This window comes from Coturnix japonica, chromosome 13 (assembly GCF_001577835.2).
Source record: "Coturnix japonica isolate 7356 chromosome 13, Coturnix japonica 2.1, whole genome shotgun sequence".
Taxonomy (NCBI): domain Eukaryota; kingdom Metazoa; phylum Chordata; class Aves; order Galliformes; family Phasianidae; genus Coturnix; species Coturnix japonica.
Window position 1 is genome coordinate 9,360,361 of NC_029528.1, and position 72,089 is coordinate 9,432,449.

At 36.9% G+C, this 72,089-nt stretch overlaps 1 protein-coding gene across 2 annotated transcripts; it reads right to left on the reverse strand.

Annotated features, from left to right (window-relative positions):
- Positions 1–20,876: 20,876 nt before the first annotated feature.
- On the reverse strand, positions 20,877–58,048 carry GABRA1 (gamma-aminobutyric acid type A receptor subunit alpha1). 2 transcript variants are annotated; one of them, XM_015876366.1, is made up of 10 exons: positions 57,809–58,048; positions 55,415–55,502; positions 51,511–51,623; positions 43,133–43,200; positions 38,587–38,807; positions 37,398–37,480; positions 32,460–32,603; positions 28,783–28,935; positions 26,898–27,100; positions 20,877–23,725 (listed from the first exon to the last, which is right to left on the reverse strand). In XM_015876366.1, exons 2-10 carry the CDS (start codon positions 55,486–55,488, stop codon positions 23,417–23,419), a joined length of 1,368 nt encoding a protein of 455 aa, XP_015731852.1. In that variant the 5' UTR covers positions 55,489–55,502; positions 57,809–58,048; the 3' UTR covers positions 20,877–23,416. The 2 variants fall into 2 exon arrangements, with proteins under 2 accessions (XP_015731852.1, XP_015731853.1); XM_015876367.2 differs by lacking the exon at positions 57,809–58,048 and adding an exon at positions 57,620–57,742.
- Positions 58,049–72,089: the final 14,041 nt, after the last annotated feature.

The window sequence follows — 72,089 nt, forward strand, 5'->3', positions numbered from 1 at the left end:
GTCATGTTTCTAGCAGACACCAGAGAAGAACACGTTCTAAGAATAACGATTTCTCATCGTGAGCATCATGCCAACACCTCTCTAGACAAGGATGCTGCAGCTCATATACCTAGCTGGTCTTTACTTTGACTTTCTCAGCACAATTTCTTGAAGCTGGACACTGAAAGATCAGTGAACTGATCTACAGGAGTCCTAAAGATAGATCAGCTGTCAAGAGTGGGCAGAACAACTTGGCATTTGATTTGGCTGCTAAATAGGGTTAGGCAGCTAAAATGGAGCTGGCAAAATTACAGTAACTGTGCAAGGATTTGAATCGGCTTACAAAGCTTTCCCCCAGCCCTTTGCCTTCCCTACCAAGGAGAATAGAAGGAAGATTAATCAAATTTTGTGGAGACAGGTGCACAAAGACGTGCCACTTGCAACATTTCTTTTTCAGTATTTCTTCTATTTTCATTTACAGGACCTTTTGAAGGTCTTTCTTTTACAGGCTGATTGCTCAATGTAATTTTTTCATAAGATAATTAAAAGGGGTTCAAAATGCTGTGAATCACTTCTGAAAGTATAAGGTTGATGGAACTGTTAACAGCATAAAACTAGTCAGGTCTATGTAATTCAGAATACTGGCAGACTAATCCATGAGAAATGCAACGTGTAGTGGCACAAACTCAGCTGTCCCGTTTGCATTCTTTTTCTAATATGTTGGATAACTGGCCTCTGGAGAATGTATCTTGGGCAAGCAGTGTTCCTTTAAAGTATCTTGAAGGTTTGGAGTATTTTTTGAGACTGGTTGAGGGTAGGGAAGAGTTTGAGTGTTGCTTTTATGTTTGGGTGTGTTGCTTTTTTTTCTTAAGTCCTTCCTTTGACTCTGAAGTAAAATCAGAGGTCCCAAAGAAATGTCATGCTTGAGGTAAAAACACATCTGAAAAGCTCTATGGCTTATGTATTATATAGAAAGACAAACCTGAAGGTATGGAGTCTTAGTGTACTCTGAAATCCTTTAGCATATTCATTCATTTTGCTTTCCTGTGATTGAAATTGGAAGGACTTTCAAGAGACATCATTTGCTAATGAAACTTTTAAATTAGGAGTACAGATAAAGTAGCCGCAGGACTGCGCAGTACTAAAATCCTTTAATCACACACATCTACAAATAGAGTTTTCTGACTGGTTCATAACGAGAGCTGTAAACACTGTAACTCCCCTGAAAGTCTGATTTGTGGCATAATGCAAGATGATGCTAAATAGGTTTGTTATTGCTGGTTTCTTTTTCCTTCCAAATGGCAATAATTTCCAATTACGAACTGAAAAGCTTTGAAAAGTACACATGAAGTAAAGGCTGTTTTTTTTTTTTTTTCCTTTTTTATTTTTTTTTTTTTAACACTAGCAGCTGGATGCCATTTCAGTGCTTCACTTGTTTCTTTAAAAATGTGATTTATTTGGAGGAGATTTTTCTGTGGCACTTTGTTTCCCCTTGGGCTGTCTCTGAGTCCATAGTGCTGGAGATGGTGGTTAATGAAGATAGATGACGTTCCCAGCCTCTAGGCTACTGTTTTCAGTTTTTTCAGCTCTAGCCTTTGCATCTAGCAGTGCAGAGCAGTAGAGATGTTCTCTGCCAACAGCAGGGTCTTTGTTTTCTTTTCCAAGGTTTCTCCTTAATGGTAATAAAAAAGTTTGTGTGCTGTAGGAGCTTTAAAGGGCAGTATTAGTTATAAATACAGTGTAGAATATAGCAATGTTGAGCTTAATGAATAAGTGCAGGCATGCAGTTTTTCTTCTTGCACAGTTCTTGTCATTATTTAATATGCGGTAGTGCTAACAGTGTGTAGAGACTTGAATGGGTAATTAAGTTCGGCATCTTTGAAGTCAGGGAAGCTACACATGATTTTTTTTTTTCTCATCTGTGAATGTTAAAGTATTTTATTTTTCGGAGAGGGACACAGAAAACATGTTTTTATGCAGTGAACATCAAAATAAGGGCTTGGGATTTAATTAAATAGTGGAAATTTGAGAGGAATACACTTATTTTTCAGGATCTTGCTGTTGACCACTGTCATTGGGGTCTCTCACATGGTGCATATTCCATTATTGATACCTTTAATTTGGCTTGGGTAAAGATGCAGTGGAACTTACTTTCAACAGTAGACATTTGCTTTCTAAGCCTTTATTGAAGCAGTTATACAAGGCCTTCAATTATGTTCTTCACCTTTTGGCTACCCTCGGAGTGGTCAGATAGTTGGATTTGATCTTTGTATGCTCACAGGTACTTAGATGTAGTTGTGCTTCTTTTTGGTTTGGAAAATAAAGTTGTTTGTATGCGTGTTTTTATTTATGCCTGTGATTTCATGACCTCAGTTCTACAATATTCCATAGTGTTCATACTGATGCTCCTGCTGCAAATTTTCTGCTATTGGGCTTGTATGCTACAGTATTTGTGATAAGCAAACACTTACGTAAGTGGATGCATTTAAAATGTATAAGCATTTGTTTCGGAACATGAGATTTGTTTATTTTGTACAATACGGGGTTTTAAAAAAACAAGGAAGAGAAGCAATTCTATAAAAAACTGTTTCTTTTTAGTTTTTGTTCCTTTCTAACACCTTCTGTTTTTTTGAGTCTTTGCTGTATTCTAATCCTATATACTTTCTAATGTAGCTTCAAAGTTCAATTAAAAAAATGTTATCTTTGAAAGAGGACCCTCAAAGAAATAGGAAGATCCATTCTACCTGTTACATATTCTTCCTATTTCTACAGAAATATGGGAAATTTGGGAGTAACATTAAATAAATATGCATGGAGTTATCTTTCAAGCATGAAATCATCTTGAAGTCAGTGATAATTTGTGGCTGACTTGAGTAGAATCAGTTCTCTCCACTCCTTGAATTGTATACTGGAAAAAGACTCAATTCAGGGAGGGGAGGAAGGAGGGGAAGAAAATTACTTAAGTCATTTTAAATTAGATTTTTTTAAGAAAATAAACCAAATTCAGTAATCACAATATTGGGGAGGGGAGGAAGATCCTTTGGATCCTTAATTTGGTCTTTTCATAGCATAGAATCGTCAAATAATAAACTCTTCGAAGAGGATGGGGAAAATTGAACAAGGCACTCTGCTGCAGATTTCAGTTAAGTGTTCAGTTTCTTAGGATTGCTGAGCTGAATTGGTGGATCTCATCCCTAGCATGGAGCTTTTTAGAACATTAAGGCAGGCTGAACTGGAGTTAGTGAACAAAGTGCCTTTCTGCTCTGTTTCTGTAGTGTAGCAAGATAAAATCACTGCTAAAATGAATAGGTTTATTTTGGGAAAGGCCACATCTGTTTGGAGAAGTAGTAGCAATATCCACAGGCATGTCTTGGATTTTTTTCTTTTCTTCTCTTGAAAGGGAGTTCTAATTTAAGAAGGTCACCAAGCCAGGTAACCTACCCAGCATTGCCAAATGCATTTGTAAAATCCTTTTTTCATCCTTTCCTTTGCACCCTTAAATCACCTTCTCACAATGGTAGAGTGTATATTTTCAAAATATATATATACACACATCATCTATTGTTGTTTTTTCTCATTTTTAGGGAGTTCTGCCGCCTTCTGTAAGATCACTAGTGATTTATTATTTTTCTCATGGAGGCAGGAAGGTCAAATTAAATGGTTACAGTACTGTATTTTCCAGCACTGATTTCTTAAAACCTTGGAAAATTATCTTAGGTTTCCGTGGAAGCTTTTTGGAAAGTTACTTTTAATTCAGTAATTTTCTTTACTGTGGAAATAGTTGGCAAAATTAAAACACATAGCTCAAAATGTTTGTTAAGATATGTATTTAAAAATATAAAGTTATAGTTATAACTCCAAATCTATGTGCATATATATATATAAGATGTAATATATTTATGTTTTTAAAGTAGCCTGTACATAACTTTCATATAATATGTACTGTACTACTAGGACTGCAGGGAGTAGCCCAATATCAGCAGGGAATAATAGTGTGGAATTCTGTTCAGGTGGAGATGACAATATTGAATAAATCTTGGCCTCTTCCAAATCCTCTGAATTAATTTTTTCTGAGTTCTGATGTCCCATGTTTCCAAATATAGAATTATGAAATATATAGTACTTCTTTGTCATGGAAGCAATGCAAAATACAGTTCTGTTTAGGCCTATATATTACAGTGCTTTTCTCATAGAAATATGTTCAAGCTCATAATTACATTGGATTTGTTTTTCTTTGATTCTCCTTTTGTCTGTCCGATATCCAGTTTGTGCTTTGTTTTAATAAGATAATCAATGGTTGTCACTCCCTCTGTGTGCATATTTTGTATTTCTGTGTTCACTATGCACCTATCACAAGGAGTTGAGATAAGCAGGGAGAATTGCACTTCTTTTCACAAATATGCACCATGTAAATAACTGCTTTGCACCTTTCCTGTGCTGGTTCACTTCACAGCCTGACCTTTCAGAGTTTATCTTCTCTGGAGGGTAAGAGATTGTATGGCTATCTGCTAAGCAAATCTATAATGCAAACAGGTCATTGTTAGGCAGCTGGTATTGTGCAGCTCTGCTTTTTCTCAATAAGATTTTTAATGTAGTGAAAGAAGACTGCACTGAATATACTGTGGTGAAACTCTGAACCTGCAACCTCAGTCATGCATAAAAATATTTCTTCTGAAATGAAGTAGCATGCTGCAAATTTTATGGATGAGTTCCTGGTTAAAATAAGTTGGTTTCCTTCTTGTGTTTTCTTCTTTTGTTCCTGTCCTAATACCAAAATAATCCAAAATGTCCAGAAAGATAGACCTGACAAAAGCCCAGAGCATGCTTCAAGAGAAAGAACTGCAGGGCTGGACTTCAGTTCATGGAAATTTTGCTCATGGGAATGAAAACAAATTGTATAAAAATTTAATACAGTTTTCTGAAGAGCTACAGAAAGTGTAGATAGTTTCACACAGAGCTCCCTTGTTGTATTTGGCTTGTACCAGGTAGTATATTGTATTTTTAATTGGAAGTTATTAAAATTGAAATTCAATATAACATGCTTGAAACGGATTTTTTTAAAGTACAAACTAGTAACATAAAAGGAGAAGAAATATTCATCATGGTTTAGATGCTTTTCCAAAGTCTCAAAGCAATTATTTACAGTGAAGTATAGCTTCCACTATTCTTTTAATCAAATAGAGAGTATAAAAGTATTTCTCAGAAGGTTTTGTACAAGGGCTGGAAGTAATGCCTCCTGTTTTACTTTGTTGGCCCCCTATGTCAAAGGTGGACTTTGTTAGAATGGCCATGGAGGCTGAACCTTCACTTCATCAATGTTTCATTTCATTTTGTTGTAGTTTGATAGATGGCAGCAGAAAGGCAAACTGTCACACTGGCTTCTGATGTGGAATTGCGCATGAAGCAAAGGTGTGAGACTGAATTCCTCTATATGGAAAAAGTTGCCCCCATTACATTCATTGATGCTTGCTGAATGCTTATGGCGAACAAACAGTGGTTGTGAGCACAGTGAGGTGGTGGAGCGTTTCAGCACTGACTACAGCAATATTGGGTCACCTCTGCTGATACAGATTTTTATGAGGCTTTTGTTCATCACGGGCAAAAAATGATGGTGACTCTTAAAAATGATGTTTTGTAGCTAAGATTTCCTATGTCCAATCATGTTATTGCAGCCTTTTTTTTTAATTTTTTTTTTTATTTTTTACTGCTGTAGTTTCTATGGATATATATAGGAGGCATTACTTTTGAAGTGGCCTACATATGAGACAAAACAAGGAAGTAGTAAAGGAAATATAGAAAGACTCGTCAGTACAGAAATAATCAGGTTCTTTGGATGGTGGTTATGAAGGAGTAGTATATGCATTTTATTATGGTCATTTCAAATGCCTAGTAAAACAGGTATTGATATTTTAGCAGAATTCATTACTGTCCCTGGAAAAATGCTCACTTAAGAGTTGGGGTGGATGAGTAAGGTAACAGGATAGCCAGAAAAAATTCTATTAATATAACTCCCTGTGGTGACTAAATTGTACTTTACCTCTATATTTGTCATTGGTGTTGGAAAGCATGAAGCTTTAGTAACAGAACAAAGTATATGGATATAAACATTGGGATTCAGGTGTCTGCAGTAAACCTGAGAAAAGAATATCAAAGCTGTAGGGCAAAACAGCAGCATACAAATGTAAAATAAGAGTTACTGAAATGAAATGTGCTAGGAAAACCATAGCTCACTGAGATAAAGGTTGTTTTCTTGTGGAAAAGCAATAATCGGCTTTTAGGAAAAAAGAAATAAATAAGGTTGCAAATGAATACAGCCAGATATGAATAGAATATGCTAATAGTCATGAACTAAATGACAAAATGTTGAGTTGTGTTTCTGTGGAAAGCAAGGTAGGATGTGGAGGCAAACTGGGCTTCATCTCTCCCACTGTGCTGCTGACTTATTGCACAATAGTTTGGCTAATAAAACTTGATTTGCCAGACGTCCTGCTTGTGTTATCTCCTGGAGCAACTAGAGTAAATGTTTTCAGGACATCACATAAGCTCATGAGGACCGAAAACTAACAGTGCTTTTGTCTCTAGTTGATCTCTACATTTAATCAAGGTATAAAAATTTAATATCCCCTTGAAATAAGAGCGAATAAGCATTTAGCTGTTATGGTTATTTAGATACTGAGGCTTTAGTGGAAAAGTGAAATTCAAGTATTGTCTTTGTACCATTTTTGGCTCATAGTCTTTGACTGTGTATCACAGTCTGGTGGTCATCTTGCCTGATTAGCTGGTTGTCAGCAATGTAGGGTTTGTTTAGAAAATACTAGTAGTGAATTAATCTGAAGTTCAAATACTGAGAGTTAACAAAACCTTGAAATAAAGCTGCATTTTTTTTTGGATGTTGGAAGGCAGTAGGTATGCTTCTACTCTCCAGTGGTTACTGTTGAGTGTTGGAAGTGGGGGATACTATTCAGAGTTACTGCAGCTCCTCAAGTTCTAATGACATAGTGCATTAGGAACATTATGTCCTTTCCTACCTTTCTGCCAAGCAGGGGAGAAACAGAAATGTTCTATGTTTAGCATATGCAAATTGATTTATTATAATTTGCATGATCAATTGTTATTTATGTACTTGTTTTCAGAAATGACAGCTAACAGCTTGATTACAAGTGTAAATGCTAATGCAGTAGCACAAAGTGAGTTTTAGGAGCCTAGAAGAGACTATTATTGACTAGTTATTAGTTTGCCTGTTCTATACTGCTCCTTTGGCTTCCTGGCAGGGTAAAAAGTGGTTGCTGGGTAGATGTCAATGCCTTTTCTGTTTGCTTTGAGATACAGATCGAGCAGTGTGCAGTAGGTCTAATTTCATTGCTACTGATGACATCATGGAGTAGGTTATAAACTCTGGCCCTGATTCAGTCCTATAATAATAAGTATTCCAACCTTAGAGGCGCAGGTTACCAAGATAAAACAAGAGCTGTCACTGATCTGGAATATTTCTTGTAACTTCAGGCTTAAAAATCTCACCATTGACAATCACAGAAGTTGTGTCTAGGGCTTCTAGCTTGATGGTGGAGTACTGAGTGATATTGCATAATGCATCTGATAATAGATGTTGCAGTATTACTAGCATATTTAAACAACTGTGTGATCTGTATTAATTACCTTCTTGTATTATAGGCAGAGCTAATTTATTTTTGCCTCTTTATCTTAAAAAGAAAAGAAAAACAGGCATAAGTAGTAGATTTGCTATAGGAGAATTATTTTGTCTTCTCATGATCTCCAAGTAGCTGGTCCTTCTCAATTCTAATATTTCTATAATCTGATTAGAAAGCCTTCAAATATGTATAAATAACCATATTTATCGTGTAACATTGCAGCTTATTTCTTACCTGCTCATTTACTAACTGTATCTTCTCTTAAATGCCCTTAAATACCCTATTCTAAACTAATATGCTCAGACTCAGAAATGTTAGGAAAAATGTAGCTTACTGTCTCTTGATAACACAAATGATTTTAAATTGCTCTATGTCAGGACTTAATTATAGGAAAATGAATGACTTATTTACTAATACACTGTTCTTTTATCTCTCTAAGAATAATTAAGTTCCATTCAAACACCCTATCAGTTAAGTCTCTCCAGAAAATGAGCTCATTAAATATGTGCGAGAAGGGTATTGTGTGTCAAAAACCCTTCCCCTGGTTGAATAAACAGAGCTTTGTTTTTGTTGCTGAGAAGGAAGATCCAGAATTTCTTTGTGACACTTTAGCATCAGTAGTCATAATTTAAAGTTAAGGGCTCAGTGAATCAGCACAGCAAAATAAGGCCTTGATCAAACTTTGTCTAGTTGAGAATAGTCCAACAAAGAACATAGGCATTCTATTCAAATAAAACCAAAAACTTAAAACTTACCTTGACTCCTCTTATCTTTAAGTCAAAATTTGGTAAAATGTTGGGCTTTTTTATTCATAATATCTATGTTTTTATTGTTAGGGATGTTCCTGTTCTGGGAAATAAGTGAACTCTAGGGAAATAGAAGTAATAACAAGAAGTACATGTTTCCCGTTTATCATTATGTATATAGAATACAATTAACTACTGGAAGTGTCTTGTTCTATAACAAGTCTGGAGCCATTGTGGGTTAACATAAATTTATTGTAAGTCCTTTGTGAGAGTGAGATTATCTGGCAGAGTGATGTAACAGTGAGCTGAGGTCACTCAAATCTATTTATGAGTTATAGCACTTTCATTATTACAGAGATCCAGGAGAGACTTGCTTTGTATTTCAGAGTGATAAGGGTCTGTGCTGTAGTGGGGGATGGTTGGGGAGATTAATTTTTCAGAATGGTTATACGATTTTTTTCAGCCTTTCTATTATCTGGAAAGTTGTTCTTGCACAGCTTGGGAAGTAAGCCTACAATCTGTTACCTAGAAGTCTTCTTGTATCTCACAGGACAAGAGGGTGCAGGTAAACAAAAGTTATTTGGGACAGCGAGAGAAGAACAGAAGGGGAACTACTGGTATTAATTATGTATTCACAGTGTGATAGATCCTGTGTGGTACTGAGAGGAAATATTAGGCAGTGGTCAAATCTGCTTCTCAATCTGATATTGATCTGTCCTCTTATCTGTGTGTGTGATTCCCCCTTAAGACTTTATTAGTGCCGAGTCTATTTCAGACCTCTCATTTGTTTAGAGACTCAGTGTCATCTGGGGCTCTGCGCTATATATCATGCTGGAAAAATTGTCATATTTCTCCCAGGGAGGACCAAATGTCTTTTGGACATGGGGAAAAAAGTATTTCCAAATCCCTCTTAATGATGATTAGCTGTCATCCACCAGTATGACATACGGTTTTTTTCTATATGCTTCTCAGCAGTGAAGTGAGCAAAAATTTGCCTGTAGCATTTCACACTTGGCCTGTCAGAAAGATTTGGCTGGGAGGTAATTTCCTTCACCTTAGATTTGGAATGTGAATTTTTTGATTAGCAATAATTCTACCCTTAAAGAAATTATCCCAGTAGGCATATTAATTTGAATTTACATGTAATTATAATTGGTCTAGTTAACTGGTTTGATTACAGCTTCATAATGAAATAGGTAATGTTTTCTCTTTCATTCCATAGAATTGCTCAGGTTGGAAAAGACTTTAAGATCATAAAGTCCAACTTCAACCTCGCCATCTACTAACCCTCTGCTCTAGGAACTCCCTGCCGTACAGACTTTCCTTATTCTTGTCACTACATTTTAAACTTTCCTACTAGAGATGTATTTTTTTTACTTAAAAAAAAATAAATTCTGAGTATCTTCAAGTAATGTGATGTACGCTTAGGTATGCTGCTCAGTTACTGCTGAGTAACTTTCGTTCCTTATTTCAGTTGTCTCATTCAGAAGTGAACAGGATTTCTAAATAGTAGAATAAAATAGACAACACCACCTCTTTCTTTTTTCTTTTCCTTTTATTTTTTTATTTTTTAATTTATATTCCATTTCTGTCTCTCTGGAGCTTCTCTTCTGGTTTTCACTTTCCTTTTCCTTTTCAGCAGTGCATTGGAGTTAAGTCTGTTAATTTTCAGCAGTAACTCCCAAATCCCTCTCCTAGTCAGTATGCAGCAGTGAAAGCCTGGGTTTCACATCAGTATTTCCTTACTTTTCCGGTTGTGGCTTGCAGGTTTTCCTCTCACCACTAGACAGAGATACTGTATTCATCTGCTATCTTGATTGCATAGACCAAGGAAGAAAAATGATGCTATAATCCACTTCAAATCATATTATAACAATCCTTGTTAATTGAGTCTGGGTTTTTAATCACCTCATAATATCTATCTTCATAATCTTTGCCTAATAACTGCTTCTCCGGTCATGCATGGGCCCTCTGAATCTGAAATAGAGCCTTGAAATCTTTTCTATCCACAGTTGAAGACATTACTTCACAGAACAACTTTCATTTGCATGCTGGAGTCAGGCTGGGAGACAGGTTTTTCTGTGTGGTTTGTTTTTTTTCCCCACAGATGACTCAGCATCATACTCAGAGCCTGCAAACTGTTTCACATTATTCAGATCTCTCTTTGGTGCTGAGGTGCAAAAAGCCCACAGCTATAACCCACATAATTTCAGTCTCTGAATGCGTAAAGTTCTGTATTTAGTTTGGAACTGATTTTCCTAATTAGGAATACAGTTTCTCATCAGATCTTCGGACCAGACAGGAGATGATCGTAGCAATTATCTTGATTAAAGTGCAGCTTTTTTCTTTTTTCCAGACATCTTTACTCCGAATGAATCTAGAATTAAATTCAGTTTGGATTATGTAAGTGTTGGCTCAATTCCTACAGTAACAAAAGTTTTGTGATCTGACTGGAAAGGGACCTGATTACTTAGGTAAAATCACTGCTTAGTTCTTAATTTCTCTACGTGAAATGAAGAAGTGCAAATGCAGCTAAATAATAAACTCCTGGATTTCCCTTTCTAACATATAGGGCTTCTTTGTTGTTATTACTTTTTACTCCCACTCAAGTCTCCAAAATCCAGTACTGTCATGCTTTTTGCCACTGGGGATTTCACTGCTTATCACTTTGCCTTTTGCACATAATATATATTTTTGATGTATTCAAACAACACAACAAAGACAGCAGATGACAATTCGTTTCATATAGCAGAAGTTATTTATCTCTTACAGTAAGTTTTATTAATTTGGGGGGAATTGAGTGATTTTTTTTATTTTTTGTCAGCTATTCATTCCCTGTGAATCATTTGATACTGTATTAATATTACTGCATTATCATCCTTGAATTTTAGTCATCGTATTTAGACTTTCACATTTCTTTTCATAGCATATTCTATCCTTTATGCACTTGGAAATAAAATTCTTACAGTTTTTTATTATTTCAGTTCTTTTACAGCAAGAATATATTGCTCAAAATAAAGTACATCTGTATGTTTAAAAGCCTGCAGAATAAAAACCTTGTGAGCACATTCAGATTTTATCTTCCAGTATTTAACAAGCTGTTTTTCATAGTGATAGATGAGAGCTGTACAGCCCATATGATATCCCATGCTGTGCTTCTTCAGACTAGAACAGTGTTACAGTGATGTTCTTAAATCCGGTTCCTGGCTTCAAAACCAACTGTACAGTATTGATGCACAAACACTTGGTGTTGAGAATGCTTGATGTTCAGAGTACCTCTTCAGTAGATATAATCTAATAAAAGTAAATTCTGGTCATTATGGACAAACTCATGCATTAGGAAAAAAACATTCCAGAAGATCTAGTGAGAAATATATTATGTTCTCTTATTCTTTGTTAGAGTAGAGTAGCATTTTAAGACGTTACACTGCACCAACCACTACAAATTATGATCAATGAGACTAATGCAATTGCTGCTCTCTACGATGAGGGACATGAATGTTTCTAGATCTCAAATCGCACATGAATAAACATTCATTTATTTTGATAAGGTAATTCACTCTGGGAAATGGAAAGCATCCTCACCTCCCTCCCCACTCCTTATTTTTGCAAATGACTGCTTCCCTTGCTGGAGGCTTGTGGGAGGAATGATCATTTCAGGGGTGACACTCGTTATGGAAACAAGGTTAATTTTCCGGTATAATCAAAACGAAAGCTGCAACTTTCCCCTCCCCTTCCATTTCTTGACTGCGAGTAAAATTGACCACATGGAAGAAAATAAAAATCAAAAAAGAAGTTGAAATAGTTCCAAAGCTGATGGTCCAATTTGATGATGTGTTATAATGTCTTAGTGTCTTGCAAAGATTAAAAGCCATTTAAAAGCTTCTTATTTATCAAATCCAAGAAAGTGACAGTATTATCGAGATGTTAATTACATTGTTAAGAATGGGATGTGCAGTAGCTGCTTGCTTATTCCTTTCTGTGTTTTACTGTCTACTTTCAATACTTCATAGATGATTAAACACTTTCTGGCACTTAGGCCAAATACAGTTGTTACAAGTCACAGCTGTGAGGCACTGCTGTCCCAGGACTATTGCTTCCTAGTTCTGACATAGGTTGCCTGCAGCTACTAAATCTTTCCACAAGCTCCTTGTGGTTTTTAATCTAGCAGTCCCCTGTGGCACAAAACAATCTGTCATCTCAGTTTTGTCCCAGGTCTGTTTCCCATAGCTAGCCCTCACAACTCTTGGCAAAGGGAAGACTGAAGCAAAAGCAGGTAATTGAAGCTTTAGAAAACTTGAAGAAATCTGCACGGAGATTCTACTTTGTGTTCCACTAATATCTCAAAGAACTGCTTCCTCACCACTTATTTGAGCAAGCTGCATCATGAATGGCAAATCAAAACTCCATATTAGCTGAAGTGCTCTGAGACCCAAAATTGTTCAGGCAATCCCATTTGTGGCAATATTCTCAGTTTTCTAGATATTACGTTGAGTTGCTAGGTTTTTTTTTACACGAAGGCATCTGTGATTGTAGATAACTAGGCATTGGAGTTTAAGCAAGTGGAAATGAACACTGAAGCTAAGGCAGAGAGAAGTACCACCTGATGTTAAGGAAGAAGTTCATACATGTGTATGTCTTCATGTGTACTTTTCCCATATAAGGAAAGGCTGAGAGACCAGGGCTTTGTCAGTCTGGAGAAGAGAAGGCTGAGAGGGGATCTCAACTGTTTATAAATTGCTAATATGTGGGAGTCAAGTCAATAGGGGTCCCCTCTTTTCAGTGGCATGCAGCAATAGAGCAAGGCACAATCAAGACATGCTTCTATGTGACCTACAATTGGCTTCCCAATTGTCGGTTTCCAACCCAAGGCCCCTGCCAGCCCCTATAACTGTGAATCTGTGAAAAATACATATATAAAAGCTGTGTGCTAGTATATATAAACTACTAAGAGTATTCTAATAAATTGACTGGAGGGTTAGTACTGTTTCATTAGTTAGAATCAAGAGGATCTCCTCATAATTGTACAATTTTGGCTTTAAATATACATACTTAGTTCAGAGTTATTTTTACCACGGGACATGCTGCCCTTGGCAGAAGTCCGAGGGAGGATGCAAATTTGTCTAAGGGTCATCATCTTTTATAGTTTCTGTCATATTAGCCATATAAATATTTTAGTATATTTTATACAAATATAATCTCTCCCATTTTTTCCCCTTAAGCAAATAGTAATTAGGAGCGATGAACAAAAAAAGCAGTATATCTTATTCTTTGTGGTTTGCCATAAGATTTTATTTTGTATTTATTGAAAAGTAGCCCCATGGTATTCTCTCCAAAGACTCCAGTGCCATGAGGCATCTACTTGTATTTAGTAATCTTCTGCATTAGTCGTTTTGCTTCTTGGGCTCCAAGATTGGTTTTCCTCATCTTGGGGTATATTTACAGCTTTGTCCCCTGACCCACTGTGTGGAAGTGGCCAGTATCAGTGTGAGTAGTAGCAGAAATGTGAGTCCAGTTAGTGAATTTTAGGACTGTGGGGCTGACAGTTTCACAAGTAGAGTGAGTAGAGGCATTTCTCAAATATATTACTACTGGGAACCAGTCGCCAAAGAGTCAGTCCAAACATACAGGAAACTTTTCTGTTTATGGAGAAATCCCCTGCAAGAGAGAGAATGCATCTACCCTTTAAGTACACAACTCAAAGTAATTTTGAACATATTTTAGACTTATGCTATAGATTTCATAAACTGGGTGAGAACCATCTGCCTCAAAACCTTGGATTTCTACTCAGATACATACCAGGACTGAAAAAGAAAAAAGAAACTCCATAAAATGTAAGCCAGTGTTGTTTCTGATGCCAGTGCTTTTACTGTGGTGAAATTTCAGGCATTTCCTACTTTTTGTAATAATCTGCTGCTTATGTCTCTGTACATTATTCACTGCTGGGAACTACTGATAATTCACTGCATGTTCCAGTCACTGCTGAAACTAAATGATATCTAAATGATAGGCACCTTTTGTTTTTTCAACCTACCACCACCATGCCCATTAAACCATGCTCCTTACTTCTTCATCTCTGCATTTCTTGAACAGCTCCAGGGATGGTGACTCTACCCTCTCCCTTGGTAACCTGTGCCTGTGTTTTACCACTCCTTCTGAGAAAGAAATTTCTCCTAATGTCCAACCTTTGGGACTGCCTCTTGCATCCCTTTCAGCCTTATTTTTTTCCTTGTTGTCTTTGTGATTGGACCACAGAGACAACCCCATGCCAAGTCAGGTTTTTCCCCACAAACATGTGGCTGGTGGGATGCTGTGACATGCTGGGCTTCTCCTGCAGGGCCAGCAGTAGTAGTCAGTAGTAGGTCAGTAGTAGGGCAAGCTTGGCAGCGAGCAGTATGCATCATGTAGCCCTCGTCACCTGGGCCCTGCTCTGAGCAGCAGTCTGACAGTTGTGCCATCACCTCCTCCCATGTTACACAGACACACGTGTCCATGGTTTACCAACCTCCCCACCCAAATTAAGCTGCTCCACTTGTAAATACAGCCTTCTTGCCTTCGATTCTTGCTGGAGCTGAGCAGGCTGAGTTTCGTCACATCATTTTTTTTGCTTTGTAAGCGTTGTTGAGAATGGTGTGTCCATTCCTCTGACTGTGCAAAAGGCTGGCAACCTTTGTATCATGCCTCAGGTAATGGAGCTGAAGCCTTGGGCAAGTACTTCCTTCTTACAAGAGAAAATCTAATAACAGGAGAATCAAGTGTATTTTTGGTCTGAGACTGGGAACGAAACATTCTGCAACTCATTTTCTGCTGTGCTGGTTTTCTGTTCAAGCTGCTGACCTTGAAGCAAGACAAGTTTTCTTCACTGATGCACACCATCCAGTCACAGTTATGAAGTGAAGAGAAATGGATGTATATTTGGCATTTGCACTCACCGTTCTTTCTGATCTCATCAGTCTTTTTATCTTTTAAATGTACATTCCAAGCTATTAAATGCTAGATATAATAAAACAAAATAATGGCTAATAACCTATCTAGCTTGCCTGCAATGCAGAGGTATAATAGCTTGTCTGACATTTTTTAGAGCCAATATTTACCTTTATCACTGATAAGTGCCTCCTGAGACTCATTATTCATGTAATTCCCATTAAGAGGCAGTAGTAAAACAGCCTATTGTCTTACAGCTCTTGTTTTTAAGTACACTATGTTTAGTAATAAATATGCCAGATTGTGCCACACCAGATAATTGTTATTATTATTTTATATCTCTACATTTATAAGTGAATCTTATTCATTTATAGACTTCCTTCCATTTACTTATTGGACTAGCCAAGTAAAAATGCATTTCTTCAGGTGGAATTCAAGAAGTATGACCATAAACTTATTCCTACCCTTTGAACCTAAACCTGTAACAATAGTAGTCTTACCTTTTGTAAGTTTTACTTTGCATTGAACCAGGGATTATATTTAGGAAAAGGAAAAAAAAAAAAAAAAAAAAAGTATTGAAATAACATCAGTTCTAGAAGAATGTGAATGGTGTGCTTCACAAATCTGAGCTACCTGTTATATAACGTATATATATGTCTGCTCTTAAGGCCTGGCAGAGTAAGACAATTAATTAGTGTCTCTAATTTTTCTAATCTGTCTCCACACAGTTCTATGACAATTCTCAATATAAATGTCGAGTTATAAAAAAGGATTGATATTGGCTTGATTAAAAATGGTTGTTTTCCTCTTTCAATCACTTGAAACCTGTGTTTGTGTGGCATGCTGCGTAAAAGTAGGTTTTTAGTCCCATACCTTGGAAAAATGGGAATAGAACTGTAAGCCGTGCTTGCTGTGGAGTCAAATACTGTTTTCCTTTGTTTTCTCTTACATTTTCTTTAGTAGCATTAGAGTACTTAAAAGTTGTCCTTTCTATGGCTAAGATATCTGGTAAAGTTTTCAAATGCACCCAATGCTGGCTTTATTCAGCTCTCATCCACTTGAAGGGGTTTTTGTTGTATTTTATTAATGCATTTGTTAGGAGGTCAGTGTCTAGGAGGCTTTGTGCGGGGAAAAAGAAGCTGTTGAACATCAGTACTAAATCTATGATAAACATCTGAAACTGGATTTCTGGGTTACCTAATCTGTTATTATTCACAATAATCTTTCTTTCTCTGGTTGTTTTAATTCACTTGCTCAATTTTTAAACCTCTCTACTAGTGAGCTTTAAGGGAAGCATCCTTCCATTCACAAACTAGTAGGTAGGAAGTGAACATTTCCAGCCCCAACTCCCTTAGAAAAGAAAGTTAGAGCTATTTACAAATGAAATCACTATTAAGATTCATTAACTCAAAGACCAGAGAACAACTCCTCTGCATTCTTAAGTGCTAGTGAAATTGTGGCTGATACACTAAGCCTATTGTGGAACTGCTGAAAATGCTCTCATTTTCTGGGGATCTGTAATCTGGTATTTACATATGGGTGTAAGTATGCTCCAATGTGTAAATTCTGATTTTGCAGTTACCTAAATACTATACTGGTGTATATAGATCCCTTTCATAATACACAGTGTATTAAACTGTTGAAATGAGATGTGTTCTCATTTGTTTTTTGTGTCTTCCTAAATGAGAGACTCAGGAGGGAGGATAATCACAGACAAGCTGGTAAAGGCCCTCATGACCCAAGGACCAGTTTTGCTTGGTCTAAGTTAGCCAAGTTCCTTGCAGATGAAGCAAACTAGAGATGTGATGATGAAAATGTGCAGAAATCAGACTAGTGTACAGTAGGTACTGTCTTCAAAATAGCTATCTGTAGCATATTTTTTTCTTCAAAGTTTGCTTTAGCTCTCTGGTACAAACGAAGAATCAAAATCTTTTCAATTCCTCAGAGTTTTATGTTAATCTGCATGTTATTTTGTTATATCTGAGAGGCTCAGCTGAGCTTTATTTGTAGTTAAAAATTATTTCACATTGCTGTCTTAGAACTGTTTGATTTAAGACACCCATGCTGCTATTTCCTGAGCTGTGCACCATTACCTTTGGGGACTGAACCTCACATCTCCGTGCCTGCCTTAGCCCCTTACACAGACAGGGATGAAAGGAAGCAGGAGTTGAATTTCATGGGTGGTTTGGCTTTTTTTGTATTTTGCTGTATTTTTTCAATGAAAAAACAAACAAACAAAAAAACCCTGTTGAAAAGGCCCACTGAAACTACTGAAATTGTATTATTATTCTACAGAGTAGAAAGCTTCTTATTTGATTACACTTTGTTCATAGGTGTTATTGTTCCTTCTTGAATTCATGGCCCTCCAGCAGGTCCTAACAGTTGGCAGATATTTACTTACACCATGGTCTCTGATGGCTTATTCTCTTATTCAGAAAGTGCATTGATTTCAGTCAAGATTCTTTTTAAATGAGCTTTTCTTTCTTTGTCAGCTAGTTTAATTCAAGAGGAAAATAAGGATATTTGTATTTTAGCTTCAATGGGTTTTATTTTTGTTGATCATAAATATATATATATAATTGGAGTTTTTCATATTGTGGACAACTTGTTACATTAATGTATTAATGTGTCTTACTGTAATAGAAAGCAGATTTGAAACTTGAAAATCACGTATTTAAAAGTATTGTTCTGCTGCTGCTGGAAGTAATGGAATAGGAGCTTTGTTCGTTTTGCTTTTAGTAGCTGTTGTTTGTGTTTAAGTTGCATGGATCCTCTAGCAGGTATTTTCTTCTATAAGTATTATATGGTGAATACTTATAAAATGATCATGTAGCAAAGGTAGTGCATTCTGAGCAGCCATAAGCAAACTCTTTCTAGACAAATTCAGTACCTTAGTCCTAGTTCAGGTCTTAGGCTTGTGTAATTTGAGGTTAAGTGTATACTTTGTGAAAGCACTTGGAAACATTCATCTGATCTCTTTATAGTCAAATGCCCTTGATTCACCAGAATTCATCAATCTTCCCATGACAGCACACTAAAAAATCATTTCTATTTGTTAGTTGGTGTGCAGGTTTTTGGGAGAAAATGTCTCTAGTCTTTGGGTGAAATTCATGTAACAGACAGCTGTACTGCAAGCGTAGAATCTGCTCTCTGCATCTTCAGATGCCCTAGAGCTGTGTAATCAGACGACTTTATCAGCAGCCACTTTGTCATCCTGCCTGTTTGGATGGGGCTGTAGCCTGAGTGAGCGAGCCTATAGAAACTTGGCGTTGGGAGGCTTTTGCCTCTCTTATTGTATTTGGTGTGATTTGTAATCAGATGTAACCTGACAGCAACAGCTTGACAAGCTGACAATACACTTCACTTGCAAAATTCATCTGCTAAGAATGCAAACACATTTTATTTGAGCTGTGTTGTTTTTATGCATAGGAGGAGCTATTTTTGTTGGTTTTGCTTTGTTTGTTTTTCCCTGTGGATCTGCTGGAGAAAGTCTGCGGAGATCTTGAGGTTTTTATATTTATAAGTGTGACTGCTATTTTTCAAGCCTCTAAGAAGAAGATAGACTTTCCCCAGTCACGCTAATTTATTTGGACATTCAGATACAAAGTACAGGCTGAGAGAAGTTCTCTTATTATTTGCTCCCTGAAGCATGCGTGCCCCATTTTCTGGCCATTAGGATGTTTCATAAGCTTTTATTATTTACCATATGGGTGGAAAATAGAAGGAGTTTAAAAATAAAAAAAAATAAAAAGGAATGGGGAGGTTTTTCAGGTCCTTATCTGTCAGTCCAAAAGATACCATCAAATGGTCAGAGATTTTCTTCGCTTTTGTTAACCTTTTGAATAGGCGTACATACACCTAATACACCCATTTCTGCTACTAAGACTGTATAAAGTCTGACTGCCTTTAACACTTTGAGAGCTTGGATTGCTGAACCAAAGGGTTACCTCCTTGCTGGAGGATGCTTCAGCCAAGCTCAGCTGTACATTTTTACACCAAGTGAGGCACTTACTTGCTCAGACAGCCCTACTCAGCGTGATGTAACATCATGCTGTTAAATGTAGTTGTCTGAATTACCACTTGTGATTCTGATACTGTGATCAACCCCAGGAAGACCAAGCCAGCAGAATGCTTGTCTAAAGAAGTCTTTCTGTAGCCTATGGTTAGGTAATACTGGCCTCCACGTACAGGGATCCTCAATCATCTTCATTTCCACGAGAGCTGGCTTCTGGCAGAACATTTTATACTCTGCCAGTAGTTACAGAAAGTGTGAGGCACCAGCAGTTTTCAGATTGAACTGTTCTTGTTCCCCCACATTCTTGTGTTATCATCAAGGTATGATCCCAGAAGAACTGGAGGTTTTTCTTCTCCTGGTGTAGTATCACAGAGCACCTCCATTTCAGGATGTCATGCTGGACTGCCTACTGTCTGAACCTTCCTTCTGACAGGGCTGTTCTTCATTCTGAGGCTGAAAGCTGCTACGTGCTTTTCCCTGAGCCAAGTTCTGTTCCATCTAGTCATTTCCACTCAATTTATTTAAGTAAAATTCTGCCCAGAACATCAGAGCAGTGACAAAGGAGATGTGAGAGTCCTCATATGTACTCTGTATTTGGCATATGAACATAGGAGGTGGGTGTTCAGCGTCACCTGCCATTTCACTGCTTCTCCTGAAAATCCTGCATGAGTTTCCATAGGGATTCAAACTCCACGTAGTTATCAGTAGGAAGCAAGGAACAAGGATTTGGAATGCAATATTCTTCTTCGAATTAGAGGAAAGCGGAATAAGGTAACAGAATTTGTGCCTGTGTTAATACAATCTTTCTTAACATTGTGATGAATTTTTCTGTGGAACTCAGCTACTTAAGAACACTCTAAATATTACTATGTACACATAGCATTTATGAAAGCCTTTCCTGCACTGGATCCTCTAGAACTACATCTGCCACAGGTTGTTTCTCTTCGTCTTGTCTCAAAGCATGAAAGTTTTGCTCCCAAGAACTTTCCCAAGAAAATCAGAGGGCTGAATATACTGGAATGACTTCCCTCTGTTTGTTCTTTATAAAAAAGAGTGCTTGAATTAATATTTTCTACCTTTGCATACATTTGTTTAAATGCTATCCCCACAACTCATTAAAGAAGTGAAGTAGTGTTATTTTATATAATTTAAGGTCCCATCCTAACAGTCTTTCTGTATTTCTGTGACATCTCTAGTTTAAAAAAGAAAAAAAAAATCCCAATTTTTTCTCTTCCTCTCTGATTTATCTGCCATTTTAGCTGGGAGATAGTGTATTTCATTCTCTTTCTATCCTATATCATGTTCATTGTACTAAACCTCACCAGTTATTCATCTGATTTGAGTTATTATTTCACTGGATGCACATTATACAGACTGAGCAATATTTCTTTTAATGTCAAATCAGATTTCAGAAACACTCCTGTTGAAAACACTGAGCAGAAAACTACATCCATTAAACTGCATTCTTTACCAAATGAAACTTTACTTTTCAATGAATAGCAGTTCATAAAGTGATGTGTTGTAAAAAAGAGTAACTAAAGAAAACCAAAGTAAAACATTCACTTTCATTATTTTTAGCTTTATTATTATAATAGAATTACAGTCTGACATAAAATAAAGAGCTTTTGCTAAACTCTGTAAAGCAATACATGCTTCTGCCATAAACAACCTCTATTAGATTTAGGTTTTATTGCCACATCACTGCACTGAGGTGCAATAAACATTCAATGTCATCTTTTTAAAATTATCCCGGGAGTAAACAAACTGTCCTCTATAAGAGTGTATCATTATTTTCAAGGAAGACTTACTATTATTACATGGTTTAGCAAAGCACTGTAAAAAAGCTACATAGAGAATACCTTGTCTTTGATAAACTTTGCAATCAAGTTTGTACAGTATAATACTATTGGCATAGACTAACAAACTAAGAGGTGATATAATGCGGTCATTGCATAGCAAAAAGCAGACTAGTTAAGTAATATTCACATCTAGTGTGCAAAATGCAGACCGAAAGGTAGCTATGAATTACTAGAAGGATAAAATGTCCTAAATGAACACACTAGTTTAACGCCAAAAATAACAAGATAAACAAGTACACTGAAGTTAAAGAGCCATAGTTTATTTTTTTCTATACATATATCTACACATGATATCAGAAGATGAAAACATCCCCCTTTAATAAGCTCCAATCAGATAACTTATCAAGTTGAGACAGGACTAAATGTTAGACAATGAAGCAATATTAAGGAGGAAAAAAAAAACCAACAAAAAACAAAAACGCAACTAAATTAAACATCAACTACTTCCTTTTGTAAATAGAGAACGTCAACTTTCTGACTGGTTGAGAAAGTTCATAAGACATTGCCTGAAATATGACTGTGAAATTGGATTTTGATTAGCTGTTTCTCTAGAGACTTATGTAGCATTTCTTCGAAACTGACTCAGTACAATGCGCTGTGGTTTTTGAGTTGATCCTTGCCAACACTCACCATTATTCCCGTCTCTTTGAAAAAGATTGATCTGAAATTTTATTTCAGTTTTATTTCAGCAATCAGGAATAGCGATACTGACTAGAATTGTTTTTAAGGGAGCACGATACCTGCAAAATGGACATCTTGTATTTAAAGCCCTTACATATTGTTCCTACAAATATATTGCTACAGTAAAAATGAAATGTTATAAGTTTACTCAATAAAATCTATTTTCCTGTACATTCTTTTCTGTATGACTTTTTTTTGTATTTAATGCTACATATATTACATCACTTATTGTAACAGTTGTGTATCAGCAAATATAGCAGTAATATACAGATGAATTTCTGTCTTAACAAATATTTCACCATTTTTACCTACCAAATATAATCCCATATTTTAGTATTTATGCATGACCTGAGCAGACCAGTCATTAATCTAATAGTAAACATTGGATGACATTGTCAAATTGCAAGTTACTGTACACTTAGCCACTTTACCAATGGAATTAATTCCAAGCACTTCCTACATATCTTTTAGACTTTCCAATGCCGATGATTTTTTTTTATTTAGGCTCTGAATATGTTTTACTGAGCGCTTACCAACATATTAAGAGCTAAGAGGTGACTTCTAAACAATGCTTTAAGAACAAAACTTTTAAAAAGTTTTTTAAAAAAAGAAAAAGAAAATAAGAAAAATGTACAATCTCATGCTGCATATTTACATATATTATTTAAATACTATATTTTGTCTTTCTGCTATCCATAAATTTCATTCTAAAGCTTTTCTTAATGTATCGTTTTATAAAAGAATACATTCAACATATCTAGAGCTTGCAAAATTTGTGTTTTGTTTTGGTTTGTCTGTTCTTTTAAATCTCTAGAACAGTGATGAGTAAAAGCTATCTGTAAAAGCATCTGGGATTTGCTTGGATTACACAGTAGATAGAGGAACTTGGGGTCTGAACTTGATTGTGCAACTGGTTTGAAATCTAGTCTAGTAACAACTAATCACTTAGAATAAGACTGCAGTAAGGGAGCAGATTAAAGCATTTTTTATGTGCTATACAGTGATGAACTGTATCTACATTGAGATTTTTTTATTTTTTTTTCTTTAACGATCATTTAATATTTTAACTTAGGTCATTCACAATGTAGAAGAGAAAAAGGAATAGGAAAATAACCTTATGGGATTCAGCAAATGGAAAGCTCTAAATCCTTAAAAAGATTATAAACAGTGGTTGAAAAGGTGGTGCAGTATAGTATGTGCAACATGGACATCATAAAGAATATTTTCCTGCTCCTCACAATCCATTGAATAAAAATATCTTTTTCACGTACATATACAATATATCTTGGGGACATTCAGTATTAAGCTATCTACAAATGCTTGCTTTTTTTTTTTTTTTCCCATTTCTAGAACTTACTTTCCCTTTTAAAGAATCAGTTTCCCAAAGTATATAGCTTATATTGTTCTCTCCCTTGTATATAGGGTTCTTAAATATACAGATATATTTTACTTCTGGTTAAATGAAGAAACCTTTATGATATTCCGAATGGGAATTACTGTATGTGAAAACTGGAAGCAATTCCCAGAGCAAAAGACAAAACAGAGCTAGATGAATAAATGAGGTTATTGATGTGGAGTCGGGGCTTTTAACTGAGGCTCCCGGTTTAAATAGGTAGCCCAATAGACTAAATTAAAGATTCCAAAAAGCAATGGGAAAGCTATTCTTGATAGTCGATCAATTTTGCTGACGCTGTTAAAAGTTTTCTTGGGTTCTGCAGGCTTTGTTTCTGGCTTAACTTCTTTGGGCTCTATCGTTGCACTTTTAGCAATGGTTGCCAGCCCAGGGTCCCTTGCAATATTAGGGGTGTAGCTTGTAGCTGCAGCTGTGTACGTGTTATTTTTCTTAATGAGAGGATCCTTCACCTTCTTTGGCTAAAGAAAGAAGAAAATATTTTATTTGTATTGGCTTCTCTATAGGTAAAAAAGCACAATGAAATTTTGGTATAAACTAACTTGATATCACAAGTTGTGATAACCTGTAAATGACAAGCTAACATCAGGGGTACACGACACATGCAAAATACTTAGATGAAGACAGGGACAGAATCACTTATCCTGGATTATTTGTATTACTTAAATGAAAGTATATGATGGATAGTGAAGACTTACCCTGATAGGCTCACAGTTAGACAAAATTACCTTTAATGGTAATGAGCAGTGATGAACCATTCGTAATTCAGCACTCTCTTAATCAGCTCTGCCACTTGACCAGCATAAGAACCTTAAAAGATGCTGAATTGTGTAATGTAATTTTCCAGTATTAAGACAAACAGCGTTCTTTATGGTTCATTCTAATACAGTACTTACATAGAAAAAATACCATTTTAAAAATACCAAATAAAAATATCATTTGACCATGACACAGAAGAGTGGATTATTTAGAAACATTGCCAAACCAGTCGTCTTATTTTGATACTATGGATTTACACCAGAAGCATATGAATTAAGGGAAATTTTCACTTCCTACTTTAATACTGCAGTTGGATCATAATGGCTGAAATGCCATTATGAAGTGAGGGTCTTAAGCAGTTGCACGATTTTTGTAGCCAACTCATTTTGTGAAGCAAGATTTGAATGTTTCTCAGTGGTGAAGAATTTACTAATCAGAAGGTATATGTAGATTTTCAGATGGGTCTTTATGTTTTCTAGTTTTCTACTAGTGGGGGAGAAAAATAGATACATTTTGTCGTGTGGGGTTATCAGCTGAAATTCAACTGTTGTATAGAATGCAAGCTCTTCCTCCAGTAACATCTCAAGAATAAATGCAGATGTTACATGTAGTGGATGGATAAAGAAGTGTAAATAAAAACGTGATTTATCAGAAAACAAAAGCAGTTAACAATAAAATACTAAGAGGTTGGAAAATCATTATGCAGTGCTTGTTGAGGGGGAAAATAAAGGGGAATGTTGACCCCATGGTCCTTCAGAAGTCAGAAGATGATAATAAGGATAAATAGAAAACAGTATGAGTGGTTTTATTGCATCATTTCACAGAATAACAATTAGAACTGTTATCAACATGCAGCTGTCCCAGAGAGGAAGTACTTATTTAAATAGTCACAGTACTATTTATGACAGATTGACTATAGATTAATAGCTAAATATTCAAGGTGGTAGGGAGAGGGAGAGGAAGGACTTTAGTTTATAAACAAAGAAATAAAGAGGTGAACACTTATGTGAACAAAAAGGCACCTGAAGGACACCTGAGAATAGCTGCAAAAGCATGATGGCGTGTGGGAAGAGGCTTGTTGAAGCATGACAGAGCTTCAGGAAGGAAACGTGTACTGATGAAATGTTAAATCTATTTCTTCATAGGAAAGGGGCTTCAGATAGTGCCTGTGGTGTAGATGCTCTTTGTTTCAAGGCAGTAATATTCACTGTAGCTTGAAGCTCAGGAAAAGCTTCAAAATGTCCTAGAATGTATTTGCTGAGTAAGATGAACAAACAGCTGAAAAAAAAAAATAATACTCAGAAAAGACAAAATCAGAAGGCTTTCTGGTTGCCTGTCCTTTCCCTTCTTCATGAGCAGGAGGGCTGCTGACATGGTTGCTTGGTAGCTTGTACTGTTTCCCCATCAGCAAGATGTGCTTAAGAGTAGCTCTAAATCCAGCAGGGTGAAGAACCAGATCATGGAAGTGTCAGGGGACACTCAGCCTACAGATACAAATTTCATGAGGAATTTGATCCAAAGGAAGGCCTGACACCAATCAGGGGCCTGATACTTTATGTCAAATTTGAATTTATGAGAAGATAATGGAATAGCTAACAGCAGCCTTAAACTTTGTTAATATGTGATGCTTTGTTTACTGTTAGGTTACTTTGCTTGCTTTTCTTTGATGCCTGCAGGTAACATGCTTTTCTGGGTACTGTTGCCTTATAACAAAGCATGTATGAAGACCCTTACCTGCTAGGGAACTTAAAATCATACATCTTCCAATGTTTCAGGCTGTATTTGATTGTTGTGCTTTTACTGATTTGGGTTTGTGTTTTGTTTTAGGTTTTTTGTACGAAAATTTAATTTTCTTTGAAATTTATGTCCGGTTACAGTGATTGATATTAGTAAATAGACAGTATTAAAAAGGGAATAATTAATATTTAATATTTTCTGTTAATGTAATTCATTTTAAAAATATGTGTCACGTAGGTAAGAGTGCTGAAAAACAGAAAAGAATGACTTTCAATGAAGATACGTCAGTAACTGAAAATATTGACCCGCAGTGGCACCACTCGAACCTGTAAGTTAGTTACTTCATTTTGTTCCACAATGCTTTTATGTTGGTTGTTGTTGTGTAAATGTTCAAAGTTTATTTCTAATTTATCACTGAATGACTTACACAACGAAAATAGAAAAACAGTAACGAAGAATTTATATATATCCTATCCGTACATTCCTGAATTAAACACATATATTCGCATACCAATGAGTAACATCTGCTCCTCCAAATATTTATTCTGCTGATTCTCTAATCTGTGAATGTTCATAAGCAATTAGGCAATAAGTAATTAGGCAAGTTAAAAGTCTCTTTCAAGATCTCTTAAAAAATAACCCAAATGAGCTTCCTCACAGAAGAAGCTCACATGATACTTCATAGGAAATAGGAAACTCTCATTCCCTGTACATCTGCAACAATTTGTTGATGCATATGTGACTTACACAGTCTGATCCCAACAAGGAGACAATCTGATGTTCTTCTTTGCCTTGAGGGAGGTGTGTATTGGGGTTACTGACTCCCAAAACAGCCCAATTTCATATATAGGCTAAGAATTAAAAATAAAAATATTTCTATTTTAAAAAAAAAAACAGGGAATTAGTAGTAGGCAAGGGCAAGAAAAAGCCCTGCATTGATCACTATCACTTGGCAATCTTCTGTAAGTTAAGGAGCAATATACTCTGAAATAAGAGTATTGCAGAGAAATACAGCAGCCACAAGATTTTTCCTCTGCATAAACAAAAACAACAACAAAAAACCCACTTATTATAAAACATATGGAGATCACGTGTGACATAATATGAGTTGTTGGAGTAGATACTAAGTGGCGTTACCTTTTCAGGAACAACACTTTTGCCATCCCATGCGTAACCTCTCTTGGTGAAGTAATTCACTGTTGCAAATTCGATGAGTGCAGAAAACACAAAGGCATAGCACACCGCTATAAACCAATCCATGGCAGTGGCGTAGGCCACCTTAGGGAGTGAATTTCTTGCACTGATACTCAGCGTGGTCATTGTTAAGACAGTTGTCACTCCTGCAAAGCAAACAGGTTTTGTCATCTTATCAGCGGTTTTATTTTGCACTTCAGTTCTCAACTACTACAACAGATAGAAAACCCTCATCTGCACCCATCATTCCTGTGGACCTCTCCACTTAAATTCATTTGCTATCTGATGATACCAAGTTTCAAGTTCTATAGATGCCGTGGAATCTTTGAAACATGTGTTCTATACTTTTCTTCTTTCATGCTGCTTTAATACAATGGTAATTTTTAAATGGGGATGTAAATAATTTCTTAAGTTTTGTACTGGATGATACGTAAAGCTTCATGGAGCATGAGGAATCATCACTGCTCTTCCTTACCCAAACTGTGTAAATTGCCCTAAAAATATATCAATTCACACATGTACTTCTTGTAGTAGTTCTAATATATTTAAGCGTAAACCTTAAAAGCTTATTCATTTTGTGTTACTTAGCCTGGTTGTTGTTAATGCTAAAATCGTTTACAAAGTATATGTTCCTTCATACATAAACTCAAGAAGTTTTATGTAGCATTACATTTATTTAAATTCATATTGTTACAGATGTTCCCTGATGCCCCCCAAATAGCAGAGAATTTATTTAAGAACAGCAATAATGTTATCTCTAACTGTGATATCCAATAGCTGATGACACTTTAGCTCCCTGTGGAGCTTTCACTGGTGGTGGTAGGGCTGTACCAAACTCACTCTGCAAAATCTGCAAGCGTAGGCTGGACGTTTACATCAAGTCATATGGCCACAAGTTACCTTGACAACTGCAGTATCCTGCATTGAATGTTTTGGAAGTTCATCTTTGCTGCACTGAGTGTTAGTGAAAATACGCAGTGGTTTAAAATAGGCCAAATAATGAACAGTGTATTTACATACACTTGTGTAAAGAGCTGGAAATTTTGATGCCTAGTGAAGAAGCAATTTCCCTTCCCTGAGAGACAACCTAATCTCCTATTTGACTCATTATTAGCAAGCGTGTGTTTCTCTTGTGCAAAGCAGGATTTATAATTTATATTATCTGTGATAGTAAGTGGGCTAAAAGATGTAAGATGTGCTTTTGTATACATTCGTTCATGAAAAATATCCTGAGATGTTTTTTTACTGCCATTAGGAAGTGGAAAAATCACCTATCTCGATACCTAATGATGGAGTAAACACAAGGGTGTTTACTAAATAACTGTCTTCTAAAAGGAGAACTTTCAAAAATACACAGGCTCTGGAGCCTCTCAAGATAGCAGCTGGAGATCATGCAGTATTATATATTATTCATTGTGAGACTAGGAAATGTTGTCCTCTATCTAGGGACAATGAAGTACGGCAATGCAAAATGCTGACCTGACATTTCCTTTTAAATGGCATGTGTGAAGAGAGATAAAATAGATACAATTTCAGTAGCTTTGAGTACACAGGCTCATAAAAGTCCCAGATCAATTCTCAGTGCAGTCAGTGATAAAACTTCTGAAGTAATTGTAGACATTAATCTAAATCACGCTATGTAAATAATATGTAATTATCTTGTGCTTTAAACCATTCTTCTGTAAATGCACATCCATATGTCTACAAAAAGTCTTTACTTGGTTCATGAGGTCTTGGTTCATGTCACTCTGTACATAACAGTTTTACCATAAACATTCTTACATTTATTTGGCATGTCATTGCCAAGGAGTTTTTAAGTCTTTCTTACCAAATACGGTTCTTGCTGGAACAGATTCTCTGTTGAGCCAGAAGGACACCTGTGACAGTATCACTGTCATGATGCATGGCAGGTAAGTCTGAATGACAAAGTAGCCAATCTTTCTCTTCAAGTGAAAATGTGTAGTCATAACAACATATTCCCCTAAAAATAAATAAAAATAATTTTAAAGAAATACAAAAACTGTAAAGCTTTCATAAATATGAAAATCAGGAGACTTTAAATGACATCACTGTTCATTATATGTACAACTATGATTAAGGAAAAGAAAAAATCTCAAATTATATTGGGTTAGCTCTGAAGAAAACGTTTAATAAAGCAAATTCTGAAGTTCCAATAATAACAACAAAGTTATACAGTTCTGGGAAACTCTAATTAAATTTGCATCTTTTCATCTTTACTGAGTAGTGAATGAATGTCTGCAGTAATTGGAGGCTGTTTAGGCCTCTTGTGAAAGATTTCATTCCATTAGAAGCTGGAAAACTGCTGCAATATACACAGAGAAACATCATCCAAAGACCAAGTGATGACAGCAAGTCAGAAGTGTTTCAAGCTTAAACTGTAATTTTTGGTGCAGTTATGTTTCTATTATCAATGTTTGGGCTTTATCTACTCTGAATACTAAGCATCTCTACCCTACTGAATTCCATACCTTACTAAATTAATATCCTCTTGCCCAGAAAATGGCTAGTGCAAGAATAATATAGAATATTTTCATTACCAATAATGTTTTAGGTGCTACAAAAACATATGATTTGTGTATTCCAATTACATACAGAAAGCATTGTTAGCATTTATATAACTCTGTAAATCTTTCTTTCCAGACAGTAGCAAATAATGCCTTATTTTCAGACCATTATTTACAACATCATTGGAAACATATTTTGAAGAACAGTATATTCTCAAAAGACTGGCAAACCTATAGCTATGACATTTTGTTCAGTGTAGACTGATTCTTTATACAATGGATGCTATCTTAGGAATGGAATGGATGGAAATGTAACTGGATGAAAACCTCTGTTTAGATTAGAGATGATGTGAAATCACCATTATTCTCTTTTAATATACAGGCATCTGGAAAGAAACCATTGCTCCTGAACAGAAAAGGCTTAAATTGGATTGAAAAACTATGTCTAGACATTGACTGCTTATACACTGAGCATGTTAAATGCACTTTTCTTTAAAAGAAAGTCTAAAAGAACTTCCATTTGAGCATTCTTGCTCAATGTATAACCCTGAGGAAATCATATAGACAGGATGTGACAATACTGCTGATCTGTTTCAATATAAAATGGAAGTCAGTAGCAAATGGGGAAAAGAGAATCAATTAAAAATTAAAGGTAGAGCAAAGGCTATACAAGGAAAAAATTCTATCCAAAAATAGAACGTCCAGAGTGATACAGTGGTTGTTGACATGATTTTTACCAATTGTTTTTTTATTTTCACCTGAACAACCTGCAACAGTGATTGTAATCTTACGAAGAATGCCAATCCTAGCTTAAAAAAATAGTAACTTAATTTTATCTGCTATAGCTATTTTAATGCAGTCTCATATAGAATGCTCACAATGGAATGCCAGAATTAATTCAGCGATCATAGAAGGCAAGCTAAGAATACAAAGTGAACACATTGCTCTGCTCTGAAACTTTATTTAGCTGCTTAAATTATGAAAGTATTTTTAACCTCCAGAAATGAGAACAGGATTCAAAGCAATAAGGCAATTAAAAAGTCCAGATTACTCTCATCAGTTCAGTGCTACAACAGGTCTGAGTTAGAAGGCAGATAATACCATGAGAAATGTATTAAGCAAAGCATGGGCCTAGAATAATACACTTCAGTTAAAAATCAGAGGCATTTCTTTCAGTCCTCAAAATACCAATGCACTGATTTATAAAAACACTGTAGATCTTTTAATGAGATTTATTTTAAAAACTACAGGACATTTAATTTATACATGTTACACAATACGAAACCTTTAAAAATGGCCACACAACTCCTCCATTTACATTAGCCTAATGTCTTGAACTGTGTCCACCATTTCAGTCTTCCCAGTGCTCTGGGAGTCTGTATCTGTGCTCAGCACTTTTCCTGTAGTATTTAAGCAGTCTTTAATTCCGCAATGTTTCACAATTAAGAGTCAGTGTTCGGGTATTGTAAATTAACCCGTGTCCTTATAATGAAATGGTTGATACTCAGTAAAGTCAAATCATACTTATTACTTTATGCTCTTTAAACTATTTTTAATAAACCCAGTTAATCAGGTGGGCACGTAAACTTAATGTGCATCACATTAATTTTAATGACATGCAGACATGAGGTTTGAAGCGGGAAATAAATTTACTATAATAATACTTATCCTATCACCATTGGTAGAAATAAGGCTTTTCTTGACATTAGTTTAAAGCAAAATATTTCTCTTTCTATGCTGTGTAACCCAACAGAAAATAACTCCTCTTAAGAAATAAGCTCTCAGCTGGTTTTTAGAACAATAGGAGAAGAATATACCACTTAGTGAGTAGAGCCCTGCTGATTCTCTATGCAAAACAATGTTTTCAAGGAGGCAAAGTAATTCTATGTAAATGCAAATTTTCCCAAGCCCTTTATGCATTTGTTCAAGTACTTATAATAATATGATTTTAAAGTCCACCTGAGTCAATAGGACTTGATAGTTGAAGAGTGACAGAAATTGCACATACAACTTAAAAATGACTGGCTCCCTGCTTAAGCAAAATGGCAGCAACAGTATTATTTTGCTTACTGAATGCTATAGTTAAGCCTCTAGAACCTGCACTTACATGTGTAAGGAAACAGAACAGATTTCTCAACAATGGAAGCAACAAGTTTGCGGAAGCAGTTCTGTTGATATTGTTCTTATGCTAAGTCCTTTTTTCTGCCATTCCAGTTTTTAAGATTACATCTACTGAACAGAAGCTTCCAAGTAGTAAACTGAAAATTGGAGCACCGGAAATATATTATGCTTATTAGTATAAGATAAATTTTATATCTTAGGTGGACTTACAAATAAATGCAAACTAAACAGAAAATAAATCAGACATTAATTACAGCTCACATTAAATTGATTCATTTTCTCTTAAATGTCCTTTTACCTTACAAATGACACATTAGAAAGTTTGGTTTAGGCACGTTTGTTTTTCTTGAGCTCTGTCACAACTGCATGGGCATTCGAAACCATACAGTTACTTCTAATGGAGTGCTTCTCTCTGATCCACTGAATGATCAAGCCAGACAACACTTTGAGCTCTTATTCATTCTCAGTGTTCAGCTTATGTCTGTGTTTAGATCTCTCTGCCTTTCCAAAGTAATTGAAGTAAAATACCAAAAATTAAATCTTGAAATCTTGAAAAAGGAAAGATTCTTTATAGTGTAGATTGCTTTGTTTCTTTATTTTTTGTTAGATTCACCACTATAGGAGGCTTTGTAACTGTTGAACTATTTTAACAACCAACTGAAGTAGGAAATAATCCAGGATATGTTACCTTTTCAGAGCTGTGTTTTCCTAACCTGAAAGCCTTTTATAACAATTTCTCTCACTCACTCTTTCATCTGTTGATTTTTGAGTTTTTCTTCTCTCAGTTCTCCTCTGATGTTAAAGATCTTCCATTAAAGCAAAACCACAAAACCCTTCCCAGCAAACCTTTTTCACAGACCTGTACTGGACTGAACGATTCCAGAGTCCACCGTTTGTCCAAGCAGATCATATTGGTTCAGTCGAGAGCCATCTTCAGCCACAACCACTGACCTTGCAGGCTCCCGTGTCCATTCATACACAACCTCTGCTCTGGTATAAGCATCTAATTTAAAACAAATACAGCACATTTCAGCTTTTCACCTGTTGCCATATGACTTTAACAGACCGTTGTTTTGAGCAGTAGATTGAGTGTTAATTTCTCTTTCACCAGCTACAGAAAACCCAAAGATGACTAGCTTACTGCAACTTTTTGACTATGGCAAGTGTAACTGCCTATGCCTGTCCTTTTGATGGTCATGTAAATAGATGCTGTAGGGAGAGTTTAAGGTATGAGGGACTTTCTCATTCTTACATCATTCCTAACTGTAGGAAATCTAACTAATCAGAAAGGAGTGTTAGTTATGGAATTTCAGGGGCATTGAAGAACTCAAGCTTTTTTTTTTTCTTTTTTCTAATTTTTATCAACTATCAAAAAAGATGAGCTCCAGCATCTTCAGGTTGTGGTGCTGTGGTGTTGCTTGATCCACTGTAATAAAATAAGTCCATCTCAGAGTAGTTTTACTGAACTCTTTATTAGCCTGACCAGAGCTCTCTACTTTGGCATCCCCCTCTCACACTGCCTTTGCTCTGTAACAAACATAGCAAATATTTTTGAGGCTGGATTTCTGGATACTCCAATCTCAATTAATCAAGCACGTTATATAGATATTTAGTAGCATCCTACATATTCCATCCAGATGTTCTGTGCTATTATTAGTATATTATTTATATTGTTTCAGGAATTAAACTATATACTGTTTTTTATCTTAGTCTTCCAATACTGTTCTGTCATTTTGTGTAGTCTGTGGTCTGACAGCTCTCGCTTTGAGCAGTTGGGGTGGGAGTTAGCTGTCTACATAGAGGCACTGAGTGTCATTCTTGACACCTAGGAGTATCCAAGACATGTATGGGACTGAATGTGTGATTAGAACCTACGTAAAGCTTGCTCCCACCAGAGGCAGCTGGAAGCCAGATGGGACATCTTAGGGCATCTAAAATGCCACTATAAATGTATATTTAAATGACTAACTGACTCCTACCTGCTAGATGAGATCTTCCCTGTACATTTCAGAACTGGTAAGCAGGAAAGTGAAAGGAGAAATCTGATTCACTTGACCTCATTTGTGAGTTAATAATTTTATCTTATCAGTAAAAGAGATAACAGTAATTGAAGAGGTGATTTTAGATGGAGCGTACTGGTAAATTAATTGCATGGCATTTGATCCTGTGTTATTAAAGTGCAAGGTTGCTTTTGCCCTCAGACTTCACATTCCCCAGGCACTGTAACCTATACATAGCTCTTTTGGAGGCAACTGTAAAAGCAAATCTACTTATTTATAATTCTGACCTTAAAAATAACAGCCGCAGTTGGTACAAGAGTTTGTCTGATTCTAGCCAAACAAAGAAAAGGGGATAGTATCAGCTTAGAAACACGTTACTTGTTATGGAGTGCACATGAAGTCTGTGAGAGTGGGCTGATTTCCTGAACTGCTGAGGACCACTGGATGAGAACTTGGAGGGAAGGCAGCACACTCTCCAGTGCTGGAAATGGGCTCTACCCTGCCGAGTGACTGACATCCAGCCATGTTTGGTTCACTATATGCACCACAGATGGTGTGTTCCCCCTCCTATCTTCAGGATCCAGTTGACATATTGCATAAGTAGCAGCATATTCTTTTGCTCCTTTCATTATTGCTTTGCAGAGTTGCCATTGTTTTATACTGACAATCAGATCTTTGTGGGAAAAATTGAGGACAATCAGATTTTTGTGGGAAGAGTTGAGGACAGCAGCTGCCTTTCTGATTTTGTTATGCCAACATATGGCTTTTTGTTGTTCCAGGAGCCTCTTTAGCATTTGTCACATTGAATTTACATTGGAATAACCTCTAGCTTAAGCTGCTATTTTGGCAAATCATTTTAGCCTTGGAGCTGGGTCAAGCATTTATTGGCCTGTACAGTACAGGCAGAATCCATGGGAGATGAGCCACTCCTTCAGTGTGGGGCTCTTCTGAATCCAGCTCCAAAAAGAAATGAGCAACAAAGGAGGATATGGAAAAACTCTTATCCAATTTAATTCAAAACAAATACTGCTGGGCAAACACTACCTTGGGGAGCTACTAAGTCTAGTATTGTAATTTGCACATAAAAAGTGGCTTTCATTACAATTAAAGGTCTTTTTCAGTAAATTCTTCAGTCCATTAAGATTAATTTCATGAATTACTTTAGTTGTCTGAAGGGAATACCCCAAATGTATTGGAAGGTGATTCTCACTGAAAAAGTAGCAATTAAGTTTAAGATAAAATGTATTCTCTTTAGAAGAATAAATTTATTCTCTTTTTATGTGTACAGCGGTGAGACCGGTTTCCATAACTTGTCCAAATCTAGCCACTTGTCCAGTGAGAGATGTTTCTACTTACAAATAACCAAATATTGAGACAAAAATAATCTGGTAATTACGATATATAATCTAAGGAGACGGATGGTGGAGGTCCAGATTTAAGGTTCTATTTTGGATAGTGAATTCCTCTGCAGTGTTTGCAGTACAAGCATGCTGCAGAACTCGCTACCCCAGATTATATAAAGTCCTTTAGCATTATTAGGAGAATGCAGAGTTTCCCTGAAAATGCTTTGATCTTGTCTCACAACACTTCCCAGAATTTGGAAGCGCTTGCTTTGCTAGGTCCTGTTTTGGACGGCTGGCATGATTCTAGCCAGCTTGTGTTCAAAATGGAAAAAATAATGCAAATAATTTGTGCAATAAGATGGCCCACACTCTGGACTGGAATACTAATTATCACTTACGAATTTAGGGTAGCAAATGATATTTCAGTCAGAAATAGCACTGTGATTATCCTTTGGTTTTTCCTTAAATTATTTTAGGCAAATAATATATATATTATGATAACAATGTAGTGCAGAATAAAATGGAAACAAATTAATTTAGATACAAATGATATTCAGTAATACTTGTACATATTTTGGTATCTTGTTTTCACCTTATGGTGTGACTCCAGGGCTGTATTGGCATGGATATTATCTGTCTTTTTCATAATTTCTTTATCTCTTCATCATTTAATCAAGGCAATATCCTTACTAATCTGAGAAACCATGCACTCATTGAGCCAAGAGTACTCTAATCTGGGCCACGCTGAGCCAAAAATAGCTGAATACAGGAAAAGAATGGAAACCATTGTACACACTGTAGTGTCTGATGTTTAAGGCTGTTGCTTAATGATATACAGATCTGCTGACAGATGTCTTATCAAGTCATTAAAAATTCAGTCTGCTAGTTCACGTTTGTTCAAAAACTGTTGATGGTTTAGCTTTCTATCAGAAGGTTTTATGCGTGCTTATCCATCTTTCTGTCTTCCAGATCCAGCATACATTCAATATGCATTTCAAAAGAAATTCAGTCCTGCATCTGCTTCTAGTGTAAGTGGGATCCCAGGTGATCCCAAGTGCCCAGATACACTGTTATTGATCAAAGATCCGTTGCAGCTTTCTTCTCTTTATTATTCAGACTAAGGCTTCTTTTCCCCTTTCTGTTTTACAGGAAATTTCAAAAGGTTTATTGGAATTGCTATAAGAGAGCCTGACATTCAAGTACTAAGCTATTTCTGTCAGTTATACTTCAAGTCTGTATAAGCTTCTTTTCTTTAAATTGTATCTAGGAGGCTTGTAGCTCTTTAAAGAGAAAACTCCAGTGCTTTCTCATAGGAAGCATAGAGGTAGTCAGTGCAAATAAACTATCATCCAGTCTGGAACCATGTGAAGAATGAACTGAATGTTTTGTTTGTTGGCTTCTAAAATAGATCAAGTCACTAAGTACCTATTATCAGTGAAATGGCCCATTTCTACTAGAAAAAAATAGCCACTGAGAAAACAATTTGTACAATATTATATTTTCCACACGTTTTATCTTCCCAGTTGAACTGAGTGAAATAAAGCAGATCTTCAAATTTTTTTTCCTCCTTTCCTTAAAAAAAAAGGACGCTTCCATGTCAGATGCCATTATGACATATTGCCCCTGTGCTGCCATCTGTCACATGGCAACAAAATGTAATGGAATGTTGGTAGGAAGGTTCAGCCTCTGCTGCTATCTCACCAGCATCTGTTTCTGACATTGCAGGCAAATGAAGTAAAAGAGGAGGCATTACTTTAAGGTAATAATAAGTTTAGTAAACTTTTAACTATCAGTGTCATGTGGGCTGCTACTCAAATTATAGATTTGGGGAGAAATTCTCTCGTTACCTGGAGGGGGGTCAGCTATTACTCTGATTTCAATTACATTGTGTTTTGTTCAGTGCGTTCTCTAATGTAAGGTTAAAACTGTTGCAAGTTACATTCTCTCTTTGGAGTTCTGTGATGTTTTCCACTTCCAGAAATGTTGTGTGATTGAAGTGTGAATGGTACTGTAATCTTAGATGTAATTTTCTTCTAAACATGCAAAATCATGGTAGGAAAATTATTTTTACCTAAATCAACTGAATTATCCATGGTCTGTATTACTTATCTTTAAAACTGACTTTGCGACTTAAATATGTAAATAAACAAGTAACAACAACAAAGTAACCCTAACAATAACAACATCTTGTGCATGACAAACTACTTTTCTAGAAGTTAAGGGTGATACCATTTTCCTCCTTTGTGAATCTCCAGGCATGACACTGGATCATGTTTAAGACACCTCTCTGTCTTATTCATTACATGGATTATTTGTTTGAAATATAAACATACATAAGAATGAGACTACCATTAAAAGTACCCAAAATTAAAGCCTTGATGTTTACGCAGTTGCACAACACATCTATAAAGTGGCCTTAAAAATGGAGAAATCTCAACTTAAAAATACACTTACAGCTTCCAAATTTCAAGGGGCAAGCATGCACATCCATAGGAAAGTCTTCTAAATGCATTGGACATTCTGCTCTCACAGTCAATCTATAAAGGATCAGTGAGCAAAAAGACACATTTATTCTACTTTCATAGAAATAGTAAATAGACTACTATTTAGACACATAAAATCGTCTAGCATCTGTTATGTGATTAATAAGCAGTTAAAACAGGACCTGAATGGCCTATCTCGGGATGCAGATGGACCTTTGTAAACACAGCAATGAAAGTGACTGCTTTATCCATCTTGACTTTCAGACAAAAGAGTCACATAAATATAGCTATATAGAGACAACGTGCCATTTTTTTCATTGCTCAGTCCATGGCTCTTTTCAATTCAGAATGTTTCCACCACTATGCATCATCATTATTTTGAAATAACGACCTCTGCTTACAAATGATTAATTCAAGTTACTACAGTCATAAAAAGAATAATATGTTAACAATAAGAATGATCCCAGAACAAAAATAAATAAACACCTAATCAATTCAAATCCGTTAGTGAAATGTTTTTCTTTCTACAAATGGAATAATAAGTGTTCTTCTTTAAATTCTCGTGTCCTGTATTTCCAGTAAGCACAAGAAATTAGAATGTGCAATTAATTCTTTGCTAATCTTAGAATGAAACTTCTATAGGATGCAGAAAGACCCTTTTATGTGAAGTAGGAGGCTAGATTACATTGAACTTTCAGTCTTCATTCAGCTTTCCCTGGAAGTGTTCAAGGTGACGTTGGGATGGGGCTTTGGGCAACCTGGTCTTGAGGAAGGTGTCCCAGAGCATGACTGGAGATGTGGAAGTAGGTCATCTTTAAGGTACCTTCCAGCCTAAACTATTCTGTAATTCTGTTTTGCTGATAGAATCCTTGAAAGCAACTCAAAATTAAGGTCCTCTGCAAATTGATTGTTTCCTAACTCTCTAGGCATCTTCTCATAAGCAGTTGTCAACAAATCTGCAGCATCTTTAAAGGTAGCACAGCGGAAGGAAAACATTTGCAAATATCTTTTTGTCCATCATTGTATGACCTATTGTGAAAAAAGATGATTAAACAAGAATCAACCCTCAAAAAAGAACCTGTTTCCCACTTGGAAAATAACTTGCTTTACCAACTTAAGCTGTCAGACTAAATGAAAAGATGAAATATTTGAGGGCTCACCTCATTGTGTACAGCAGTGTCCCATCCTCTGTAATTCGTAATAATTTATTTGGCATCGTCATATTATGAGCAACTGACTTCTTCCCATTGTGGAAAAAAGTATCTGGAGTCCAGATTTTGCTGGCCATTAAATTGTTTAACCGGAGAACAGTCATAGGTCCTTTGAATTTAAGCCTCTCATCTTTCCAGCTTTGGCGGAAAAAGACATCTATAGTGTATTCCTACACCAATTCAGGAAAAAAAATAATAAAAAGGTAATGCTGCCATGTGTTACAACACAGGAATTTGAAAATTATAATCTTACTGTTCCCTTAAAGCAAGACTGTTAATTAAATTAGTAATTATCGGAACATTTATTCTCTAGATTACTTACAGCATATTTGAAGCTGGCTATTTAGCAGCTACAATATCATAACTGCACTGAACAGAATAAATGTTAGGAGGAATAGCATATCAGAAGTTAGAAAGAATTGCAGATACAAGGTATAGGAAACAACTTTTGGACCAAAAGTCATACTTTGGGCCAGTGGGGAAAAGATTAGTTCAGTGTATGCAGGGCGAATCAAAATAACCAACATTCACTATGAAAATGAAGATGACATTCTACAAATATACATTTTTAGAAATTAAGAGGCAGAGGGTGAAGCTAGAAAACATATGTTGGTGCTTTCTAAATAAAACACAGAATAGTTTCACACTGGGGTGGGAGAAAATATGGAACAGTCTTGTGGATGCAGTGTACTATAGTATTTACATGGGGAAACACCCCATCCCTAAGCGGAAGTGCTAAATGGGATTATTCTTTGCCTTCCATCACTATTATTACTTTATGATAAATGTCAAAAGCAGCTATCCAAACACTGTTCAAATTACCCTGAATGATAATCTTTTGGCTGAGAAATGGAACGTTTGCTGAGATCTCCTGCCAATGACTGACGGCAAATCCTGAAGGCAAGTGTCTCTGGCACACAGTGCTACAAGTAAAAGAGCTTCCCCAAGGAATATATTAGTAAAGAGAAACATTGTGGAATGAACATTTCAGATCTCTCTCTAGCAGTCTCCCTCAGACTTGTGATTTTTATTGAAAAAAAAAAAAAATGGCAGCACTGTACAACATAAGAAACTATCAGCAAGTATTGATGGTGATAGTCTTGTGGCATTTTCCTGATTTCAGGGATCAAAACACCTAAATAAGTTTATTATAGACAATAAAATGTAGTTCCAGGGGATGATCTTTGTTGTTGTTCTTCTTCTTTGCATCTGAGACCTGTGAATCATGTTGATGCATATTTAATTGAAAAGATAATAACATTTTCACTTTCTTAATCACATGCTCAGTGTGCTGCTGGAGGCTGGATTTGTTCAGCTCCAGTGACAGCAGTTGTGCACTTTTAGAAACATCTTCCTTCAGAACTTTGCTGGATCAGAGCCTCAGGTAGAACCTTGTGCAAAATCTTGTCCCACATGTGTGGAAGAGTAGAAAATAGAGGAGATACAATAGGCAGTGAAGTAGGTGGCATTAAAATACTGTATTTCCTCAGCTCCAAGGATTCTTCTTACACACTTGGGAAGAGTAGAATACATGCCCAGATGGTGATACCACTTCAGTGTGCATTTAAGCCATTCACTTTCTCTTGCAACTGCAAAGGTGAGTGGGAGGTGGTGCAGGTTTAGAGAAGGGAGTCTGGGTCTTCCCTTTACATGAGCATAGGATTCGGATGTTGGAGTCTGGGAGGTTTGGTAAAGGAATCGTGACAGCAGAATACAAAATTCAGTTAAAAAGGAGCTGACAGATCATGCCTGGCATAAACTGCATCATTCTCTATCCCAGGCTTCAGTGCCATAAACCACTTTGGCTGAGCTGTCTTACCTCCTTAGCTTTCTCAACCCGCTTTAACATGTACAATAACTCTCCTCAAATGAATCCTGACAGACAGCTGATCTCTAAGATCAAGTCATCAGATACTCTTACTGTGATTATAGCTTTCTTCCACCACGGACTGCCATCAGAACAAACTGTGTACCATAGCACTGTTTTATGTGCAAGTGGGTGAGCAAGATAAAATTCAGTACAAATTCTCCACAGAGGAGAGTCTTCTGTCTTTAGCTTGTAAGTAAAGAAAGAAGATTCCTATTTGCACTTTATATATATACATACATATAAATTTCACCAAAATGACATGCATATGAGAATGAGTAGTTATCTGCTCATTAGTTCAATCCACCATCTGAGAGATCATGCTTCAAAGTCTGTGAAGTTCTTCCAAGATTATATGTATTTATTTCTAAAGGTATTTTTCTCCTCTTTAACTTTATTCCCAGGTTTAAGATGGAGCGAAGGCATTCTCTTTATAGAATCACAGGTTATGTCTATGCTGTTCTTAAAAGAGTGTCTTGAGAGTGGGTAGGAACACCATGTACTGCCTGAGATATCAGCCTACTATGTATATAACTGCCTCATTGGATTCCTGCAAACAGATGGTCTAGGTATGCTGGTGTCTCACTGTGGCTGTAGTTTTGTAACATATGGCGTCAGCTGGAATAGCTCATTCCCAGCCTCAAGCCATCAGTCTAGGCTCAGACAGCAGTGCATCGTCCTGTTGGCGTGCCAATATAGATGCCTGTGAGGCCTTCCTGTGACCAATTCCCATAATCCAGTCAACAGTGACTGTCAATCTTCTCACTGGACCAAATTTGGGGTAGCCCTCAAATGATAGTGTCGACAACCAACTTGTAATATGCACAGAAGGCTTTGCATTAAATGTGCATGCAGTTAACATAAATTTATATTCTGATAAGCTCTTCATTTGGTCTTTCTCTCTATGTTTTTCTCTTATTTTCACACATTTCCTTAAGCAGAAGAGTTAGCATAAGTAGGCTGTACACACATTAGTTTTTATGCAAGGGGAGTAGGAGTATTACACTAAATCCTTTTCTGTGGTCTCTTGCTTTTCAAAAGCTGTGAACACCTGCCTGTGTGTTTTTGGCAGTGATTGCTTATGCTATAATAATGCAGCTACAGTGAGCTCAGTTTATCTTTTCCAACTATACTTATTCCTAATTTTGAAAGTAGATTATTTTTTACTTCAATATTTTATCCCTGAAACCCAAATCCTATGCAAATATTAGTTTTTTCCAGGAACATCAAATTAGCCTTACCTTGTACTCAATAATGAAATCATCTAAAACTATCAACTCTAAGTACACACTGAAGTTCAGACAGACTGTTCCCAAATAACACAGCAGAGTCACTGGCTACTCTACATTTATGTCTGAATGTAGGAAAGCATCAGTGCCTGTTTATTAACTCGCTGTTCTTTGTTTGAGTTTCCTAGTAAATATGACTCAACAGATCAACGTGAACTGAGCAGACAAGTCATCAGTGTGTCTATTTACCGGGATTGCCTTTCGATTTCCCAGCAGAAGCTGGAAATAGCCCCAGCATCTCTTTCTCATGTACTTATGATGGTCTAAGTTGGAAATATAGATTTGACTTTAGGTTTATAAATGGTGTCATCCAAGCAGTCAGGAAAATGGTGGCTTTGCATAAAGCTCATTTATGAAAATAAACTATTTTAGAAGAGTTACTTGCTCTGTGGTTCTGGTTTTTGATTAGACGACTGACAATTCTGAAGAGATAAACTGAACTTCCTGTGATATTTTTTCTGCATGTTCTTATTATCTCTTTCTTTTGTGAATTCCTCCAGTTAAACGCGGGCAGTTACAAGATTGAATTTTCTTTTTTTTTTTACTTTTTTTTTTCCCCCTCCATTTAAATTAATGAGGATGTTTTCTGCATTCATCTTTACACAGGATCCAACAGATACTAGTAATTGCAAACCAGGCTTTCCCTATCAATAGCAACCTACTTGTGAAGGTCTCATTTACATGCAAAATTTAAAGTACTTTATCCATATTTTTACACTTTTTTATCTCTTAAGACCAGGGATCACAACATCTTCATTCAGTTTTCTGAACTTCTGAATCCCCTGCAGTTATCTGGCAATTTGATTTTCATATTCATGCCATAAAGAAGTGACACTAATTCTCCCATTAATCTTCTCTTCTCTTTCAGCAGCCAAGTTCGAGGAAACTCACTTCCAATTGATCAGTAGCTTTTAATATAAAAACACAGGTTAGAGTGTATGGATGTCACATTGTAAGCACAAGTGTTAATTGCGTTTTAAGATTATCATCTTTCTCAGCAAATTGGATCAGTGACGTGCCAGCAAGGACCTGAGCAATCATTCTCAGAGGAGTACTGATCCAAACCTTAATGCATTTCATAACTTATTAGGTAGCAAATATAAGGTGTGTTAGAATACATTATTAAAGTCATTGAGGATGCTAATTTCAGGGCACTTAAATGCAGTCACGGCTAACAAGAATCACTGCACGTAAACACTGACAGCATTTCGGAATCAAGGTCTTAAAAAAAACACAACGGCTTTAAAAGTAGTAAATACATTCTTGCTTACATCCTCCATCCTTCAAATTAAAAAGACAAGAGAAAATGAACGCTCTAGAAATATAGGCCATCACTTACCATATCATGGTCTGAAACAGGCCCAAAGCTGGTGACGAAGATGTCAGTCTTCACTTCAGTTACACGCTCTGATGAAGCAGGAAATTAGGACAGTGAGTGTCTATCAACAGTCTTCATTAGATCTAACCATTACCAATTCTCACAATAAATAGAAAAATTATTGGCTTTGATTAGCAATTCTAAAATTGGTCTACAATACAGTCCTGATAATTTATTGCTTCTCAGTGTAATTTCACAGTGAATATGGTCAGCAACAATATATATATGTATTTTTTATTATGGTGTTTCCGTGGGACTTTCTGAGACACGATTTGTTGTGCTGAAACACAGCAGACACAATTCTGCTGCTGTAGAAATCTTGTCACTCTTTGACTATTAAAGGTTTTTGTCTGACATTCAAGCAGTGCCAAATATTTTAAAGTGTACTTAAAAGTCTCATTGGGTACCCAGTGCTGCTGGGAAAGCTGATTGAAGGTCTCTAATAATTAACCCTAAGCTTATGAATTATTTATTTAGTGCTGGGACACAGAAACAATTAAAAAAAAAAAGAGAGAGAGATAAAATACATTCTCCTGTATAAAAAAGTAAAGGTGAGTTTTCGTTTTGTTTATTTATTTTATTTTATTTTATTTTATTTTATCTTATTTTATTTTATTTTATTTTTGCATGAGATGTCTTCATTACTCCTGATTATGAGAAACAGAAACAAGTTAAAACTTTTCAAAATGAACATAATCTCATCCACTCTGTCTGATTTCCATACAGAACCAAATACTTGGCTTCTGGAGATCCACTGTTTAAAGTTCATTTCAGAAATTCACAAACTTAATCTCTCTCCTTCCTCTCCCCATCCCCTCAGTGTACCAGTCACTACAGCATGCTGGTATTTTCTAGGATACACATCAGAAAATATTCACCCAGGATGGCAAGTATCAAAATAACTCTGTTGAGTTAAATATAGTTGCAGGGAGTAACACCACCTGAAGGCATACATCCTAACAGTGTTGAGTGGAGCTAACCCCATCAGCTCTCAGAACTTACACAGATCTCAGACTGAATATTCACTATAAGCACTAAACAAACTAGTGTGGGTTGGGTTTTTTTTGTTTGTTTGTTTTGGCTTTTTGTTTTTTGTTTTTGTTTTGTAGGAATTTGAAATGTGGAAGGAGATTTGCATTTCTCAAATAACTTTCAAATAAAATAAATAACTTTAGAAATTTTTGACACTAAAAATAACTTTTGAGAGGCTAAAAGAAAAGTACAGAAAGTGAAGGTCATGCAGCAAAGCAAAAACTGTCATTTTCTGTAGTTCTTAGGGACGTTGTGAAGGGTTTGAATGTAGATCAGGATTGTCATAAGACAAAGAAACATATACCTATAACATCCATATATTATTGTTTAGATATTGTAAAATAATTAACTAAAAATAATTAATAGAATCCTCTGATTTGAAAACACTTCAGATGTGCTTTTTTGGTTGTTGGTGGCTTTTTGGTTGTTTTTTGTTTTGTTTTGTTTTGCATCTGGGAATAAACAAGATTAATTGAAGTTCTGACACAAAGAGAAGTGAAATATGGAATCATGGTTAACAAGCAATACACATTTTTATATATAACCCCAAAAATTCTACTGACAGTGTTCTACCGTGTACATAGGGTTGTCAGTTGCATTCCAAAAACTCTACAACTTGTCAATATATATATTAAATCGGTTTAATAATACAATATATATACCAAAAAAAAATACCTCTCATTGTAAGACAGCGGTAATCTGAATGTAAATTTGCTTCTGAATCTACCATCGTTCCTGTAATATGCTGAATGACTCTTGTATTCTGTTAGAAGATCAGTTCAAAAATCAGGTAGTAGGAGAAGAAATCTGTAGCACTCATTGAAAAGACTGAATTTCCAGTTTATTCTTTGTAATTACTGTAGCTGAGTTGCTTAATAGTGGTTCTTTTGGTTCTTTGAATCTGACAAAATCACTGGATAGGTGCAATTTCCTCCTTGGCTGTCCAGTGAAATGAAGGCATGACCTTATCACTGTTTACAAGCTTTTCAACTGACTCAGAGAAATTTAAGTATTCCTTTGACATCTAATTGACTCTGGACTTAAAGAAGTTCACAGTGAGAATTTAATCTTCTATTACGGGAAGAAGCGTATGGTTATCCAGAAAGTACTTGGATTGGAAGTAGAGTGTTCTCTCCTTCAGCTCATCACTTTTACAAAGATCAAGAGGTGAAGGCTATGGTCTGGTATGAAACAGCCAGCAGAAAAAGAAGATGTAGTTTTCACAAGGTCCAGTAAGACACTGCTGAGTATACTTTTTAACTTACAGATGCCCTATCACCTTTTCATGAGACTGGGAATCTAGTATCATCATGAAATCTATTAGCTTTCTGCATATTGAAAGGTGAATCTCAAGCAACCCTTTAAAATCCTTCATTCTGACTTGCCACTTCTCCACCTCCTTTCTACTGAGGCATTCCCACATGTGTCATTAGGAAACAGAAGGTGCTGGAAGCTCTTCAGCCCCAAGGGATTCATTCTTAATAGTATAAACTCAGAAATTTAGGAGACATATGGCCATAGAGTACAGGTTAAAGCTTAAGGAAATAATTTTGGGGAAACAAAATTCTTCCAAATTAAGATGGAAAGTTTTTGAGAAAATAAATAGAAAAAATAGTGTTGCTTTTCATTTCTGTATTGCAGCAAAGATAATTCAAGTGACACAAAACTTGTAGTTAACAATAGAAAAACTTGATTCTGAAATCACAAAAGACTGTTGTCATTGTACCAGTTAAGACTTCTGTAGGCCATCTGATCACCACCCTCCACAAATCCAAAAAAACCCCACTGGGCGCATGATCAGATGATTAGTTTTTCCTTTGATTTGTACCACATTTTCAAGAGTGAGAAAAATGTGGAAATGTGTATGAACACAGAGATGAGCCCCTCCAAATCTATGTGGAAATTCTGAAATTTTTGTTTACTGTTTAACTAAATAGATGATTCAACTGTGCTGTGTTTAGAGCTTCAAAAGTTGTGACTCACTCCTGCACAGAAGATGTGTTTACTGTATGCATACAGTTAGGATATATATTTAGAAGCAAGGTTAACCACGTTCTGTTTAGAGCTTGAATACCACGAGAAGGCTTAAACTGTGCTTCAAATGCTCAGAATGCATTGAGATTTTTTTCAAGAACTTCAAATCCTGATCTATATTCAAAACCTTCACAATGTCCCTAAGAACTAGAGAAAATTCTAAGCCATTAGAAACAGGCTCGGGACAGGAGCTGATCTTACTGCTGAGGATAAATCCATCAATCAATTGTGAAGACACTGGCCATGTCTCTTAACTATAACATCTTTCTCATGAACCAGGAATAGATAATAATAGATAATACAAAGATATCTGTAGATCATGTAATTCCATTTAAAATAAATAAATAAATAACAATGAAATAAAAATTATTAGTGACCAAATAGCTTTACATTATGTTTAACAATGTATGCTGTAAGGTCCATCTGGTTATTGATCAGCAAAATGACTGCTGTGTTTAACGGCACGGAATGACACATCAAACAATAAAATGGTTTGTATCGGGGGGAAATTATTTTGATAGAGATATGCCTACAAAAGTGTCAGTGTACACTACTGTCACTGCTTCCAGCCACCGTGTTTTGGTAATGATGCTAGGATAAACTCTTGAAATTAATACGTAAAAGCAATAAGTGTTTTGATTTAAATTCCCAGGGAGCTTATTATTTCTTGAATGGTGATTGGATTACAAGTTGAGAACAAAATAAAGAATATAGATTGATTTTAACAGCATGAAATAAGCCCATTTATCATAGAAAACTATGTATATACCTGCTGGTATATGAACACAAGACTTATCAGAATTACTCATTTTGGTATTTTAAATTAATTTCCTTATTTTTGATACTGCACCTGCTCCCCCCGCCTGTCTTGTTAAAGTGTGTGCTTTAATTATGGAAATGGAGAAGAGTCTTCCTGTGGTTTTGAAAGAAGGGGAATTAGATGCCTGTATAGCGTGAACTGCTCCTACTGACGACAAACTACACGTGGAGTAATTGCACTGGTTGCTTTTGCAAAAGTAGATACCAAAATGGAGAGCAATGAGCTGTCCTGAGATTGCTCAGCCGTAGTTCACGCTGCTACGAAGGGATGACTGAGAGCTATGCTGTCTCATGCTTGCTCTCCCCACAGCAATTAACAGCTCAAAGCTGCCTCCCTACTGTTGCATCAAAGCTATTTTCCTAAGGTCTTCTCTGTCCTTTTACAGTTGTCCTTACATCAGTGTGGTACTGACAGAGTTGGAAGAAGACCAAAATAAGCCCTTTTAGTTCTTAGAGAATGAAGTGCAGTATCTGATGCTTCTTCATTATGGGATTATGAGTAAGCTCCAATATAGGTCTCTCTTTTCATTTAGAATAGAAACAAACTGGTTTAACTAAATTTTTATTGCATGTAGAGACTAGAAACATATTTTCTCAAAATTATAAGTTGGTTTAGATGGAGTTCAAATTAAACAATTTCCATTGGGACCACAATCACCAAAAGGTCAGTTTATCATATATTTATAGACAGTGTTCTCATAAAGCTGAATTTTAATACCTATTTAACATAATACTGTCAAGTTTATTCTCCGTCATTTTAAATGTAAGCCCTTTGTGAAAGTAATGAATTGCCTGAGATGGACCAGAGTTCCACTTAGGGACAGTCACACTCAGTTTTGATATCCATCACAAAAGACAGATAACAAATATCCCTTGCTGATAACATTACAAAACTATAATTCTGTTCAATACTAAAGTAGTGTTTGTAATCTATTTGGGATGCTCTAATGGCCACTCAACCCAACAGTAAAAGCAAATTCAATTTATGGAGATTTTCTCTGACCTGCCTGATCAAACCTGCTCTTATTCTTCTTAGTTCTATATTAACCAGTCTTCACACTACAAAATCCTGCTCAAAAGGATAAAAGGCATTTGCAGTTAATTCTAAGTTAGGAGGTCACAGACCATCTGATATTGTTTAGTTTCATAGAGGAGATGTGTACACTACTAAGATGATAGTTTAAAAAAAAAATAAAAATCTGTAGCTACACCTGGTATCATGTTATTGAATTTCAAGCACAAGGTTCAAACAACTTGCCCTGTGCAAGCTCTCTCTGCCCTGTGGCCCTCCAAGCCTGCCATCATAGTTAGCCAGGACTCATATCTATTCCCCACACAAAGACATCCCAGAACAGAAGTCAATGTAATACTCATTTATTTGCAAAACTTTTTATCATTTCTTATTGCTTTTCCATTCTTCTAAACTCCCACCATAGATATAGAATTTTACTATGAGAGGTCACCAAACACTGACTTCAGTTTTCCTGCTTATAGGACTCTTTCAAATTACAGTCTAATTATTTTCTTCAGCACTGGGCATTTGAAAAGGGAGCAACATCTTTTCACCCCTAGTGCTTGGATCCATACAGTTCACACAGAAAATTAAGCTTTTACCTAAGTGACATCACTGTTTATTTTTAATCTTAATGTCTAACATGATTCCCACCCCTTCAGTTTCAATACATTACTCTGTACAACCCCTCCATCTTCCTTTTTGTAAATGAATATTCTTTTGTAGAGTTAATAGGGGTTCTCTAGTGTGATTCAGAACATTTTTAGATTCATTTTGGATGTTCTGTTTTCCAAGCAGAAATAACTGTAAATGTAGTTATCTGTCCATGTTTATGGACGGATGCTGAAGATGCTGTTTCCTGGTGATGTATGACTAAATGACTGTGCCCACATACAGAGGCAGTGAACATCTAAATAACACAGTTTATATCAATAATTATTGATAACAGGTGGAAATTTGTCAATGCATAACAGAGTGCTGTGTTTTACCTTTAAAGAAAAATGAGATTAATTTTAGCCACAATGCCGTTCTTTAAAATAAAGACTTATTCATTTATTCGGCATCTTTTCCTGATGGGTCACCTAATCCATATTTTTTTTACATTCTTTCTAAGGAGAAGTAATTTGTTCTTTGTTTAAGGGCAGAATGCTCAGAGCTACTCACTTTATTTCAGGTACGGTCTTGCTAGGCATTCTTACAAATAGCAGTATTAAATGCCTTATTCTCTGAAGAGCATAAGCATTTCTTCTTATTCATTTTGAAGTGATACCTCAAAAGTAGGTGTTAAAGAAGGGAGGCTTTAAAATTAATCATGCACTGACTCCACACATGCTGAAATAGGTGCAAAATTCATCAGAAATTCATTCTCTATTTTGTTTCTGTTCATGTACGTAATTTGGTTTTCCATATATTTGCCATTTGTATACGTGTAGTGCATAAGGAGAGGTGTTAGAGGGATAAGCAGGATAAGCAGAGAGCTTTCTTCAATCTGGCCCTTTCTGTAAGAGAAAGTAACCGTACCATGCATTGCTTTACTTCACCTTTTCTTAGAAGACACTCTCTTAGAAGAGAGAAAACATTATGAACTTCCAGCAGTGGATCAAACTGTAATGAAAGTCTGTTGAACATACACCTCCAAAAACCATGTTATACTGATACATTCATTTGCACTTTTTGATGGATATTTCTATGTCTGGAAAATGTCAGAATACATTCCACCAAATGACCTAAATGAAATACATCAAAATCACACCATCTCGAGTTTCTTAGCTCAGCGTTTTGAAAAGCTGAACTTCAGAATTCCCGAGTAAACCCTTTATTATCAGTTGACATTATAATTAAAACTATTGGCCTATATGCACGTCTCTATTTTGTGGAATAAAATGATGTCTTTTGAATCGAGCATTTTAAACATGTGCTACTGCACAGAATTTACTTGGATTTGGGATTCTCAAAATGTCTTGATACACTTAGTTCCAGTGTTCTACACTAAGGAATAGAAGAGGGAAATTCAATTTATTCTGAGGTACTGACATCAGAAACGTACACTGTATTAAGTAAAAGGCAAATTGTAGTCTCACAGGTCCTTGGCCTGTTTCTACACTGACCTTGTGACCAATCTCTGGACTGCAATTCAGAGAAGGAGAGTAATTCCTTTCTGTGGGTCTCCTTTTGCTTACTCTTCTAGTAACTGTAAATTAAATCCTAATAGCTACAAAACTCACAAGAAATCATCATGTGCTCAGATTTTTCTTGTACCAGACTTTACACAGTTTGCAGAGTTCCGTTTATTTATTGCCTTCTGTGCTGTGTTTATTTACTGTGATATAGTAGCTTACTGAATTCTACAGTTGCATTAATGAAAGATTAAGGAGCATTTGTTTCTCTACTAATCCAAAGGTTTACAAGCAAATAAGCAAAAGTACTGGTAGAGAAATGATTCTTATTTTGTTTTATATTATCTGAAACTGCACACAGAAATTTACAAACCAACCCTTTTTGAAATGTTTTTTCTTAATGGACCCTTTATAAAAAGAATTTTATCTCTAGACATTCTTGTAAGTCAGTGAAGTCAAACCATGGAAGAAGCTGGCTCACAATGCAGAAACTATTGCAAGATGGTAGCCTTGAGTCACAGAATAAGATTAGTTTTAATTATCTGTCCTTTCATAAGCAGCAGATGACTTAATGCAATGTGCCCTGTTTTTCTTACAGGGCTCAGGTTCTGCTGAGAACTGGTATATGAATTGGGTTAAGTAAACTTTGTGGGGTGGATGCGTTGCTTTGTTTTGCTGGCGGGGAACAGTGGCACATTTAGTATCTCTACCTTTATGAACAACAACCTTTTGAGACCCAGTTTTGGGCTCCTTTCTCTGACGAACAAATCAGAGAGTCAACGTAGGGATACTGATAAGGAATAGGCTTTGTAAGAACATTTTTATAAAGATGTAATTGCTATGTGGTTTTATACCTTCTTATGGATTCAGCCCTGAGAGCAGAAGAAAAACATTTTTACCAACTTGCAAAGACAAAATGTTACAGAAACAAATTCTGACATACCCAATGGAGAAAAAAAATGTTATAAACTTCTCTGAGACATTTATATGACTAAGGTTGATTGATGTTTTCTTTTTTAAAACCAGATCCTCTTACTCTTACTCAGTGGGATTTTTGCATGTTTGAATGTGCTGTTTAGGTCTGATTCATAAACTTTTGCCATTTGTCAGGTCACATCTTTTATTCTTCCTACATTGGAAATTTTAATAGGTTTCAGAGATCTGGAATTGTCAACTATTTTCTTACTTTGAGCAAAAAACCACAGATATTACATATCAACATATATATATATATATAAATATATTGAAGGTAAACAAGTTTGTCTTGGAAAAATGACATTGTTTTAACTGTTTTTTTCTCTAATGCTTGTAAAATTTTAACACACCTCCCAATCCTGGTCTCAGGCGGTTGTCATAGCCATCCAGCAGGCGATCCAAGATCCTGGTAAATACTGTGGTGTTGTCTTTAAGTTCATCTTGCGACGAGGTTTGTCCATAGCTGAAATACAGAAAAATTAAAACTGAAATACAGCTATCAGCTAGGAATCTTACAAAGCAATAATTCCAAAGCGTGTCTAATCTTGATTATACTGATTTATGGTCATAAAATCTTCTTCATAAAATTACAATATAGGGTTCTTTCACTTAAACATTTTACTTTTAAATTGTACATTTTTAGGATAATCTGAGAAAACTAATGTCTTTCCATGAAGAGTGAGGTGAGCAAACATAACTTCAATTCCTCAATGCTTATCTCATTGTTTAGTAATCTTTGAAATATTCCAATGTGTTCTTCAGTAAAAGGCTCCTTTGTGTTACAGCAGATAATGAAGGAACTGCATGCTAAGAAAGACACAGCAATTGAGAGCACCGATATTTAAGAACTGAAAATAAGTGTTAGAAAAACAAAATCAAAGAATCCCACAAAGATGTCTTTATGAGTAAATAAGTAAATCTTATGAGTGTATTCTATCATAAATCTTTAAATAATCCTGCTTTATTTCCTGCTTTCTTCTAGTGGCTACATTCAGAGAAATTTCTCCCATTTTCTCTTACAAATGTGTAACGGATCCACTTCTTGAGATGGAAATCTGTCCTATCTCTGAAGCTTTGCTTACAGATCCCGAATGTATAACTCTTACTCAGCCAAAGGTCCTGAAATTCTGCCTGAACAAGGATAGAATTGAGCTCTTTGATCTCAGCTACCAGAACCTTACTTCCATCATTACAAATCAGAACGAAGTCCTTGGGCTTAGTGGTTTCTGTCTGCTGTAAAAGGCATCAGAATCGACTTTTTTCTTAAATCTGAAACTTTTCCAATCATAGATAATTCCCTTAATCATAGATTACAGTTGTCTTAAAGCCAATCCCAGTACCATTTTTTCACCCATTGCTGGGAAGATTTCCATTGTAAACATGTGTAGTCATCATGACTGAAATACAAAACACTGCTTTGCAGAACATCACTTTCTCACGTGTTCTGCTGAACTGGATCAACAGTGCAGTACCAGAAACTTCCATAAGGCTCAGGTCTAGCCACAGCCATGACTCTTTGGGCAGCTTGCTATCTGTACAACCCTGGTGCTACATGGCTCTCAGTGCTGTGACAGTCACTTCTGCTTTAACTAGCAAAGGCCATCTTGTAAGGAATATTACTGATAAGCAAAGCAATCTATTTGTCTTAAAGTAGCTGTAAAATTATTATCTGTAAGCAGCACATCCTTCTGTAACTCAAACATCCTTGGATATCTCACATGGATATTCCACTTGTATCAAACACAGAAAGGAGGAGGAGAGGTTCTCTGAGTATAGATGCTTTGCAAATGCTTCCAAGCTGTTTCGCAGTTCAGATTTGAATAAGTATCACTGCATATTTGAACAAGTTTTAGAACCGACATTCACATCACTGTTTTACTTCAATGGTATGTTACTTATAGAGAACAGTTTTCACTTTAATGCATATAAATCACTGTTCCTAATGAAGAAGAAAAAAATCTCTAGCAGCCTTTCAAAAATGCTAGCAATACTGTGCATTTTTTCTAGTCCCATCATACAATTTCACTTAATACAGATTAGGTTGATTTGTAATTATTTTTCATACCCACAGTTGCATTTTAAGATGCTAATGTGCTTTTATTTTTCCTACACATCACTAAATATCAAGTTTTCCTGCTGTCTCCTTTGAACAGTTACCTTCCAAAGCATTTTTTCTTGTATGTCTTATGTAGTATTGCAATACAGGACTGTTCACCGGATTACATTCTCTATTAACACTCACTGTCATTAAACAAGCTGCTGCACATACATCTCTCAAGGATAGCAGAAGGTCATTGGAACTGAGGTGGCAAGAGGATATAAGAAAACTTAAGAAATTCTAGGGGTAGATAACTGAGTATGTTTGCAGAAGCATCATCAGAAAGATGGACTATCATGGCAGCTCAGTCTGTGGATGCAATACAACACAGCGCTTCCACCCTGGCTGTTGCATCTGTCAGAACCCTCACCTGTTCTTTCCACCATTTTTTTCAGAGGTAAAGAGCCATTAGGGCAGGTTTTAATTGACACATCGTCACAAGAGGAAGAATCTGAACATTTGTGTTTGTATAAAGCACACCACAGCTCCACAGGGACTGTGATGTTTCAGTCAAAACTCCCATGTTAAAGCAGCCCCAGTGCTGTTCTGGATTCTGTGTTTTGTTTTTCATGAAGAATGATATGGGGAGGACTGTGTGCTTCTGCATCACCAATGTTTTGTCTGACTACTGTTTGGGTTTTTTCCTGAAGGAATTAACAGCACTCCAGAAGAAAAGGCAAGGGAAGTTACTGTGACAAAATGGCTCTAAAAACAGATGCAATTCATGTAGAATGTGTACGTTTGTGGAAGAAGTGACTGTATGTGACTGTGGTTTCATATTAAGCCACAGTATAATAAAACACTGTGCACTAACTCCATCTACAGGTCATTATAATACTGACACACCATATAATTTTTAAACACTAGTCCAATGCATTTTAATTCTCACACTACGAATGCACTTGCCTAAGTTATAGATAGAGCACACATAAACATACACATATAGTTGTACACACACTGATAAAACTCAACACATTTCCACAAAATTACCTAGGCAGGCCGGGTGTAGGACTTCATGAACACTTGGAAACCTCACGTTTCTCAATATATTATCAAAACAAAAGCATTTCTTCTAAAACATCACACTTATTCTATATGTTAAATGTATATGTTAAACCTTTTATTTCTTCTTTTTTAAGAGAAAACAGTTGTGCAGATGAACCTTCGCCCCTTTGCACACTTCAATCTATTGAAATTCATCAAGGTACCAACAGATAAGTTCATCTAAGAGCTGCTCATATGTGAGAAGACACTGTGGACATCCAGACTCAAATGAATCTTTTAGGAATCACTTTCAACAGAGCAAAACTGAAGCTGCTGCCGGGTCATGAGGCAGCACTGCTGACAAGACACAGATATTTCAAAATACAGGACTATATCTGCCAGTGTTCCTAACTCCTTTTACTGATTTTTGCATTTCATAGACTTCATTATACTCCAAACTACCTCACAGTTTTTAGTTGACCTAATAGCTGTTGGCTGATGTGTTGTACCACTAACCATTGTTCTGTTTTTAGGTTGTAATTTCTACATACGTTCCATTGAATTTCAGTACAACATTGTCTTTCAAATAGTTCAGCTGTCCGTTTTGAGCGTGCCTGTTCCTTACCCAAGCCATCCCTCTTCACCAAGGAGGTCTGTTTTGGAGTCACAAGGGCACAGAATCCTAACCCAACAAAAAATGACTTCTATTGCCCTGGGGTTAACATGGGAGAAGGAGCCACAGGGCTGGGAGTGTTCCAGCAGCACCCACAGGAGAAAAAGTTATGAACAAGCACTTAAATTAAAAGTAAAAAATCAAAACAACGCACATTAATTACAGGTTTTTATCCTCTATGAAAGTTTCAGTTCCGAGCAGTCATTTTGTGAGAATATAATAGACTGGATAGGTGTTTAAAACTCACTTTGCTTTTAGCTTGTTTTAGGTAGGTTTTGCTTTGGTTTATTCACAATAGTGCTAAAAAAAAAAAATAGTTGTTATGAGAAAAAATTACAGTTTTCTTTCAATCTTCTCTTAGTTAGATTTATCTGGGATTTGAACAGGGATTAACTTTCCCCAATACACTGAGCAGTAGTGCAGCCCATGCAATATTACACTGCCACATTAAATTCAAGGTTCTCAAAACATGTCAGTGCATTCCAAAACGTCTCCTCACCTTCTTTCAGTCAGTGCATTCAGCAGAAGGCTCCAGGCCCAGAGGCAGTCGCAAAGAACGAGGAGTCTCTTCATGGTGGGCTCTGAAACTGAAAGGAAAATAATCGTCAGTGTCCTCTATCTTAAAGCAGGAGCTATGGGAAGAAACCATCCCATCTAGGAGACTTTTGCAGAATAATTTGATGTCAGACAGTGACCTCACAATGCCATCACTTGTGTCACTCAGCCTAAGGGGGGCCTTGGCCATTTTGTTTTCCTTCTGCTTTGTACACAGAAGCTTTTAGAGTAACGTATGTTGCACTGAGGTTGTGTTCTTGTTTGCATTATTCTTGAACTTCCACAGAAGTAATTATGAGTCAAAGCTGCTGCCCCCAAACTCTGTGACAGTCCTTACTCCATTCCTTCCTGACAATGCACCTCCCTAACATTTCCAGGTAGGCAAGTGTAATTCTCTTGTTTGACTTGAGCCAGCCTGAGCTCTCCCAAAGCTCCTGGAAGGTGTCAGTGCATATCTGTGCACCTGAGGAGAGCGGTGCTTCCCCCACAGCCCCTGCTTTGCTTTGGTGTGGCAGCAGCAACTTTCTTCTCTGGCTGTATGTAACTCCTCTTCCACAATACATTTGTGTCACAGAAGGAATATAATCACCAGACTCTGTGATCTCTTGCTACATATGCACAGTAATATTTTTGTCAGGCTAAAGGGCACAAATCACAATGAAACCATGTTTTGACACCCTACACACCATCTCCTAAGTCTTTAGCAGGCTCTGATTGCTGCTGGGAAGTGGTTTTGCATTGGAGCCTTTTCCTCACCTCCAAACGTTTCCTGTCCTCTCTCCAAAGTGAGTTACTCTCAGTTTACCTTTGAGTAAAAAGTAACACAACCAGATTGTTTCTTTTGCTTTCCAGTGAACCATAAAACACAAAGTTGGCTGACGTTTGTGGAATCGGTGTTCTAGATTCCAATGACTGCCCAGGAGATGCTGCAGGTCCCCTTGCATATCTAGAGCACTGGAATCCAGTTTATTTTTACCATCTATTACATTAAATAAACAAAATCTGGAGCCCATCTTTTCCCCCAATCGTTGAGTTTTTAAGCTGCCTGAGAAAACAAAGCACTGTGCATAGAAATGCTCTTGTATCTTTAAATAAAGCTACCCCAATTCACTGCACACCCTCGGGGACAATTTAAATCAATAAAATATCATTACAAAGCCGCATGTAAGCAGCGAGATATAATTAATGCGTTTATAGACAAATGATCGGCAGATAAGCATTTAGTGGGGCTGAGCTAATCTGACTGGGTGGGAAGAAGCTGGACAGAAGGCAGGGAGGAAGATTTTCAGGGACTAGATTGCATCTGAACTTGCTCTGGGATCAGCCCCCTCACAGATAGAGAAGCAACATCTTTGGCTTCCAAAATCACCTTCTCCCAGTCCCGCCAACTTCTGCCTTTGCAAAAGGCTTCTCAGGCTGAGGAAGGGAGAGTGAATTATTTGGGACTATCTTGATCTGTTGAGCTCCACGCTCTCTCCCCCCAAAGCCCTTCACACCGTTCCCTCCTACAACAAATCCAGAAAGGCGCTATAAATCCTAGAGGAGGAAAGTTTCAGGCAGCTGGAAAAACCAAACCGTGAAGACTTTGAGGGAGCACAGGACAGCAGCATCCCCTGCCCCTGGCCTCCCCCGGCTCACGCTGCTGGGCACCAGCTCTGCTTTCCCCATTCAAAATGGGAGAAGGAGCCACGCGGCTGTGAGCATTCCAGCAGCGCCCACTGGAAAATAATAACAATAATAAAAATAAAAAAGAAAAAATAATAATAAAAGGAGAAGGAAAAAAAAAAAAGAAAGAAAGAAAGAAAAGAAAGAGAGAAAGGAAGAAAGAGGCATTTTGATGCATTTTGACCCCCATTGAGAGATTTGCACGGCTCCGAGGCGCAAATCTGGACTTGTTTTCCTCCCGGCATTTCAACTTTGTATTTCCCCCTCGCCCTGAGCGAGCCACCCCTCCCACCGCCTCCCTGGGAGCAAAATAAATAAATAACAAACCCCCATCCATAAACCCAATCCACCTTTTCCAAGTGGAAACCCGAAGCACGCTAAAAAGGTAAATAAAACGAAAAGAAATGTTGAAAACGCCCCTCGATCGCTGCGGATTTTCGAGCTGGAAAGGGGGTAGAAAAATCCCACCCCGAGACGGCGGTACCTGCGGGGAGAGCAGAGCTGAGCTGAGCTGAGCTGAGCAGCCGCCTGCGCGCCGGGACGCGGTGCCCGCAGCCGGCAGCACCCGGAGCGGTGCGGGTGTGCGCGGTGTGCGTGTGCGGTGCTGTGTGTGTATGTGTGTGTGTGTGTGTGTGTGTGTGTGCGCTCGGTGCGTGCCAGCAGCCGCCCTTACCGGAGCCCCTCGGGCGCGGGTCCGCGGCGCTGCTGCCCGGCTGTGCCGCCGCTGCGCTCCCGCCCGCGGCGCGGAGGCTGCGCGGCTCCGGCCCCACCGCTCACTCCGCCTCGGCCATCGCCCGCTGCCGCCGATCCGTTCGTCCGGGTTGACAAACCCGAATTTCTTATTCCGATATTCCGACCTCCGCTATACAACAAAAGCTTTCTCTTTACCAAGACAGTAGTAATACGTCCCAGGGTAAACCGGATGTGAAATAGGCTGTGACTTCATGCCAGAGAGATTTTATTTTAGAAAGGAAGGTGGTACCAAGCTCTCATCTAGAGACCAATCCGCCCATTTTTTATATGCAGCACAATTTAACTTCCAGCGCTCTCGCCCTAATCCCTTTCTCTCTGGCTGCAGCCTCAAATCCTTCTACAATCTGCAGCGTTATTATTATTTGGGGGGGGGGGCACAGCCGCGGTCCCGGGGGGGGTTGAGGGGGGGCAGGGCTGGAAATCTTTGGACACTCTCCGTTTACAAACCGCTCTATTTTAAGGGTCGAACATTAAAAATACAACCGACTTGCGTTAGCGTTCAACCTTTGATCAAATATTTAATCGCGGTACACACATGAATGAAGGGTAGAGGGAACAGAGAGGATGCAGCACACCTCGTGTGCGCCTGTAGAGCCGGGGTACCCCCAGGGACGGGGTGGGAGCGGGGTATGCAGCCAGGCGGGGACAGAGCTGCTGTGCGATCCAACGAAGCGCAGGTCGCGGTGCGTTTGGGACCACAGACCCCGTGGGGAATGGGCTCCCCGAACTCCCACCTTTTACCGGCGAGTGCCCACGGAGCGGCCCCGGGCTCGGCTCTGCCGGGTGCTGCGCCCGGACCCCCTAACCCAGCTCGTCACGGTCCCAGGGTCGAGGCTGGACGGACGCCCCCGACCCTCCCCTTCCTCCTGGCCACGCGTGTCACCGGGAGCGCCGCGAGGAGTTGGCCGCTCCTCGGGTGGGAGTGAACGCGGAGAGCTCGGCGGGTGCCGGTATTTGTGCGGGGGAGCGAGGGGAGGTTGGGCGCAGCAGGTACAGAGAGCAGCCGCTCACCTGCCGGCCGCAGGTTGCTGTAGCTCAGAGCACCTTTCTGCCGCTCCCAGCCCTCTGCAGAAGTGGCAGACGCTGAGAACTGCCGTGAACGTGGTCAGCTGTCTTAGCTCTGTTCAAAGACCATACGAACTCCTCTGTGCCCGTTCCTTACCAAGCACTACCAGCATCCCTGAGAAGGAAAAAATCCTTGTATCATATGCACCTACTGGGATCTTAAATACTGTTACTTCCTCTTCCCTTCTTAATGCCATCACCGATTCCACTTTCTGTTCCTTTCCTACAGTTTTGCTCCAAGGGAGGTCAAAATGCATATATTTTGTCAGAGATGAGTTGGCATCCTCTGTTACAGCTCATGCACCTATTGCAAGCTTTAACCCAGTTTTTAAAAAATCAAGTATTTCTCATTCTTCATATCCTCACAAAAATGCATGGTACCTTTTTGGCTTTGTAAGAGCATGAGAGGGAATTTGATTTACCCAACAAAGCGATGACATTCCTAGCTAAGGCTGGCAATAACTTCCAAGGTGGCGGTCATTTGGATAAGTGCCTGACTTACACCCCATTACCACCAGCAACACCACACATGCAATGATTTCCCTAAACACAAGGAAAAGCAGAATTGTTGTTTATCAAAGTCCTCAGGGCACCACGGATGCACAGTCCTTATGATCAGCACTAAATGGTCACAGGTTATTTTAAAGAGATCTGTGGTGGACTTCTTGCTTTGTTTCTTGGCATCTCCAAGGTAGTTCATCTTAGTTTGATTCAAGGTGTTAGCAGTGCACAGGAAAGTGGGGAACGGAAAACCTGGTGACTTCCCAAGCGGGGTTTTGAGTCATGGCTTTTCAATCATGAGCATGCAGAGACTTTCTTAGTGGCTAGAACTATTTCCAAACACGCAATGCTTCCACCTTCTGTTCTTTGCTAACATAATTTTCTATGTTTTTATTCACGTCAGGATTTTTCTTAAGCGACAAGTGCACTGAGTCCTCAGCTGAGTTTACAAAAACAGTGCAAGGTATTTTCATTAAAGTACATGGAAGTTGTGTTACTGAAAAACTGTGAGATCCTCGCCTGTCACTGTGGCATTAATTATTAATTAACAATGACCTTGTGAGTGTAGACGCACACATTTAAACTATTTTCTTGATGAAAACTGTAAGCTTGCATCAGTAAATAAATAAATGCCCTCAGCACAGCCTCCAGTATTTCATTTCCCCTTGTCATTTATTATGTCCATATGAATTCTATGTACATTCGCTGTATGTGTGTCTGTAAATAGGTGGCTACAGAGAGAGACGGACAGATGGAGTTGAAAAAGTGAATGGTTCATGTACGTCTGTGCCATAAAGTATGAGCTGAAATAGTTTCAGAGCCAATGGTGCATGACCTTGAATCCCATGTTTCCCCCTCTTGAATTATTTTAATTGGTATCTAAACAATGGTTTTTATTTTAGCACGAGGAGAAGAGGTGCCATTGTGGAGGAGTAACATGGTCAGAGGTCACACAGCATGTTCTATCTTCGTGGACATGAGTGCTGCATGCCAAAGATAATACGTCTTTTTCAGAAGTTGTTCTTGGTGAAAATATTGACCCTTAAAAATTGGAAGTGGCTGTCATTCTCTCTCTAATGCTCATCATGCTCGGAAAGTAGGACAAAACTATTTTTCCTCTATGGCTGAGCTTCCTGTCCATCAGTGCTCACACATAACCCAGATTTTCTCTTTTTCTTTTCAAGGGCTGTTATCACAGTTATCATGTCATTCCATAGTAAATGCTAAAAATATTTGGATGTAATCAAACAAATAGGCTGTTTTAAGATGAATTGTGGTAACAAAATAACTGGCTTTTAAGAAAGAAAAAAAAACCAAAAACATAAAAGAAAATGGCTAGTCTTTTAAAGACAAATGTAATTTGATTTTACCAATGGGAATGTTATTTCTAAGAAAAGTGCCTTTTGGAAGACACATCTGTTTCAGTTCTTACTCTTTCCTACCCAAACACCACTAAGGGTAATGCACTTAGCAATGGGTTTCAAAGATACCTTTGAAAATTTCAAGCTATATATAGGAATGTTTCTATTAACTGTGAGTGATGTGATTTTGTTCTTCAGCGAATTGGCCAAATGAGAAAGGAAAGCTGCATTTGAATTCAGTGTTTCCGTGTAACTCAATATAAGCTGATGTGCATCTCACCGCAGGATTTTGTAGTTCCATTTGGAAAAAGAAGAGGTCAAGATCTCTTTCTTTCCTGGCCTGATTTAAGACTCCAGAAAGTTCTCACAAAGACGCTATGATGTCTTTCATGTTACATTATAGTGTGGAGCTAAATCCTTTGAAAACGATGTTATTAAACCTAAACAGTCAGCCAGAACTAACTTGGCACTGCTACTACATGTGTTGCTTTGAGCCCTAATGTTAATGCAAGTGATTACTAGCACTGTTGTTAAAGCAGTTGAATCCTATTTCGGTAGAATACATGAATTAAATCAAACTAAAATTGGCATAGATAAAGGTTTTTATAGTAGCAAAAAAGTTTTAAGTATTTAACCCCTAACTTGCTGCTGTCTTTTCCTTTTGAATTTCCAGTAAGCACTTCTTGAATTTGGGCCTATTACTGAAGTGCCTACATCATTCCTCTTTGCTTATGTGGGGTATTTATACAAGTCATCAAGGCAGAAGTTTGTTTGTCATTAGTTCACTTTTAATATTGTTCTTTGTGTGTGCAAAATATACATATGTTCTGTTTTAGCTTGAGTCTATATAAAACAGCTGAAGTTCCACAGCAGAATGCTTTGACACAAAGTGTCCTGAATAGCTGAGGGATTTGAATAAAGCAAATGAAACTCAGAGATTTACTGGCATACAGCAGATCCGATGAAGAATTAAAACCAAAAGCCCATCTGCTCCAGAGCTTTGAACTCTGTTATTTACAAGTCTTGCTCGTGTGATTAAACAGAAATATTTTGTCTAATATATGATCTGATTTCTAATTCATTGTGTTTCAAAAATATATCAAACAATTGCTATTGCTCCTTAAGTAGTCATAAAAAAATGCTGCTTAACTTTTTTTATTATTATTATCATTAATTTACAACCACAGTAAAGAAAACAGGACATGTCATTGTCAACTAATGTTGGTACAAAACACACTTGATGATCTCAATTAAACATCACCCTCATTATGCCCCTTTTAGTTCTCAGTAGGATTCTATCTATCGCCACTTTCCTTTTCAAAAAAGGAGTAGAAAGAGAAGAACTTCCAGGGAAATAAAGATGAGAATCTTCAAAACCGTGTTGCACTACTTTCAAAGAGTCCATCTGAGATACAACGCCCATTAAAGAAATATGAGTGGTGTTTCTAGGGCTGTGTTGAAAATTGGAAGTGGCACTTCTTTGAATCCATTATCTATTAAAAATGGAATAAAGATGTAAAGTAGCTGGCGCCCAGAAACTGAGAGATGTTGTTTCTCTCTTGAATTTAATGTCCCCAGATGTGATATTTCAAACAGGAGGCCCAGTTACTGACAACATTCTCAGACTTTCTAATCCACTGAGACAGCCACTGATTATGCCTAACCATGCTGCTGCATCACCACATCACCACAAAGTTCAACCCATGAAGTCAGGAATGAAGGATCCTTTCCTAGACAGCAGGATTTCTTTGTTTGACATCAGAAATGAAGAATTTGGATAATAACCTGTTTTCTAAAACAAACAAACAAGCAACAGCATCCACTGGGGAATTCACGAGAGCTATCAAAAAGAATAAAGGTCAAAATCAAAGAGCTTGCAGGGATTACAAAAGCTTGGTAAATGCAGTGGAGATCATTGATGAGATCTTTTTCAGGGAGCTTTCCCTGCAACAGCTGGATTTATCTGTACTGGAATACAAACACCATATGTGTTCATTCCCTGTGCTGTAACTCTGATGAGGCGAAGTATTTGCTGTATATCTACAACTTCCCGAAGCTTTCATCGCACTTCTAGTATAAATGTAGCAAACCTACGTCAAGACATCTCTCCCACAGAGGAAGGAGTGCAGTCTTGTCAATGTAGTGTGTATATCATTCAGCTGCACTTCAGCAATGAGTGATTTTGTGACTCATTGGTCTTTTTTTGCTAAACATTTGAAAGAAAATATTTATTTGGGGATCAAACGTTGGAATTACTCCTGGTGGTTTGGTATCCTAAACAGCAGATCATATCCCTGTGGACTAATGAGTTGTACTGTAGTTTTGTATTGACTTAAGGAATAAAATTGATTCATAATGTAGATTTCTACTAAAATTAGATTAGGTAAAATCTAAGTAAACAGATGAACATGAAAGTTCTTTTTATTTTAAGAATTCATCTAGAGATAAATCGTTTAGTCCATTAATAGAATTTTGTGACTTATTATTTACTGGTAAGGAAAATGAGTGAATATATAAAGAAAAATACTTCCAGAGATAAGAAACAGTGAAATACATCACTAAATTTAGAAGAAGAAAAAAAAAAAAAACAACAACACACATCCAGAAAAATTCATTTCACCATTTTCCTAGTACACGAATTTACCTTTGATTCAACTAAAAGATGCAGTTAGAATATTTCAGCCTGAATTCAGAGATATGCTTAAAATGTGCTTAAATCCATCCCTATTCACTCCAGCAGTTAAGAATGCAGTTAATGCCAACGGGTCATAAGAATTCTTAAACCAAATTGCATGATACTGGGATGAATTTTGCTGCTTTGCACTTTGGAAGCCAAATGCCCTGCTGACTTCATAGGTGACCTTGGACACATTTAATTCCTCTCTCTCTCTTCCTGCGTTTATCTGAAATGACAACATTGCAACTTGTGAAGTTTAATTAGCCAAAATTCTTGTAGATTTCAGTGGGATTTTTTTCAGTGCATTTAGGGCTAAACTGAAGTTTTCCTACAAATGCTGTTTAGAGAGCATAGAAAAGTATATAAAGAGAATATAATGCATGCATTGGCTTGTCAGGTGCTGGCTTCGACCATCTAGAAACCCATCATATTTGAATCACCAATTCCTTTACTCCACTGAGGATCCACAGATGACTTTATCTTCCAGCAGAACACACCATGTGCATCCTGACTACTGCTGTTATAGGGAGATATCTGTGCTTAAGGGCAATATGTAGTGAAAACACTCTTGCATGCACCGTCCTCACCTCAAGTTGGAAGCCTCCTATAGGAGCAATAGATCAAATGTTTAAGTGATATTTAGAATTTCAGATTTCATTTTTATGTGACCTGCTTAGTGCTAAAATTTCAATCTTAATCAGGCATCAGAAATACAGATGGAGACTGTGCTGGGACAGCCATTAGCAAACTGATGTCAATGTAACCATGTGGTTTCATGCTTATTTTTTGCATTTCTCCCTTCTAAAGTCCTTATCCAAATGACAGTAACACTGCTTTCCCACGTTTTCCTTATACTTTAAAATTATCCATGTTTATTTTTATGTCTATGGAAAATTACGCAGAGGAAAACATAAGAACTGCCATGTGGGACTGATTGAAGGCTCAGGTGTTGGTGGCAGCTATTTACCAGCAGAGTGAGCAGGGGAGGCTGGAGGCAGCTCTCCTCTGGCTCAAGTCTCCCACTTCCTATGCATTTGGCTTCCAAGGTGAGTTCTTTCTCATTTATTTGGTTTATGATGGTTTCTTACTGCTTTTTTGTTTGTAGTCTTGTGAATTAGAACATAGATATATGTGTATACATATAATTTGCTTGGAGGCCTGTGGGCAGAACTTAAGTTTTTATGTAAGCTAGGATGTTGCCTGGTGAAGTTTATGTTGTTTAATTATTGTGAAGTTGTCTCTTTCACGTTTAGTTCCTTTAAATATATCTGCAATTGTTATATTTATATGCCAGTATTTTACTATCTGAAATTGTTTTTAATAGACTGTATATGTGGTTACTTTAGGAAATCACTGTTTTCATTCAAGTGCTGCTTGAAGTTATTTCTGGGCTGTAGAAACGAACAAAAAAATCAAGAGTGTTTCTTTATTCACAGACATTGTCAACGTTAGAATTGAAACTGTTATAATAAATAAAAAACCTTATTTTCCTAAGGGAAAGCTGTATCAATACCTTTTCAAGGCTTTTGGTAATCCAAGCTAATCCAAGTGATATTTTAGAATGAAACTAATAAGTTCTGAGGTTGACTACAGTAAACAGCTCTGTAGGTGTGAGGATCAGTTCCCCAGCAGACAAGCTGGCACAGCTGTGCTCAGTTCATCTGGGTTGTTGCAGCAGCTGTGGATCTGATTCTTGCCCAGATCCGTTTAAATGATTCTGTTTAAGCAAATGAAGTAATTGCTGTAAAGATCTGTCCTTGCTCAGGTAGTATGTGGAAAGGTGGTTAGTTTAATATGAAGGTATTTTTTAGTTTTATAGTATTACTTGCTTCTTTCATTAAAGTATTAATATTTCTTTAATCTTTTGGTATGGATATTGATGTGTACTGCCTCTTCTGAGGTTTTGCGTACCAGTATTAATTTGTCTTTGCTTTAGAGTTTAGCCAGTAACTCTTTAGTGGTTCTCTAAAAAGAATTATCAGCTCTTTTTCCTTTTTTTAATGCCACCTATCAAGAGAAAATATTAGAGCACTGGCAATAGTCAAAGGTGTGAAGGAAGGGAAGGTTCACTTTTTTCCCCACTCCTGTCAGTTCTGATGGGGGGAAAGAATTTCTGTATTTTCATGAGCAACTTAGTGCCTGGTTGTAGAACTAACTACCTCCCTAATTACCACCATGTGCCCATACTGAAGGGAATGTGAGGGCACAATATTAACAGGGTCAGGCTGTGAGCAAAAAAATACATTGTTAGGAAAATTACACAGAGAATGATGCTGAGAAAATTGTCTGATTCTCATATCATGGCAAAGGAGTGAGAAAACAAGTCAAATTTGTAAGTAAAACTCTGCCTTGCAGGTTGTTAAAGGCAGAGTTCATCTCACACGTCTTCAGCCATGACTAATTAATTAGATCTGTAAGCTTTCATCAGCAGAGTGATGACTCAGTTTGTTTATTTATTTATTTATTTATGAGATTGTTGGAATGAAATGAAACATTTTTTTAATATAAAGTTGTATCACTTCCTAATGACTACAGAGGAATCTGAGAAGTGCAACTCCAAATTTCTAGATGGTGATTCGATGAGATGCTACCTGAACTGAATTAAATGTGAAATATGCTATTTAGTTACAATTTAGCAGAGTATCTATGCAATGGAATTAAAGTGGCTCTAAAGTCCTTGTTGAAGTTGCTGAAAGATTTGAAAGCCTTAGAAGACACTCAGTTTCAGCATTAAGGGTAGCAGACAAGCACTTATTCTCCTAACAGATACCTTAAGAGGCTAAGGAGTCTGCTTTCCATTTCTTTGGGTATATTTTTTCTGTACATAATTATTTAAAAGTAAAATGGGATCTATAAGTCTGTGCATAATTATAGGCAAAGCACAGAAGTGTTTAGCCCTGTGAAATGCTGTAGTTCTCATAGTTGTCTTTTTAATAAAATGAGCAATTGAGGTTCCACGCTATGTTGCTACACATTAATGAAAACTTAGTTACATGGAAGTCATGATTCTTCACTTCTTGAAGAGTCAGGTCTATAGAATATTGCTGCAGTTTCATAACAGTTCCGTAGTTCTTTTCTACAGTTTATTTATATCTAATCAGTTGAGAGTTCAAGGTAAAATAAAGAGTAATATCCAGCAGAACGGTATTTTGATGCTGGGCCAGGTATGCTGCTGTGACTGTATCCACTGTGTTTTATTTTCAAGGGAAGGGGGGGAACACTGACATGTGAGGTCATTTGCCAACTATCAAAATATTTTCTATGTAGAAAAATAGATGCAGCGTTATTTACTAAAATACATAATTTTAGCAAGAAAATGAGAAGCTACGTTGAAGCAGTTAAGTCTATATCATAAAACAATTGGTATGAGATGTGTTTGTCCTATCAGTACCATGCAGCGAAATGTTTAATTACTGCGCAGCAGTGTCACAAGCTTCTCATCTGTCAGGGATGTCAATAGCCTCGTGACTGCACAAGTGCTGGTAGTGTTAGAAGCAGTGATTTGCTCTGATAGCTGAGATCTATCGGTGTGTTTCAAGACAAGGCATAAAGTTAAGTCCCACTCTGAGGACGGTGATGCAGCTGCCCAGGTGGGAAGCAGTCCACCATGTGGCTGCTGGTAGAACTGCTTCGTGAGCCACGTGGTAGTTACTGGAACTTCTTACAGTTTACATCCTTAGCAGGCAGCAGCTAGCATGGGCTTAGCCTTGGATTCCCCCTACTCCCCATGATGAAGCAAAATTGAAGGAAGAAGTCACCTGAAGTGAAAAACAAAATAAAGAAATATCTGGTGTTTATGTCCATAATTCTGTATATAACCTATTCTATGTCTTTCTACTATTTATTTTTTACTTCAAAGAACAAAATATGAATGCTTCCCCATGCCACCAGTTTTCTAATGAACTTCTTATTGTCTTCTTTGTTGTTCTTGATATTGATTAATTTACATTGGTGGGGGGGAGAGGTCATCTGTAAGCAACTCAGATACTTTTCCCTTTGATGATCACTTCTGCCACTTAATGCTAGAACTTCTTTTCCACAAATATTTTGTTGTATACATGCAGAGGAATTTGGATTTTTCCATTAGGGACTGTAGGTTTTTGTTATCTAGGTACTGTATCAAGAACAGATAACGTAGGAATTATTACAATGTACATGCTGAATACTGCTTAAGAAGAAAATATACTTCAAAAGCAAACTTTGAAAGACTTGATTATGTGAGAGAGCTATTGGTTTTTGTGAAGTAGCAGGTATGAAAAGTTCAGAATTCATAGTTTAGTTTCAGTGTCTTCAGTGATGGAACAAATGTGGTCTTAGAACTGTTAGTCTATTTATTTTTTTTTTCCTTTTGCAAGTATTGAGTTATTAGAAATATTATACAAGAATGGAAAACAACACATACACAAAGTAATTAATGTTTTAAAGTGAACAATGTTGCTGCTAACAATGAGCAGAGAAGAACATCGATTGGAAAAATCTGTGTGCTGAAATGAAATTGTGACTTAGATTATCTTCCAACCAAATAGGTTTTGATCTTAGGAAAAGATTTTATTTTTTTTTAATTAGGTGAATGTATGCTTTTATTTCAGAATGCCATGTTAACGCCTTTAGAGCAACATCACTGAAAGAAAAGCTCTTTAAAGGGCCACTGAATGAAAAATGACTGACAATATGGAGCAGTACAGGAAAGACCTCATTAATTTTTTTTATAGGTGAGAGAAATATGAAACCTAAAGCTTTCAGAGGGCAGTAGTCAGCCAGTGTAACAAGGACTTTGTTATAAAAACCGTGTCTTCACCTATAACACAACTGCTGCAGCTGAAATCCAAGCAGGTCTTTAGGTACTGAGAAGGAACATGAAATATGTTTAAAAAATGTCTCATCCTTATGGAATTCATGTTACCGAATTTAGCATAAAACATAAAGATACACAAAGATAGTGCCCTGATGTTGAGTAGTAAGCAAATGTTTATATAATAGTAATAATTATATAATTAAGGTAAGAATTAAACATCAACAACAGATGATGTTGCATCACTCATACAGTAAAAACAGCTTGGAAGGCTTTTTATGTGCAGTAATTTGGAAACCGTGCTTTACAATAGGTAGGGAAGCCAGCACTAAGTACCAGACCTGAACAGGCATTTTACATAGCCGTGTTTAGTCTGTATTAAAAGTTAGAAGGAAACAAATTACAGAAGAATTAAATTTATTTTGTAACTGATAATTTTTCCATTCCTATACAGCACAAGACAGCTTAGACATTCATTTTACGTGGATCAGGCAATGAGAATGTACAATAGGCAAAGTCCTTTCATCCTGATTTAGCACAAGCTAACAGCCATTGAAATTTTAAGTCACTCAAAGCTATAACTATCTCTTGGACATCCTTTTGATCTGCCCATGAATCAGAACTGATGTATACCTTACTTCTTAATAATTCTATAGGATTTTCTAGTATAGTGAGCAAGTAACTCAACTCTCTGTATTGGACTGAGAAGAAGCTTTATTATTATTATTATTATTATTATTATTTATGGTTGTTTGTTTTTTTTTATTATTATTATTATTATTTATGGTTGTTTGTTTTTTTTTGTTTTGTTTTTGCTTTACCAACTGGCAGAACCCTCACGACTTGGTTGCAGAGTAGTCTGTGCAAGTGGATTTGTTTTGACAAAGAAGGACACTTTAGACTTGAACTTGCCATAACAGTTGTGGAAATAACTTTCAGATAGCTGAGAGAAAATGCTTTAACTTCTTATCTTTTAAAGCATGCAATCATAAGATGAGGATTCGCCAACTTAAAGAAACATTATAGTAAAATGTCTACCAAGGAAAAGGAAGACAATACTTTTACGCATGAAGTAGAGTTGTATGACAGCAGCTGGAGAACCAAGGTCAAGCACAGCATTGAGGTTGTTTCTTTGAAAAATGATCTGAAAAATAACGCAGGAATCTTAACAATGGTGTCTAAGGACCATTGATTAACGGGTGTGCTTTTGAATTAAGCTAAACCGTGAGTACATCTAACCAGCACAATTTCTTCTGTATCTTGACATAACAAACACAGAGAACTGCAAGTCAAAACTGTGAAACGATGCCAAATTTGTGTTATGAAAAGAATTTCAGCACTGTTAGCAAGTCTGATCTTTGACTTTGTATCCATCATCTTTGTAAGGCATAATGTTTGTTATAGTCATCCACAAAAACTGTACAAAAATTGATAGCATTATATAAGTTTAATATATGCGCTATATTATCAATGCTTAGTTTTAATCTCTCAGTGCCTTTATTCAACTATTAATACATTCCGTTAATTAGCTTTTTATAGAGGGATAGATACCTAGTAACCATATACCGCAAATTAATTGCAGGAGCAGTTGAATATTCCAAACATTTGTTCTATTAATATTTTCATCAGCTCACTTTTCAAGAGGTTACTAGAACTATCCAGAAGATCATAGGTTTTTGAAAGTCAATGTTGTATAATGAAAGTCAGTTTATACTTAACCATTAAAAAAGATCAAGACTTTTATCTATAGTTTTTTTGATGCAACTGGAGTTGCTTTTATCTCATGTCTTGGGTAACTCAGGGTCTTCCTGAACCAAAGCTCAGGGTGCTCAGTAAATTCTATCATAGAATCACAGATTGGAAGGGACCTTAAAACCCATCCAGCACTTACAAATATGGTTAACTCTTCCCACTGGGACCAGGAAATTACTTGACATTAAGATCCTAATGCATGAGGTCCAGCTGATAAAGTTCCAGTAAGCCGATAGTCAGGACTAAAGCACAGGAACCAACAGGAAACATGAAACTTCATTTCTATTCCAACACCATCCCAATTTATACTTAGATGTAAATGATGTTGCTTGACCTTTATTTTTTATGGCCTTAGCTTTTCATGTGATAGCTGTATTTCTGTCAAGATCAGGGAAAAAACTTGATATGTAATTGAAGGTATTGATTGCCAATAACTGATTAACATGTCAGGATAGAAATCTTGCATAGATCAGCAAGCTACTTTGAGAGTGTTATTTATTGATCAATTTTATGAACAAGAACTATATTCTAAAGATAATATGGGTGGTATTTCAGTAGGAAGGAAGTAATGTCAACTCTCCGCCCTTTAGAAAATATGAGAACCTGATATCTGTTTGGTATTCTTTGATGAGATTGGCCTGTTGCCTACTGGGGGGAAAAACAAACAAACAAACAAACAAAGCTGGAAAAAAACCACCTTTGCAAATTGGTGCTTTATTGTATCTGGATCTGGAATACGTGTTCAGGGTTCACTGAAGTCTGAAGGACGAGTACGTCCTTAGTATTAACACTCTTGGAGATGCCTAAGGAGTTTTAACAGTGGACAAGTGTTGCACAGCTACATAGTAGACCCTGTCCTGGAGCTTTTTCATCTTTTAAACAGAAAGATCTAAGTGGTGAACATTAAGTACTCTCCCAGGTCACCTTCCGGTTTAACTCCCAAGGCCATATTTTATTTGAAATTTGGCAGTGATAAACAGAACCTGAGAACAGAACGTTTTGATATAATGAAATATATGGTTCCTGACTTAACTTCGTTATTGTTTTCTATAAAATAATCTGTAGAAGTCTATAGTTTATGGTGTTTCTGTGCTTGCTTCTGTATCAGACTTAAGGAATATATTAATATTAGGCTTTTGTGAAAAATGTCATTCTCTGTGGGGTGCTTCTCTTTTTAACTGGCATATTTAGACGTGTTCAGAGGGAAACACTGTTTTCTAGGCATATGGTAAGAATCAGATGAATAAAAAATACAATGCTTAGAGATGAGGTCCAAATTTCTTAAGGTTTTTTTTGCCAGTGGATGCCTCAGCTGTATGCTAAGGCCTACATCAGTGGTATCCCTGAGTACAGACTGGTAAAACTTATAGTAGTATCACAACTCCATAGGTCTTGAAGGCTTCCCAGCCAATTGTTTCACCAGCATAACGGAAGCCAAGAGGAGCAATGTTCGTAGATATCAAAGGCTGATAGGTTTGGATGACTTCTTTAACTTTCTTTAAAACAAAGGTAGCTGAGATAATGTGTGAAGGTATTGTAATGCAGATAATTCTGAGGTGCAGAAGGTATTCATAACAAAGATCCTGGGAAAAAAAAATTCCTGTTAAAGGAGATGCCTGTTTGCAAATGATCTTAAATTTTTAAGTCTTGATAGACCTTGTAATAAAGAGTTCTTGTGTACTTTGACTACATAAACTGCAGAAGTTGTAGTGGTTTTCACTGTGATTGTATAAACAGGATATCAAAAGTTGCTCATAGTTACACTTCAAAAAGACTATTAAGATTGTATCTTAATTGAGGCTGTGTGCCATGCTGCACACAGCAAGCAATCAAAAATACACATTCAAGTTCTGTGCCAGTAAAACCTTTCAATTTCTAGGAGGTTAAATTAACATAATAAAAGGCAATTTTGCGCATATACTTCCTCCTTCTAGAGTAAAATCCTGGTCTCTTTTTTTTAAGCTTAGAATTGAATGACCTTTTACATAAACATTTATTTACAGCAGCAGAGCGTGACAATAATGAATGAAAAATAACCTCTAAGGTATCAGAC

Coding starts and splice junctions, on each gene's coding strand:
- GABRA1 (XM_015876366.1), bottom strand. CDS start 55,488: ATGAAGAGACTCCTCGTTCTTTGCGACTGCCTCTGGGCCTGGAGCCTT. Junction 51,624..55,414: donor AATGCACTGACTGAAAGAAG/GTGAGGAGACGT, acceptor TCTGTATTTCAG/CTATGGACAAACCTCGTCGC. Junction 28,936..32,459: donor AATCGTTCAGTCCAGTACAG/GTCTGTGAAAAA, acceptor ATTTATTTTTAG/GGGAATATGTTGTTATGACT.